The sequence below is a fragment of the Neomonachus schauinslandi genome, chromosome 7 (genome assembly GCF_002201575.2).
Source record: "Neomonachus schauinslandi chromosome 7, ASM220157v2, whole genome shotgun sequence".
Taxonomy (NCBI): Eukaryota; Metazoa; Chordata; class Mammalia; order Carnivora; family Phocidae; genus Neomonachus; species Neomonachus schauinslandi.
The window spans coordinates 139,136,793-139,208,487 of NC_058409.1; the positions used below are offsets into that span (position 1 = coordinate 139,136,793).

The window sequence follows — 71,695 nt, forward strand, 5'->3', positions numbered from 1 at the left end:
CAAATCAAATCAGCGTGCCTTCTGACTGGCGTGACACGGGACGCAGCTCCCCAGGACACTGGTTATGAAAATCCAGTTGTCATGGGGCGCCTGGGTGGCTCAGTCGGTTGGGCATCAGCCTTCGGCTCAGGTCATGATCCCAGGGTCCTGGGCTCTCTGCTCGGTGGGGAGCCTGCTTCTTCTCCTCTGCTGCTCCCCCTGCTTGTGCTCTCTCATTCTCTCTGTCAGGTAAATAGATAAAATCTTAAAAAAAAAAAAAAGAAAAGAAAATCAAGTTGTCAGCCACCTTCTGAAAGCTGCCCTCCCTCCAAATCAGGAATTCTCAAATCCCTGTCATAGGCACACATGGACTTGATCTGTGAAGACAGATACAGGGGTCCTTTTTATGCTAAAATGTTTTTCTGACAAAGAAAAAAGATTACAGGGGCACCCGGGTGGCTCAGTCGGTTAAGCGGCTGCCTTCGGCTCAGGTCATGATCTCAGAGTCCTGGGATCGAGCCCCACGTCGGGCTCCCTGCTCAGTGGAGAGCCTGCTTCTCCCTCTCCCTCTGCCTGCCTCTCTGCCTACTTGTGTGCTCTCTCTCTCTGTCAAATAAATAAATAAAATCTTTAAAAAAAAAAAAAAAGAAAAAGAAAAAAGATTACATGTGCTTTGTGGGAAACGGGAAAATACAAAGAGGAAAATAAAATCAATCCTAATCTTACCGCCTCCAGATGACTCCAAGGTTAACATTTTATTGTGGTCGCAGGAAAGCTTTGATGATAATGATAGCTAAGACTGATTGATCACATGGACTGCGCCGGTGGCTGATAGGGCCCTGAATGCACAGGGCAGGCTCCTCAGTGCGGGGCCACGGGCGTTCTGGTGGTCTGGTCGTGTGCACTGAGGGAAGGGAGCTGACACCAGAACGTAAATCAACATACTCACCAAGCACGTGATCCAGAGCCAAGCTCATAAGCACCTCTTTGTACACGGTGTTGTTGCAGGTTAACCACTAGCTTACCCAGTGGACACTTAAACCCAATTAAAAGGATATTGACCTTGTCTTTCTAAGTAAAATCTCCAAATAAAAATGATGCCCGGGCCTGACCATGTTAACTAAAAACAGTTGTGTGTATCCCTTTTTCTAACTGCAGGGGATCAGAATCTCTGACTTGCTACTCATCCTGGGTCTTTGGGGTAATGAAGACAGCTTTGTGAGTTCCTCAAAAGCATGGTCAACAGCTTCTGGAGATGAAGTCAAACCCAGAGCTCTTGGCCATGTTTCTTTGTGGAATGGGCTCCTCTCAGGACGTGCGGGCTTGGCTGTCCCACAGCAGCTGGGTTTATATGTTCTCTGCATTCAGACGCTGACAGAAACAACTGGCTTTTTCAAATCCCATTCCCAAGTCCTCGTCCCGGGACAGGGCAGGGACTGACTCTGTGGGAGAGGAAGCAAGGCTTGGGGAGGACGCTCCTTCTGTGGTTCTAGTCACATTGACTCAGACAGTAGCATCTTAGACCCAGGGGGTTTGTTTCTGTAAGGCTTAGGGCTTCCTTTCTCCCCTGTGCATGCTATAATCCCAATTGAGCATTCTAATATACGACAGAACTTTGTCATAGCTTAGATCATTGTTATACAGATTTGGAAACGAAAAGTTAAATACTGCCCCCGACACAGAACAACTGTGTACCGACAGGTGAAGCCGGCTTAACAGATTGCCCCTCAGGACGATGCCTCTCAGGAACAACACCATCATTACAAGCCATGAGATGATCTATACCAACTGGGTTGCATCTATACCAACTGGGAACGTCCTGTCCTGATTGTGAATAAAAGGGCTGTGGCCCAGGGGTGGTTAGTTTTCTAAAGAGGCTAACGCAATGAATGGAAAGGAAAAGCCAGTGATCATGAAGGTAGAAGGTTTGTCTGGAGAGGTCCATGCTCTACTAGAGATGAATGTATCTCGAAACACAGAGAAGTATTTCCAAGTTCAAAATAGAAATGTCAGAGTCAGTGGCCTGGTCCTCAGAAAAAGAATCACAGTCTGTCAAATAAAAGAGGAATGGGTCATGGATCTTCTTTTTCAGTAACCTTTTAGTATTATTTTAGGTTTACAGAAGCTTTGAGGAGGTAGCTCAAAGAGCTACCTCTCACTCCATCTTGCTCTACGAGGGCCCTTTTGACGCACCTGAGGAGCCAACCCCACCATTAATTAAACTCCAGAGTTCATTCCGATTTCACCAGCTTTTTCCTTGTGTCCGTCTTGTGTTCTATGGTCCGGTCTGCGTGACCACATTCCAGTGAGCCTTCTTGTCCCTTAGCCTCCTCTGGTCTGTGAGAGCTTCTCAAACTCGGTTTTTGTGGGCTTGATAGTTTTGAGGAATACTCATTAGGTATTGTGTAGAGTGGCCTTCAGTTTGGGTGTGTCAGGTTTTTCTCTGTTAGACCGGGCTTATGGATCTGGGGGGAGGAAGCCGACCCAGGTGAAGTGCTGTTCTCCCATCTTACCAAGAATACATGCAATCAACATGACTTAATCACTGTTGACCTTGACCTTGATCGCCTGGCCCAGACTGTGTTCGCCACCTCCCTGCTGGAAGGTACTCTCTCTAGGAGGCAGTCGCTGTGGTCAGCCCACACTTCAGGAGGGGGGGGGTATGCTCCACCTCCCTGAGGCCTCATCCAAATACATAAATTATTCGGCATTCTATGTGGGAGATTTGTCCCTATTCAAATCGGTATGGACTCGTGGGTAGTTATTGTACACTGGGGGTCATAATTCAATACTATATTATTTTGGTGCTCAAATCGTTCCAGCTTTGGCCATCGGGAGCTCTTTCTGCTGAGTTCCTGTGTCCTTTGACACATTACTCCAGGCTGATCATCTCATATATTTCCTGACCTGGTCTTCAAATAAGCCACTTCTCTAAGAAGCCCCGGCTCCTTTTATTGGAGAATAAATAGAAGAACCCAGATCTGGGCACTGAGTGGGTTATTCTATTTTACTGGCTGCTTCCTAATCAGATAATATTGACAGCAAGCTCTGCAGGGGCAAAAAAAAAAAAAAAAGCCAACCCCGCACCTGCTCCAAGGAGAACAAATCCTGTTCATTGTCAGTAGTTTATTAGGTTTGTGTTCTGGTTTGGAAAATTCAATGTCATTAGGCTCTGCAAATATTTGAGGAACACGGCATGTCATGGTCAACTGGGAGGGCTTGTTCCGAGGGAAGCCTCCTCCGGGCAACTCATTAGAATGACACTTTTCCTGAAATGTTCTTTGTTAGGTTTACTTCTGAAGCTTCTTGTTTTCTGAAACAGGCTGGTCAGATGTGATCTGGTTATTATTCTTAGGGGAAGTTGACCTGCACATAAGTATTGATTGCAGCTTTTAACCAACACCACACCTACTTCTAAGTTGCACGTTTTTCTCTCTGGGCAGTGCAGGAAATAGTCACTTTCTTAGGAGCTTGCTGGAAGGCAGCGGGCGTTTTCATCCTGGAAGCATGGCAAAGGGGCCATATTTAGAAATTTGGGGGGAGAAAAGAAAGGAAGCATCGAGGTAGGCCATGTTCCTTCTCTTGGAACAGTTACCTGGGATTGCTGAAGCCCCAGGCCAGACTGACGGCTTTCAGCTACCTTGTTCTAGAAGACCCAGTGTAGGCTCTCGGTGTGTGTGACTGAAAACTCTGAAGAGGCACCTCGGTGGCATGTGGCCTTGATAGGGACCTTTAAGGTATGCTTAGCACAGATAGAGACCAGATGGGTCCAAGTCAAATACTGTGGAATTTTGGAAATGGAATATCAAGCCACTCTCCTGGAGGATCTGTTAGAGACCCACCAAACCTCAGCGTTTGGTTTGCAAGGGACCAGAATGGTGGCCACCCGTCCAGGTTGAGATTCGTGTAAACGTCCCGTGTGACGTGGGCAGCTCGTTGTTGCTGTGCCCTCGGATTGCACTCCCTCCTTCAAAGGTTTACTCATAATTTTGTCCAAGGCAGTAAAAAGTTTCCAGATGAACATTGTCCATGTGGAGAAGCAAGAGGGAGGGATTATCTGGCTTGCCGACAGATGCTTTCTTGTTCCATCCTCTCTGACGTGTGGTTACACCCTCCTTTTTCCTTGGTTTGTTGAAACTTAGAGGCTACTTTATGGTGATTTACAAAACACAGAGAGATTGCAACGTGCAGCATTATCTCACATTCAGATCATCGCTGGTTGTAATAGAAATACAGCATACCAGTGATTCTCCTGGAAGCCTACGTTTTTAGGAGAATATGCCCTAGGTATCGCCCTGCAGCCGGGAAAACTTAGAATAGCTTACCCTCCACATCTCCTTAGGCACAAAGCCAGTCCAGACTTGGGGTGATGCTCACTTATCTTAATCTTTACAGCTTTACTGCAGTGGAAAATATTTGGAAGGAGAGATGATCCATCTCTTCATCAGGGAAATGGATTGTGTCCCAGTCCCATGCTCAGTGTCATTTTGAAGTTTTAATTGCATGAAATTGCCTCCCTCCCCCACCCCACCGCCTCCCCCGAGCTGTAGGCGTGAACCTCACCCTTTCAGGCTGACAGCTTTGCAGTGGAAAAAGATGACAAGGCCACTTGTCCAGGCCACTAGGTAATAAAGTCGCTGAGCTCTGGGTTGCTAGATCTAAAGAAGTACTTTTCCCTTCATGTCAAAAATTGGGTGTGAGTACTGGCATTAGGCAGGAGGGTTAAATGATTGTACATCTGCCACTTTTGAAATGCAATGGAATATTCTTTCCAGATGCTGAAGAATGCATGATAGAATAAAAGCTCCATTACATTTATAATAGATCTTCCAATTAGCACAACATAGTTAATGGGACCAGCCTAATTCCATGAAACTTAATTTACCCAAAGCCTAAAGGATCATGTATTCTGAAATTTCAGCATTCTGTTTTTACATGATTGTGATTCATTTTAGAATGTATTCACTTTCATTTTAAAGAAGAATCACTTGCACCTGAAGCAAGAAAATATTTGGTGGAATTGGCAGGTGTTTAGCATTCTCTTCCAAAGTTGTATTATTACATGTTTTCATTCAGGGTTTGTTAATCAATTATACACACACAGAGGTTAAAAAGTCCGTTCCCTAAGGATTGTTACCAACAGCCCTTCCCCCGGCCTGCGCACTCCCCACTTTTTGTACTCCCAGACACCCCTCCAGCTCCGCAGCTCTTTCAATGGATTCCGACTGTGGCAAACTCTTGACAGCTAGCTCTGATTCCCTTCTTTTCTTGAAAAAATTGTAGTTTTTCCTGGACCATCATCATTGTCCTATTCATAATTTTTCTCAGCTTTCTATTTGCCACTAGTTTATTCCCCCATGTTCCCTTCATTGCATGCACCCCACATATGAGGTCTATTCCAACCAGCTCCAGTGCAAATCTGCTGACCTGTGGGCCTGTTCTCGGCCCTTCTGGGATCTTCCCTGACCCCATCCCAGGGATTCCCCAGGCCTTTTTCTTGAGATCAGTCCTGTAATTTTTCTTCATCCATGACTCCTCCCTTGCTCTGGCAGAGGATACCCCCAGTGGCTTCTTGAGAAAGTGTTGTGTAGGAAGGAAATTCTTTGAGGCCTTGAACATCTGAAGGTGTCTTTCTTCCAGCACACTTGATTGACAATTTGGTTCTGAGTTCTAAGATAGAAACCATTTTCCCTCCTCACTTACGGCCCGTGTCTTCTGACTCTCGGTGTGAGCTTTCTAGCTATCCACTGCTGGCAGCTCCTAGAATCTTGTCTCTGCCTCCAGCATTGTGTGTGCTGTGCTTGGCGGGTCTTCCTTCATCCACAGTGCTGTGTCCACCTGATGGACCCCACGATGGTCTTAGAAGTCGTATCTTTCAGCTCTCAGATTTTTACTGTTCTCTCTTTCTGGAACTCGTATTACTTGAATTTGTGCCTCCTAGATTGGTCCTTTATTTATATTTTTTTAACCCATTCTCCTGTACTTCCCATGTCTTTGTCCTGCTCCGTCTTTGTTATAGATTTCCTCAACTTTATCTTACTGTCGTTTTGTGAATTTCTTATTTCTGACTTAATCTTTTTAATTTTTGGAAGTACCTTTCTTGTTCTTTAACCACCTTTTTGAAATAACATTTCCATTTGGGCCTTGTTTCATAGATGCAGGATCTTCTATCACTCTGAGAATATCAGTGGGGAAAGTTTCCTCTCTCTCTCGCTCCCTGTGTGTGCGCACGCCCAAACACACACACACACACACACACACACCTGTCCATCTCTCTGTCTCTCTGCTTTGTCTCTGTTTCCTCCAATTTTTTTTCCCTCTGTCTGAGCCTCTTCAACTTAGAGGCCTTCCTCAAAGTCTGGTGATCCCTGCTTGTCTCCTCACCGTGGGGGGGGCATCAGAAGCCGACTGGCAGCCCTGCCTTGTGGGGGCGGCCGATGCTCTGTGTGGGACTCATGGTGGCCAGTCAGGCACGGGAGGGGGTTCTGTCTCACCGGGAGCCTCCAGCCTCCAGAACCCTGGGTCTCCTCCCCCCAAAGGATGCAGCTGGTTTCCTGTGTTCCGGGAGCTGAACAGAGGAAGAAGACAGGAGCTTCGACGTCTTCCTTCCCTTAACCCCCCGAATTCCGGGCAGCAACTGTCCTCCACTGCAGAGATGGAATTCCAGGGTCCTGCCAAGGTCAGGGGCCACAGTCACCAGCTGTGCAGGGGCAACTGGACAAGCTGCTTACTAACTAGACTTTCCACCGGCCTCCTGTTGGCCCTGCCCTCACTTCCAGAAGGCCTGTTGCCACATTTCCTGATGGGGTGAGGGGGGAAGGGCTGGAAGCAGCTCGCTCCCCACCCCCACCCCGTCAGTTTAAAATTCTATTTTGGCGGGGGTGTCTGTTAAATCCTTGTACTCCTTGCCCACCTGCTCTCCAAAAGTGCACATTCCGTGGCTGTTGTCTCTTATTCTCTTAACAAGACCTTGAAAAGCTCCCGAACCCATCATGAATTTAAGTCTCACTGTTTCCTTTCTCGTTAGGTGCGCTGATTCAGTGTGGCTCTGCGCGTGCAGATGTAGTCCAGGTGCTTTCGGGTCACTTCTCACTCTTGGGGGAAAGCTGTAAAAATCCCATGACTGAGCACGTTCACCCTGACCTCACTGAGCTGCTTAGCAACCTAGTTACGCCTTCCATGAGAGCAACTGGTCTCCCTCAGTAGCCCCGCTGCGGGGGTCCCTCTGGGGGTCCCTCTGGGGCACCTGTGCCAAATGGGCGGGGCCTGTGTCCAAAGGTGAGAACAAGGCAGGACGGCAGCAGTTTGAGGACTGATGCACCAGCCCCCGATCGGGCAGGTTCGCCCTCCTTCCTAGCTCCGCGGGGTCACGAAACACCTGCCTTGATGTCGTTTCACTCATGTACGCTCCTGCTAACGACCTTGCTGACTGTCCCTTCTGCCCCCAGCTCTGTTTCGTGATGTTCTGGACGCCCAACGTTTCCGAGAAAATTCTGATAGACATCATTGGAGTGGACTTCGCCTTTGCAGAACTCTGCGTTGTTCCCCTGCGCATCTTCTCCTTCTTCCCGGTTCCAGGTAAAGACAGACGGAGAATGAAAGGAAAATTCCTGTCTACCCTCATGCCTGATGCGGTCTTCTTTCTTTGGAAATGTTTGCGATGATGTCCCAAACAGGAACAGTAAAATGTCACAGTGGATTGGAAAGGTGCCAACACATTACCTAGTGGGTTGCAAGTTCAAGAAACAAATCGGACAGCCATAATTTCTTTCTTCAAGGACAGAGGTCGCAGACACAGTAAAAAGAAAGCACACCCAAAGGGACAGCGTGAGGAGTTTTGGGGGGGCCCTGGAACTGTCCCGTGCCCTGGTCGTGGTGATGGCTACACAGATCTGTGCGTGTGTTAAAATTCTTAGAACTATATCCTCCGAAGTCAGTTTTATAATACGTTATTTAAAAAGTAACATAAGCAAAAAGGCAGATAGACTGCTAAAACCTGCAGATGGACAAAGACAGAAAAATACTGCTGGAGTTAAGAATCTGGGGGCAGAGCTGAGGCCAGACGGCGTATGGCCAGAGAGAAAAATATCCATAGCCAAAAATAAGCCAGGCTGAAAATTCCCAAACCAATACCGTAGGAGGAGGTTTACTATAAGGGAGTGAGGCGGTTCTTTATTAAATGAGAAGAGCAGGCCGCAGAATGGCTGATTAGCATGCTACTTTTCTGTAACAGGTGTATCACACATGCTTGTTCATCTGTGTGTCAAGTTCATGGTGAGTGCTTGGGTGTCCACTCACTGTTCCTGGAAGTAACTCACCAAACTGGCACCAGCCGTTGCCTCTGGAACAGGACCAGGGCTTGGGGGAGTCAGTTGCCCCTTTTCAGTTCCATACCAAGCACATGCCATTACTTATTCAAAAACGTATTGCCGAGGGGCGCCTGGCTGGCTCAGACGGAAGAGCTTGCCACTCTCGATCTCAGGGTTGTGAGTTCGAGTCCCACGTTAGGTATAGAGATGACTTAAAAATAAAATCCTAAGAAGAAAATTAATGCCCAAATAAGCCACTAAAGCATTCAGCTGAGAAGGCAGAATGGACAAAGCCACGGTTGAGAAACGGGCCGCGGAGCTGGAGGAGGCCAGGGCAGGTGGGGCCATCCGGGCACCGGATCGTAGGCCACCCCCTGCTCTTGGACGCCGAGCATTTCTGGAGGCCGGGCCTCTCGGGTGTCACCTTCCCGGCTGTGGAAGAAGTGGAGGAGTGGAAGATCGCGGCCATGGGGTGGTGTCTGGTCTTTCTCAAGGGGACACTGGGGGAGCCACGCTGTGGAAGGTGACCCCACCTAGAGCAAGGCTGCCCCCTGCTGGAGACTAAGGACCGGCCGCTCCTTCCCCAGATTCAACTGGCGGAGGAGCTGTGGGTCCCAGACAAATCCTGCTGGGACTGGACTGGTTTTTAATCTCTCGACTCACTTCTGTGCCGGTCACACTAAGGCTTCGGGCCAGCCGTCAGGCCCCATCTGTCTTTGCAACCTGCAGGGTTCCACCGGCCTTCCAGTGGGCACCCCTACCCTCTGCCTCAGCCAAACCCAAGGGTGTGTGTGTGCTTCATAATACAAGGCCTCCACCCTGGGCAGGCAGGGCCTCCCATGAGACGAAGAAGACAGGAGCGTCTTCCTCCCAATGTGCCCTGGACATGAGTTTTTACCCCAGGAGTCTGCCTGGCGCTGCCCACCCTGGGAGGACTAGGCCATAGCTTCCAACAGCCCCTTGCAGTTGCAGATCAAATGTAAACATCCAGGCACTTCCTCCTGACCGGGGTGTCCGCGGCCCCCCACGCAGTCCGCGCCTAGAGCCCTCGTTTGTGCCCAGGCCGGGCGCCCTGCCCTGCCCCGCGCTGCACCAGGGTGGATGCGGAGCCAGCCCCGGAATGCACTGCGAGGTCCTTGGGAATAGTGACCGACCGAGACGAGGGGGGCTGTTAGGGAAGGAGAGGAGGGTGCCAGCAGTCCGGGATGGCTGGGAAGGAACGAGGGAAGCCCCATCCTTCCCTCTCCCCGCTCTGGTCTCCACGATCCTCCCCCCGCCCTCCCCCACCCAGGAAGACGGGCCTTCTGGTCCGGCTTCCCTCCTCTTGCACAAACTGGATCGCTGGCAAGGTGTGGCTTTTCTGTGTCCTCTCTTCTAGAGAGCAGAGATCAGAGCTTGAGGCCGGGCTGGCGGGCAGGGGGGCGGTGGGCAGGCCAGGCCAGCCGAAGACAGACGGCAGTCACAGCGGGGAAAGGCAGCTGCCTGCAGCCCTCTGTCTGGGCGCTAAGGGCTGCAGTGAGGAGGCAGCCTGGGTAGGGACGGGGCTATGGCAGGCCCAGAAGCAGGCTCAGGAGCCCCGGCAGGAAGATGTGGCGGCCAGCCCGGGGCTGCAGCAGCAAGGCCTGGGTCCTCACCCAGCCACCCCACGACCTCGGGTGTGCTGGCAAGGCATGGGGCAGAGGCTGAGGACTGGGAGAAGCAGGGTGTCACTGACCAGTCCTTTGCTGTCCCCTCAGTCACTGTGAGGGCCCATCTCACCGGGTGGCTGATGACGCTGAAGAAGACCTTTGTCCTGGCCCCCAGCTCCGTGCTGCGGATCATCGTCCTAATCACCAGCCTCGTGGTCCTGCCCTACCTGGGGTATGCTGTCAGGGGGCGGGGAGGGGAGGGCTTGGGGGCTGTGGGTCCTTCTGCCACTTAAGAACATCTGCATGTTCATGTGGCATCCCCAAGCATATCTAGGATTAGAAATGCAGAGTGATACCTTCTTTCTCTGTCCAGGCAGTAGGTGGAAGGCGGCTCAGCAACATTCTAGAAGAGTACTTTTGGGGTCAGGCCCATACACACTATTCACTGAGCACCTGCTACGGGCAGCAGGCTCGGGAAGGGGGAAAGCACAGGGAGGAAGGGCGTCGTGACCCCCACCCTCAGAGCTCCCATCTCTGTACAGAGACGAGCGCAGGAAGGGCTGTGGGCTTACGAGTGAGGGGGCCGTGGCCCACGGCCCCGCCAGCAGCGTGGAGCCAAGATCTGGAAGGGGAGTGGGGGACAGCTCACCTCGGAGCTCCAGGTCCCCTCCCCACACAGGGGGGCCGCGTATCAGGTGCAGCCCTTCCAGCAGAGCTCGGGGTGTGGGGGGCAATTGGTTCCTCTCTTGTCTGCACCTTTCCTGGGTTGGGTTTCCACTCTACCTGTGCCTCACGGCTTTAACAGACAAATGGCCTTTGTGTTCTCATCCCAGGGTACACGGAGCCACCCTGGGCGTGGGCTCCCTCCTGGCGGGGTTTGTGGGAGAGTCCACCATGGTCGCCATAGCCGCGTGCTACGTCTATCGGAAACAGGTGAGCCTGGCTGCAGACCCATGCACCTGCCCGGGCTGTGAAGCCTCCCCAGGTGCAGGGATCCTGAGCAGCTCCCTGCGGACCCACAGCGAGAGGTGGCCGGGGTGGTGGCACCTCCCGTTCATGCTCCACCTCAGCTGGATCCACACTGCTCACCAGAACTCTGGGGCCCCTCCTGCGTGTGAGTGACCCTCGTGGCCAGAGTTGCTCAGTCCTAGGTCAGGTTCGCTAACAAGGGGACACCTTAGTATGTTGTTTTGTAAGTTACTCCTTATACCCATTATGTGGATTATTCCTGACACCCGCCTTGTCTCAAAGGGCAGCCAAATTGCTCAGGAGAGACGACTGAAAGGATACAATGCTGCATCCGAGTGTTGCCTTGGGAGAATACAAATTGTAGAAACTAAATAATGCTTTGACTATGCAAGAAAATGCTGAAACCGATCCGTCCTTTAAGTCGTTATAAAGTCAGACTTTATCGCTGAGGAAGGACCAGTCTAAAAAATGTCGGGTGATTAGGATGCCCTCTCCCCACTCTGCCTCTGCAAAGCCCTTCCCCTCTTCAACCTCAGATCCCATGCCCCTCCAGGAAGTCTTCTCAACTGCCCACCGTGCGCGCGCGCGCACACACACACACACACACTGTGTACTCACCGTTAGGACATAATTCATTTATCCTGCAGGGTTACCTAATTGTTTGGGGGTATAGTCCTAAGATTATGACTACTTAGGGAGCAGGAGGGACAGGATTAGCCAGGGAGTGGAGGCGGGTAGAGAAGGGAAGCGGCCCAAGGATGGATCGCCGGGGCTCCCCAGTGTGATTCCCCAGCCACGGCAGCTGGGTGGCGAGGGCTGAAATTGGCAGAGGCTTGAGCCCAACCAAGGTCAGGGTTTTACCTACAAATGAGATTAAAGAAAAGAGGGGCAGGGCACAGAAGCGATGATAACTATTGAGCATTTCATTTAAGCTGATGCGCAGGGAGAGGAGGCAAGAAGGCCCATGGGTTGTGGGGGCAGGGGCCTGGAAGGAGAGGCAGACCGAGGCGGGAGGTGGAGGACCGTGTCCTTGAAGCTGGCCTGTCAGTGGTGCCAAGGGTGTTGGTAATGACAGGGTCTCCAGTGAGCCGAGAATGGCGGGGCTGGGGGGCAGCACTGGAGAAGCTGACCCCCAAGGAGAAGAGGTCAGGGCCCGGAGAGGCATTTACCGCAAGGTGGCCAACAAGGCAGTGCGGTCGCCGGAAATCGGGACAGGCGACCAGCAGGGTGGGAGAGAGACACAGACCTGGGGTGGCCTGGAGGGGAGAACAGTCTGCATGTGGCGGGGCAGGGGGCCCCAGGGCAGGGGGACGGGGCAGCCAGGATCCCCCAAAGCGCCTAGCACAGTGCCGGCCCCCCGAGTAAGTAACCGGACTGACAGGAATATACTGAGCCCAGATGCAGCCGCGGGGAGGTCACCCGAACCAGAAGCGGGACCCGGGTCTGCAGCGAGGGGCCCCCTGAGACCCTGGCGGCCTCTCCCTGCTTGTGGCTCTGCGGTGACGCGTCCCCGTCACAGCCCCACACTCATGAGTCTTTTTGGGTCTAGAAAAAGAAGATGGAGACCGAGACGGCGGCCGAGGGGGAGGACTCGGCCATGACCGACATTCCGCCGGCGGAGGAGGGGACAGACGTGGTGGAAATGCGAGAGGAGAATGACTAAGGCGCCGGACGTGGGGACAGCAGGGCGGCCAGGTGGCAGCGCAGCGACATCTCCTCTCCCTCGTGCTTTCTTTCTTCTGCTCTGGGGTTTGGGTTTGGGTTTGGGTTTGGGTCACGGAAGAGGCCTTGCTAGAGGTTTCGTGTAGACTCTGCGGCATACTGGGTATGCTCCCTCGGCTGTGGGGACCCGAACAGTGGTCCCTGCCATCGCTTTGGACACACAAACAGAACAATGAGTTCACGCCCCCACTTCCCCCGAAATCCCAAAGACGCAGCTGCCTCTAGAACAGCCCGTCCCCTCCTCCTCCTCCCCCCTCGGACAATCTCCACTCAGAACCAAAGGACTGCGGCTGGGCCATCAGCGCCCTCGGCCGCCCCCGCCCAGCAGGCCCGACTGGACCCTGTCCCTCCGCATCGCTCTTCCGAATCCACAAGTTACAGCTGGGCTCTCTGTGGCTGGCTTCCCAGGAACACGGCTGTGCAGAGAGAGACGCAGCCCCGGGGGCCTTCCACCCTGCACAGCCTGCGGCCGCCAACGCCCAGCCACCCCCCCTCCCCCGCCGTGCAGAGCGTCCGCGACAGATGGCAGCCTGGCCTGGCCGCTCACACTGACCAGTGCCTTTGTGAACGCGCTGCACGGCCGGGCGGACGGATGGACGCGCGGGCCTGACCTCCCGGGGGAAGGTTCGAGACGCCGGGGGAGTGGCGGACTGAACGATAGCATTTCACCTGCATTTTCCTAGGTTTGAGCGAGCTCCCACTTTTCAGGCCCCGCCGTGTACATACATGAGCTAAGTTTTTTAAGTTGTCACAAAAGCGCATCTCCAAACGTCAGCATCCTCAGGCATGACTTCCCCGAAGGCTTGTTTGTCACTCACCGTTCCTGAAGATGGCGCTAGAGCAAGCGAAACGGAGTTTTCTCTTAGTTTTTTTAAAGTGAAAGGAAGCTTTAAGTCATAATCTAGCATTCTAATGCCAGGTTGCTGTATCGTAACTTTTGAAGTAGATTCGTTACCTGGTTCCGCTACTCTTACTCATAACCATGCGGGGCAGGTAATTCACACCACGAGAAAGCAAGACATTTTCTAAGCGATAGCAAAGTCACTATGTGATATCCCTGAAATGACACATTTGAAATCCATTTAGTGCAGTATATTTTTCTAAGTTTTGGAAAGCGGGTTTTTTCTTTAAAAAAATTATGGACACAGTTCACTAAATTCTTGATTTAGTCAAAATTCCTAGACGGAAAGAACCTAAACACAAAAATATTTTAAAGATATAAATATATACTGTATATGTTATGTAATTTATTTTAGGCTATAATACATTTCCTATTTTCGCATTTTCAATAAAATGTCTCTAATACAATACGGTGATTACTCCTGTGCTCTACAGACCTGCAGTTCAAACGTATTGTATCGATGAACATTGTATCTTATTTACAGCAGTTCTACAGAGTCTGTCATTTGTATATAAATGTAAGGATCAATAAATGAGGAAAGAACTATTTTTCATTATGGGTAACGGGGGTATAAATGGGGTCAGCTAGCATGGACAACAGTGAGAATGGAAATACACACTGGAAGGGGCGAAAAAGGCAAGCCTTTTGTGTTTATTATTTTCAGTGCTGTGTAATCATATTGTTCCTCGTTAAAAAAAAAAAAAGAATGTAAGGGCATAAAGTCAGCCACGAACATCACAGGGCTGCATTCATATTTCTGGACATCAAGTGACCTTGGGTGTGTCCACCGTGGGGACAAATTTTCATGGGCTTCCTCTGAGAGACTTTTCCTCCATATAGATGAGTGCTAGAAATTAAGATGCGTAGCTCTCGGGTGGTTTCAGGGGCAGATCTGAGAAGATGGGGAAAAAAAAAAAAACGTCTAATTGTATCAGCTTTTTAAAAGTACATGACTAGAAAATTAAACAGCAGTATTTTTTAATGTGTGACTATCTCATGCTTGTGCGGCTGGAACTTAAAGATCAAATTGAAAAAGCCACCTCTTCCGAAGTCGGGGAAAGATCAGCTAGAGACCCTTCATTACACAACTAGAATGTGTCATTAGAACCTCAGAGACACCGTCGATGATGAACATCACAGGCCATAAATATGTGGCGCCCGTCTCAGAGAACACGGGAAGACCACGATGACAGAGGCTGTGCAGGACGTGTCCAAAACCTTCTGCCTCGAAGCGCGCCGTACCTCACACGGTTCCTTCACGTGGGCGGCTTAACTTCATTCATGGCCTACCACACACACCTCAGCTTCTAGAGCAAGACCTGGTATTGGCAGCCTTAGACAGGAAAGGAACACTGCTCCTTCCCACTTTTCAGAGTAAGGAGGGCCGCCACGCCTTTGAGTTTGCCGACCAAAAAAAAAAAAAGATTTCCCCAACACAGGTTTCTTTTTTATTGCCAGTCGCTCAGCTGACAGATATAATGAGAAGGGCGTGGTACCTGGGAGAGTCACATGTCAAGGACCATGAAAAGACCAGGCATGACCTTCTCCATGTTGGGTGATACATGTAGACAAATATAATCTATAACGACAGGGGCATAAAGCCGTTTTAAAATGCTGAGAAGTGAGTTGGGGAAGCTCAAAGCAGTCTTTCTGCACTGACGGTAATCCCAGGTCAGAGGCCTCTTCGCTTTTTTGAGGGTCCTATGCCAGGTCCTTCTAAAACATAAAGGTGTCGTGTGCTCTGTTCCACTCAGAGCTTGGTGGCACAGAGCATCGGATGCCCAAGAAGTGAGCGGAAAGAACCAGGCGAGGCTTGCTCCAGGAAAGTCATGATAGGGCTGGACCTGTCGGCCATGAGGCTCAGGGGCATGTTGAGAGGTTTGCACGGTGGCCAGAACCCCTCACTTGATTGGGATTCTTCCATCTGGGCACGGGAGTGGAAGCCAGGCATGGTCCCTTGCTGCCTGTGTTGGGTCTGTCTTCTTCCAAAGGTCTTGTTCTGTGTCTATTTCATGGGTCAGCCTGAGCAGGTGGCTTGGCTTTGAAATGTCCATGGATGGTTGATACCTTCAGAAAGAATAGCTTTTAGTGTTGTTTAGGATATATCGGGTGGGCCCAAGGAAAGCTTTGGTATGGTATCAAATGCACTTTTTCATTCTTTGAGTCCTACCAATAAATAACTTTGGGAGGTGCAGAGGGCAGGGGACCACGAGGAGGGAGGCCCAGGGAGGGGCTCCACCATAGCCCAGCTCCATCAGACTGAAAGTTCTCCAAACCCCAGGGCACGTCCCAGCCAGGGTCCAGCTCAGTGGTCCTCACAGGAAGCCTTTTCTGGATCTCTCTCAGGGTTGAGATAGTCATTATATTTCCCAAGTATGACAAAAGCTCTTCAGTGATAGTTTAGAGTAAGAAGTGAAAAAAACTCAACAGCTCCCTACCCTAATTGTTCCCCATTTGGGGTCTTATGGGAAGGAAGGGGGGGAGGAAGAGAGTAATTTTTTTTTTTTGTACTCTTAGTTTCTAGAAACAAAATAATTTAAAGACTCAGTAGTTCTCTGACCAGAGGGTTTTTCCTTAATTCAGACTAAAGTGGGAGAGCCCAAGAGGCTGTGTTGCAAGAAAAAAAGTATTTATAATCTTATAATTCAATGACATGACCTTGAGAAATATGTTCTTGTATTTAAAAATCTTTCTACTTCCCTGAATCTCTAGGCAGACCAGTGCCCAGGACAGCATGCACTGTTGTGTTCCAACCAGTCCTGGCTTCTGGCCTCTTCTTTTTCAGGTGAGCTGACCCCTAAACATAGGATGAAGTTTTCAAAGTGAGGCACAGCCCAGTAAAAGGGGCCTTCTGTGTTATAAGTCCCGCCCCTTTTTGTCACTGGGCGGGGCTTCAGAAGACGGCCCTTTGTAGCATTGAGACCTCTGTGGTCCACATGCAGCCAATTCCGTGAAACCCATGGCTCCGTGCCCCCTGTCTTCCATAGACAGCCACCCTCCCCCAGCTCTTTCATAAAAAGCATGTGAACCATAGAAAAGCATGTTTTTGAGCAACCTGTTTGGTAAACATTGGAGAGGCTCCTCCCTGTGGTTATTTTGAGTCTATTTCTGTCGTTTGAAGCAGCAAAACATCACATGATTCATCAGCTGATCTAACCACACATAAAACAGGATGTAGAAGAAATCTGAAGACAAATGTACCAAAAGGCCCTGTTGCCTGCCCTTTTAAAGGCTAAATGTCTAAAATTAACTGCGCTAATGTTTAAAGTGAGAGAAATTTTATTATGTAATCAAAATAACCCAAACCCCACTCACAGGTCAGAAAAGGGGGCTGTGTGTGTGTGTGTGTGTGTGTGTGTAGCTTATTATCTGATCTCAAAAGGGAAGAACAGTGGACAGATGTTCTGAGCTGACTTTCTTCCCAAGAGGGGACTTTGGAACGATCAGCAGCCTCTGCTAAGCAGAGCACCCAAGGTGGGCCTCCTCAGTCATCACATTGTTTTTTAAATCATTCTTTGCCAAGTCCAGGTGATTCCAAAAGATTTCTTTCCCTCTGCTTCATGTACAATGAGCCAGGGTACCTAAAAGTCTGCGTCAGATCATGCCAGAGACTTGTATAGATGGCAGTCTGCCACTTGCAGACGGGGCAGGTTTTTACACGACACCTCTTCCTAAGGTTATGAAACTTAAGTGCACTTCGCTAACAAGACTTACCACAGTCCGTGCGTGTACACAGAAACGCACAAGAGCTAGGAACCCTTTCTGTGTCCACAAGTAGAAGTGGTCTCCTTAGGTTGAAGAGAGCTGGAGACAGACCAGCCTGTCTGGCTTCGTGGAAATTCAGCGGCATATGGAGATTGGTTGGCCCCGGAAGATTTAGGGGCAGACATTCTCCAGCTATGCACCGGGGACAAGAAATGGTTGCCTTTGGTGTTGGGAAACATCATGGCCAGGTGGACTCTGGTTCCCTGAAGTGTGGGGCCGTGAACACGGGGGACCCACAATTTGGATGAACCAGCTATCAAGGTGAAGTTCAGACCAGCTTGGTGGAACAAAGGGGGTATAAGGTATCCATCAGCACCAGTCCCCCAGCACCTGCAGCGGGGACCAGTCTCCACAAAGCAGGCAAGTTCCCCCGCGGTGCCGCATCCACGAGGCTCATGGAGGCAAATACACAGCTCCTTGGAACCAAGCTATAGTTGGTTTGCTTGGTGATGGATTGAGAGGACAAATATCTAAAGCTGGGATGACCAAGGAGCTGGTCCTAGCACTTCAGAAATCTTGACAGAGCCACCCAAGAGATTCTGTGCGACATGGACAAGCCTGTGCTCAGTCATTTAAGGAGAGCTCAAATGGCTGTGGGTCTACAGCCGTGACCTTCAGATCTCCCACTCATTTCTCGCCACACACTGTCACCTGCACCGTGAGAAGCTCAGGCCATTACTGCTAAGGCTCCTTCCGGGGCCAACATTCTGTGTACCATCTAGGATTTAGAACACGCTACAGGATCCTGCGGTGGAAAGATAAAATTACCTCGTTCTTCATCTCAGATCTGAATGTTAGCAGTGTTCCAGAATGTTTTTTTTAGCAAAATGAAGTCTACTGGGACTTCACCCTACACGTGCCAATGATGTCCATTGACCAGCTCTTCAGTTTCACATCAAAACTGTGGGTTTCGTGGAAGCCAGTCACGTTAAAACATTTGTGCAGCCTTTGATGAGAATTGACTGCAGAGGTCAATATAAAATACATACAGCACTTCAACAAGTGCTGCGTATGTATTTAATAGATGTAACTTTTGGCATTGTTAAGAGCATTTCTATGTGCTTTCCTTTATTGGCTTCTTGGGGAGGTGGAGTTCACACTCATGTATTCTCAAACAGTTTTCACACTCTAATTTTACTTTAAGTAAAGCTTAAAGTTGGCATACGATTGAGATTGCTCTTAGTTTCTTGATTTTCTAAACTCTAACCGTCAGTCTGTTTATACATCCCAAATTACACGGTTTCCTAATTCTAACTACATTTCCCTTTTCTGTCAAACATACAGGAGGCATTAAAATTTTGCCTTTGCCTTAGTAGCTAAAACCTCTAACCACTGGCTTATTTCTCTAAACTCCCTTGTTTGAATATGACCTATTGCTTCAAACTGTATTCTATATGAAAATGAATTTTTACTTCCCATCATTACAGTAATATTGAAAGTACTTCTCCGAGCCTCAGCTTCTCCCCCCAGCTTCTTGAATGGTGATACCCAAATTACACGGGCGTCAGGAAAGTAAGAAGGCCAGAACCCGAAACCCCCTCCTGCCCACATCTAAGAGATTCTTGTTCTGATCAATCGCTGTGTGAAAAGCATTACTCTTCTTTAAAGTGTAATGTCTTAACCTCAAAGAGTGATGGCTCTCATTCTTTGAACCTCCCATGAGAGATTACAGAAAGGGTTTTATTACACACCTGTAGTTAATAGGGTTGGAAGAATCCCGCTGCCCTGCCTGAAACTGCATCTCCTTTATTACATGTCTTCGGGTTAAAATCCCCGATGTCATGCCTCGACCACGCTTCCCTGTTACCGCCTCTAACACTGCCATGCTTTCTGGCCAACCATGGCACGTGCGCTATGGCCTGTCTTCTTGCCCGGCTCGAATGTCAGTGCATGGTGCTATGCTGGCCCAAGCATCCTCCATCTTCCCCATGCAGAGCAGCACTACGAGACGCAAATCTGCACCCCTCCCATGCTTTCTCCTGACATCCCAGATGAGTCACATTACCATCCACCCAGAAACCTACTCCATGACACTCCTATCCCATGCCAACAGGGTCCCACTAAGCCCTAGTAGTTCCTCCCTCCTGTCACTCTCTCCTTTGTGTCCCTCCTCTGCATCTTCTTTAGTCCCGCTGGCTTAGCTCAGGTGCTCCTGGTTCCCTAGGGCCAAATGGGATGGGAGGCTTCTCCAAGCTTATCTGTCCCCCGGACTATGATGTAAATGACACCTCCTAGAGTTTTTGCAGTGCACAACCTGCACGACCATTCCCAACAGCCTGCCCACCTTTCCTCACCTTCACTCTATGTCACACATTGCAGAGAACTTTTAGTGTTCATACTTGTCTTCATTTATGATGGCTGAGAGCTTTTAATCCAGAGGCTGTTCAGATAAACCATGAGATGGTTCATGGTTTTCAAACACCTGCCTCTAATCTCTTTGCCTATCTGTAAATTATCCCGAACCACCCACACCCACATGTTATACAATGGTAGCAATATTCCAAAAGGTTTACCCTTGTGATGGGTACTTTGAATATATTCATAGGTATGATCTACTAGGCTTTTGGGTTAATATCATGGAGAAAACTATGCCCTCTTCCAAACTATCCCTTTCAACTCTTTAAGGCTCCACTTGAGTGGGGGGAAGGCTGGCTTTGCTTGTTTCTTTAATTCGCTCCATGAGCTCCAGGCTTCTTATCTGGACCACACAAGCCAATAAATAGCGTGCTAACTTCACAGCTCAATACCTGGGTCTTTGCACAAAAAGAAAAGGAAAAAACAAAACACAGGAGCTGTGAATCCTCCGTCTACCTCGGCTGCTGACTAGCTTTGAGTCAGACAAGTTACTGGATGCCTGTGGGTCGGCCTTCTCTGCTCCAGAATGAGCTCTTGTCCGGTTCTGAGCTAACATGGCCGCAGGATTTGCAGGGCCCGACAGCAGGCGGTGCGGGCAGATGGAGGGGCGTGTGTGCTGGGCCCCCAAGCGGCGTGCGACTGGCGCTGTGAAGGCAGCTGCAGCCAGCCCGTCGCCCCCGGCCCCCGGACACGTGCTCGCAGGTTCGTGCAGCAGACACCCAGGCATGGTTTCTCCCCGCGCCAGGCAAGGCCACGTCCCACCTCAGCCGCTCTGCCTTTGCCCCAGATGCTGCCCTGCTCGGCAATCAGCTTTCCTCCCCCCACAGCTGTGGTGGTCAGAGCCGCTAGGAAAGAATGCAAAGGGCCCCCACGCCCCAGGCCTGCTGCCTCCTAAGTTGGGAATTTAGTTCTGCGTGCTCCCGGGTGACCTAATCTGGGCCTGTCTCTAGTTCCAAATACGCACTGGTGAACCCCAGGGCAGTTTTTCCAGCCCGGACATGTTCCTGCATTTCAGACCAGTCAGCTGCCAACCTGAGGGGTCCCAGAGGGGCCTAGGCCCTTACACGCCTCCCTGCACACTTTCTCACCACCTTGTCCCTGCTTCCTCCGGACTTCCATCTAGATGAGTCACATTATCACCCACCCAGAGGCCTCCCCCATGCCCCACCCCTCCCTCAATCAAGTCACGAACCCTGGCAGTTCGCTCTCCTGGTAGCTCTCACTTCTGTCCCTCCTCAGCATCCTTAGTCCCTCTGGCTTAGCTCAGGTGCTCCTGGTCGCCCAGGGCAGGACGCTACAGGAGCCTTCAGGCTCATGTGTCCCCCTGGGCTGTGAAGTGAATGACACCTCCTGGAGTTTTGCAGTACACAACCTGCCCAACCACTCCTAGCAGGCTGGCCACCTCCCCCCAACTACCTCCTTGCTTTTCCAAGCTGGCCCTTCCTCTCACTCTAGGCATTGGGTTGCCACAAGGAGGACCTCACACTTACCTGGGTGGGCACTAGGCTGAGCTTGGGCTACATGTCATAAACAGGCCCCAACCAGAAAGGTGGATGCTAACACCCAAGGAGAGGCAGCATCACAAGATGGGGACTCCTGCAGGAGCCCAGCATCCTGCTCCAGGTGTTTTCATGCCTGGCCCATTCCAAAACCTGTTCCCTCTCTCATCCTCACCCGCCATGAGGGCATAAAAGAACAAAGAGCAGATACTCAAAAAGATAATTTGTAGAGATGGTTTCTTTGCAGAGTTATACTGAGCCCTTCTCCTGCTCAGGGATGTGTGCACATGTGTGAGTTGGGGAGGGCAGGGGTCTCTTGACTCCTTAAGCATAGTGATAGGGCTCTTCAGGAAACACTGCGAGCTTGAAATGGGCCCCTAGTAGTGGGGACCCAGTGTCCTGGGGTCTGACTCCCCTGTCAAATCTGCCAGAAGAGAGAGCCAAGGGAGAGGGGGCATTGGGCTGGCCGGCAAGTGCCAAGGTTGGCAAGGCAGAAGTTGCAAAGTCTTCCCCATGAGCCAGACGTGAGCTACACTGATAACAAGCTGACCTGGGGTCGTCTTGAGGGGGTGACCAGGGCTTAGAAGAAGGAAGCTGGAGGTATCACTGGATCCCGAGGAGCTGCAAAGGAGGAGCTGTGGGTAGGAGAGAGGATTAGCCACATCAAGGGAAGTGCTCATGCAAGGCTGAGCTGCAGGCTGGAGGAGGGGCAGAGGGGTCTCCAGTGACCCCTGCAAGTACCCCACACCACAAGAGAACAAGAACGACGCCCTGGCCAGGCCCAGCAGCGAGGCCAGTTTCGGACAGCGACCATCAAGAGTAAGATCTTTGCTCCCCCTGCCCTCCTGCTCCAACTCTGCAGGGCCAGTTGGGGTGATCAAGGACTACTCATAGCTTTGACTCTTAGACGAGATGGGGTATCCCAACTTCTGAACAGGAATCACATTTGGCAACGTAAAATGCCTAAGTTTTTTAAGATTTATTTTAGAGAAAGAGAGAGAGCACAAGAGTGAGCTGGAGTGGGGGGGAGGGGCGCAGAGGGAGAGGGAGAGAGAATCTTAAGCAGACTCTGCACTGAGCACAGAGCCCGACACGGGGCTCGATCTCAGGACCCTGAGATCACGACCTGAGCCAAAATCAAGAGTCAGATGCTTAACCGACTGTGATTGTGCCACCGAGGCCCTCCTGTAAGCTTTATTATCCGAAGGTGCTCAGGAGAGTCATGGATGCCCAGCGTTGAGTTTTCATCCAGGGGTGGGGGAAGTTCCCCTACTGATTACCGCTTGAACACTGGAAGACAAAACTGCTTTGTGCTTCTGTCCTTGGAGTCCTGCCATTCAGCTCACCTGTTACAGATGGACGTGAGCCGTGTGAAGGTTGGGGATAGGTGGAGAAGGTCTCGGAAGGACAGGGAGGGGAAGACTCGGCCAGCTCATCCTTGCATCTGTTGTTTGGAACTGGGCAGGCACTCTTTGGAGAAAAAGGAGGCATTCCCAACTTCCTCCCTGGGATGTGCTCCCCCCAGGACACCTGCGCAGCACTTCATGAGGGGGTCTCAGCTCCAACACCACTTCGTGCTGATGAAGGTCCGTGAACTAAGACTACCTAAGCCAGCTGTCAACTGCAATCAAAAGAGCTCAACACGGATGTGCGATCACCCATCAGCCTTCCCTTCTCGATGCTTCCTACCCTAAATCTCGGTGAAATACTGAAACAAGAACCAAAGGTACCCTCACAGATGACAGTCTAGATAGAAAGTACGGCAGATGGGCAAAGGATGTGAGCTTCCAGAAAATGACCCATGAATGGCTTCTACAAACCAAAGCAGGTTCAACCTCACTCAGTACAGGAACGCAAACTGGATGTCCAACTACCAACTCAGCAAAGATCAAAAACTACGATAGAGCTCAGCACTGGCAGGGGCCTAAGGAAAGTGGCCCCTAGTCCCCAGTGGAAATGTCCATCAAAGGCACCTCTTCAGGCCACACTTTGGCAAGATGTTTCAAGCCCATCCTCAACCAGGGAGGTTAACGTCATGGGTGAGCATGAACAGGCAAAGCAGGAAAGAAATCCAGATGACCGATAAGTATCTAGGGAAAATGTCCACCATTACCAGAATCAAAAGCCAATTAAAACTAGATGTCTCTCTTTCCACTTTTTTTTCCTTGCTGAATCGTCAAAGTTAAAAATGAAATCACACCTAGTACAGTATCACTCGGGGATCAAGGAAGCAGGCCCTCCAGTACCTCCCCATGAGCCCGAAAATGCTTGCAAGGGTAGACTGGAAATAGGTTTCAAGAGCTTTACACATGTTGAGTCTAGAAACGCCTAAAAAGATTCATGAATGAGAATGCTTATTATAGCACTACTTATGAAAACTGGAACTATTCAGGGGTGCTGACTGTATGCTTTTAAGGTATTTTTAAACCATGTTCCTCATGACCTGGCACAATTACGATGTGATCGTCAGGTACGGAAACCAACAATTACCGAGGTGCTGGCCTTTTAGCCTCAGCGCTCTCCCCGAGATTTTCAAAGAGTGCCACCTCCCCGGTGAACAGCACAGCATGTCACAGCCTGACCGCATTTCATCTGCCCTAAACTACGCTCTAGTTCTTGACCTGGGGAGATGGCACCAGGAAGTATGTGGAAGGCACCGTCCTAAGCTACAATACTCTACATTGTAACAGTGCGTGTAAAGTACCATCACCACGGTCACCAAACTTCTCACCCACCCAGAACGTCCCAGGCCCCACGGGCCTCTCCTGGGCAAACGCCCGGCAAGGCTGGGCCAGGACTGTGGCTGCGGCCGGGCCCTGCAGGCCCCCCACGGATCTTCCTCGGAGGCTCTTGTCAGTGCGTGCTCGCTCCACCGCTACCACGGGCGAGAGGACTGGCTGGTACTGAATCCAGACCCACGTCCAGAACGAGGCACCTCATTATTTTGCAGCACTTCCTTATGGGTTTGACACCGTAAAGTCCCAGGCATCACAGGCCTGGCGGGGGGGGGGGGGGGGGCGCCTAGAAAGTTACAGTATCAGACCCGAATTGCCCAAAGTCCTCAAAGGCAACACAGCAACACAGCCAAGCTTCTGATCTTTTATTTTCTCCATTTATTTTTGGTGATTTATGTGTACAATCCTCAGTGGCCAAGTTTGCTAAAGGGGATCAACAGTGAAGCCCTGAGTCGGCTCAGCCTCCACCAATGAAGACCTGAGTCAACAAGTCACAGGGGGAACCCCCCACCCCCAAGCCAGGCACCCCACCACAGCCGCAGGTGGGAAGCACAGCCCCACACGAGCTGAGCCTCAGGAGCACGTTTCTCAGAGAACAGGTTTTTGACAAATGCTGACATTTTACAGTGTAAACAGAGGAGACTTTGCTAAGCAGGCCCAGATGAGTAGGGCCAGGCTCACCCGTTGAGCTCCCGGCCATGCGCCGCGCACAACCCAGCCCCCGGGGAAGGAAGATTTACCCTCTCCAAACTCACAATACAAAAAGTCAGAAGCTGCTAAAATGCAGGTAACAATACCAAAACATTCTCAGAAGAACAACGGAAATGAGGGAGCTCATTAAATACATTCGTTTTGGCTTTGTGCCCACATGGAAACACTCAGAAGTGATGGACAGTCCCCCGGACTGCGGGAGCTCCTGTAAAGGGTACCAGATGTTAGCACCTTTTATGGGCATACAGATCAAGGCATTTCTTATTATAGAAAAGCTCTTAAATCTAAGTACAAAAAAAATGATTTTGAAGTTCACAATTAAGCTCAACCACCCCTGGTTACTAGAAGAATGACCGCCAAGACCAAAGATATTTCGAGCCCCATATCTTTTCCTTCCTTGTATTAACCATGTTCTGACGATTTCATTCCTGACCCAGACTTACACCCAAGAAATCAATGTGACTGAAACAAAACTCCAGCCGGGGTTCTCCTCCATGAATAGCCCTGGCTAGTCCTGCGCATTCAAAATATTTAAATACACAGGTGGCCATAGGCCTGGGAACAGAGGCATTATGTGATAAAATGGTTTGCTGATATGGTACTTCAATGCAAGGAACACATCTATAGTTCCGGACTGAACTAACCCATTCCACCATTCCTAGTAACTATTTCAATTTACCATGGAAACAAGACAAGTGGGACAACCGCCCTCAGGCCCTCCGCAGTGCTGCTGGGCCCGCGGGGACCCGGGTGCGGACCCACCGATAGGGACCTGCCCCTCCCGGGCAGGGCCACGGCCACCTTACCCTTACTGCTCCCACCCCCCCCCCACCGCGGCCACAGACAGCCGGACCAGCTTAGTTTTGGGCTTTTCCAGGCCTCACGTTATTAACTGAATGGCAAAGGCCTTAATCGTCAGCTGCCTTTGTCTTTTCTCTGCACAACTCAGCACTGGCTCCCTGGTCTCTCTACCTCCCCAGAAGAGATCACCAGGGTTTTCCAGAAGAGTTACGCACTAAACATTGTACTTCTGTGAAACAGGGAACGTCATACATTTTAGGAAAGTGATCTGCAGAATCCATACACAGAAGTCCTTCTACTCATTTAGATTTTCATCCACGTGTAACACAAGCCAGGAGGTCTGTCGGCCATTTGTTTTTTCTTGTTTTATTCTGAAGTAGGCTTAACACCCAGCACAGAGCCAAACGTGGGCAACGACCTGAGCCAAGATCAAGAGTCAGGCGTTTAACCAACTGAGCCACCCAGGCGACCCTGTTGTTTTAAGTGACACTTTTACTCTAAAATCAGTTCCTTCTTCAATTCACTTCCTACAGTTCCTTGGGCCACTTTTATAAGCTACTTGACACTGTGCCCTGCCTTTTGCTGAATGGTATGGGGATTCTATGCCTTTCACACACTTTTCAGATGCACCTCACTCACACCGAGGACCTCCTTTTCATTGTTTTAAGTAGTCACGGGCTTTTTTAAAAAAGTTATTTATTTCTATGGAGCCCTACAAACAGGATTCCCTGGAGGTGTAGACTTCTGAAAATACTTCTGGGCTTTCAAGGGGGAGTACCTACAAAGTACTGCTTAATAAAGAGAGAAAATGAAACAACCAAACATTATTTTAACATCAGAAAGAGGAGACAGCCAGGAAAGTCTATTGGAGTCTGACAGATCTGCAGCAATATCAAGAGGGCCAAGCAGTAAAGGCAAGAGAGAGAGCACATAACAGCTGTTCTCCAGGAGACCTTCGGGAAGCGGCCCACGGACACAGAGGTGAGACGGCACCTTAGTGGGAGGGGCGGCAGGACAGGAGGGAAGACACAGCCTTTTAAAAAAAAAAAAAAGCACATAAAAACCCACAAAAGATGTTTCTTCTGACAGAGGTGTTAAGACTCACGTGGCCTGAGATTTTTACCTGCTAAGCCCTACAACTGGAAGGAACCGAATAATGAAAGGATCCCAAGGCAATGCCTGACAACTTGCATCAGACCTTAGGTCGCTCAGTAGCAAACATCAAGTACCAGTGTCAATGGCTCCACAAGGAAAGCACGTCAGTCCCGTCCGGTGCATCTAAAACATGCTCCGATATGCTGTATTCTAAGGAAGATTCAGATCAAACCCCACCTAGGTCGGGAGCACAAGTGCAAACCCACACCTTGGCCTCTCGTCCTCCCCCGTGGTCATGGCCGTTCCACCTGCAGGAAGGAGTGAAACCAGTGCGTGCTGTGTGTGCAGGAGGAGCTAAGCAGGTGAGGGGAGGAGCCAGAAGAGGTCCTGAAGAAGCAATGTTAATTCCAGGGAACTTGCTAGAGGGACCGTCTTCCAGGTTTCAGTGAGCCTTAAATAAGTTCAAAGGTGTAAGTCATGCCTGCTTAAGATGAGGATCATCTTTCTGCCAAGACCATAGGGTCCAAATCTCTGAACTCCTGCAATAAGCTCAGGGAATGAAAGTAAGCCCAGTGTAGTTACCGGTGCTTTCTCTTTTCCTAGAACACTCTATCATTTTAGAGACCCCTCTAAGTAGATTATCCTGCATCCATTTTGGTCTCAATGCAATTTCTATCCCCTGCTGCTGCCACCTGACCAGCCCATGACCAGGAATGATTCATGGAATTAAGATTCTGGGCAACTGAAGTTGCATGTTACAATGAAGAAGCGGTATTTTTTAAAGTCGGCCAATCATTTAGTGATCCCACTAAGCCTGCACGACAGGCCGAGAGCAGAGTCCATAAGGCCTTGGGTCAGAAAGCCACCTGAACGCATGCTTTCAAACTTGCATCACTGTGGTGGTGAAGACCACAGTTTCCACACGCTCTAACAATACCACACACAGGAACAAGAAAAAAGTATGCACGTAAACAATTAAGTTGCCCAAAAGTTCAGTTCAAGTTCACTAAGATTAGAACATTTTCAAAATGTAAAGATGGTCATGAGTATTATTAAGTTGAATAGTAGGTATGGACCAACAGTCAGACTCAGTGAACCCCCCGGAGGACAGAGACCCCCACTGCCTTGTGCCGAAACATTTTAAGTGTGCTCTAAAAAATGTTCCAGAATGAACAGTAAGCATTTCCTACTGTACAATTACAAATCCTAAAATGAAACATCAAAGCCAATAAGAAGTCATTATTATTACTTTAATTTGGCTTCTAGGTACCCCCTTATTCGAGGCACCATTACATTTCACAGTGAAAACCACAAAGCCTCTCCAACGCATTCACGCACATTTGGAGCAGAACCCGATTCAAACACTCTAAAGAATAAAGGCCTCCCAAACTGTGGTATTACTGATGAGGTAATGGGAAAATACTAATGTAACAGTCTGCGTAGTTTTGTTTGTCCTCTGAGTTTTCTTAGAAGAATTTTAAGTATAAAGCAAAACTTACATTTTCAAAAAAGGTTTGCCACTCCCCAAAAACATGTCATAGCTTATTAACTATATTAAATTGAATCAAATAAAGACTTTATTATAAAATAAAGCTTGGTACCTCAGGGTGATACTACCTTCATGGGCTGAGCCCATGCAGGTGCTGCTGATCCAGCCCTGGAGTGATGTGTCTGGTCCCTGGGGGAAAACAGACACAGCCCATGCCCCTTGTGGAGGATTCTGGCCCTAACTGCGTTCAACCAGGCCTCTGGGCAGCACTCACTCACTGCCAGGAACACTCCCTCCTCCCTCAGGCTTCCCAAACCAAATCACAGGCCAATGCAGCTTGGCCCCACTTCCGTACTTGGTTTTAGTACTTGCTTCTGCTTCATCTTACTCATGAAAAATCTTAAGACACTTTGCTATGACTCATCCCCTGGCAGGAACATGAATTTGGCAGTGGAAGCACCCTCAAAAACAGCCTATGGAAAGGGCACAGGCAGACCTAGGTCCAGCCCCCCTCCCCCGCCCCCCCTCGCCGAACTCAGATGAGAGTGCCTGAAGTCATCGGGCCCTGGCTTCCTCCTCTAAAAGAGCAGGGGGATCTCGGCGCTGTTCTGACTATAAAATGGCACATCTACGAAACGGAGAATCAAGAGCCCGACGCCAGAGCTCAACTACCAGCAGTGCTCACCCCGTGACAGCACAGCACCTGCATGAGGCACCCGACCAGGTGTGGCCGTGACCTCAGGCACCTGTCACATTCTGAGTCAGGAGTTCCAGGTGCCCTCACGTCCCTCTGGTGGCTCCTTCTCCAGCCTTTAAGTAACTCCTTTTTGGACCCAGTTTTTAATCTTCTATGAGACAATCTGCTTAGAATAGCTTTAATTAATATGTAAATCCAAACCAACGCTCAACAAGACTATCAGAGGACGTTAGGACTGTGTCCGTAACAGACTCCCGCCCAGAGGAAGGGCACCGCAGAGACCCATCACCGCCAAAACAGAGACTTACTATCTTAGGAAAAATGGAGAGCCAGTTTACAATTAAAGAGTTTGATTCTGAGACATAAAGAATACATTCCTCTCCAAAATGAGTCTCGTCTGATACAAAAGACCTGCGTTATGGAGAAGATGTAGTTTGTACCTTCCAAAAGAAGTGCTCTGAAGGCCCCCCCTGAAATATATTGCATCAAAGATGAGGGAAAACACTTGGTTAATTCTTATCAGAAGCTGTCTTCAGAACAGCCCAGTCCAGCTTGGCTCACGGGGCCCAAGAGTTCCCACAGGTCCCTCTGAGAGACCTGGAGACCCAAGGCCCGAGCCAAGGGGCTGCTGCCTGTGGCCCTCAGCCATGTGGCCAGGCTGTCCCGGCGTGTCCCTCACAGACTCGTCTCCTCGCACACTCTGACAGGGACGTTGTAGTGCCGGTCATCTTCGGCGATCAGCGTCACCACCGGCCAGTCCAGGGGCGGATCAGTGGGGTAGACCGTGATGAACTCTTCAGTGCTGTACTTGGAAAGCCGGTACACCTGAATGGTATGGCGCACAGCGTAAGCAAGAAGGAACATTTCAACCTGGGAAAGAGAGCAAAGAGGTGAGCGGAGGGAAGCCACCCTACCAGACGCAGCTCACCACCACCTGCTCCACGCCCAGAGTCCCGGGCACCGCGCAGCCCGGCCTCACCACAACCTTCCCTCCTCCGCGTAGGCCCGGCCCCCAGCCTTCCCTACACGACTGTCACAAATAAGCAGATCATCGAAAGTGGGCTACATATCTGGGAAGAGACTTGTATCCAGAATATATAAAGAACTTTTATAACTCAACAATTTAAAAAAATGACCCGTTTAAAAATTGGGCAAAGGATCTGAATAGAACAGACATTAATCCAAAGGGGATATGCAAATGGGCAATGAGCACATGAGAAGTCATCAGAGCAACGCACACCAAAACCACAATGAGATTCCCCCTCACACCCACAAGAACAGTTCGAATCAGATGATAATGAGGCATGACTACTTAACATGTACCAAGTTTTCTTTTGGGGTGATGAAAATGTTTTGGAACTTGATAAATGTACTAAGAACCACTGAGTCATATACTTTAAAATAGTTAATTTTATGTTACATAAACTTCAATTAAAGAAAAAAAGAAGTCTATCCCAGGTATCTACCCAAAGAAATGAAAATATGTGTCCTCACAAAAAGCCTGTACATAAATGTTCAGAACAGGATTATTCATAATAGCTAAAAGGCAGAAAGACCCCAAACGGCCATCAGCTGACGGATGAATGCGGTCTGTCCATACGCTGGAATATCGTTTGTGACGTGTGCTGCAATATGGATGAGTCTTGAGAACCTGATGTTGAGTGAAAGAAGTGAGTCACAAACGACCACATATTGTACAATTCCACTGCTACAAAATGTCCAGAACAGGCAAATCTACAGAAAGTAGACTGGTGGCTGCCTAGGGCCAGGGGAGGGAGAATTAGTACCAACTGGCCTAGGGTTTCTTTTAGGGGTGATAAAAGAGTCTAAAATTAGACTACAGTGACGGGTGCCCAACTCTGTAAACACACTAAAAACCACTGAGTTGCACACTTCAAAAGGATAAACTTTACGGTATGTAAATTATATCTCAATATAGCTGTTATGTTTTAAAAATGGGACTCGCCATTACAGTAGATTTCACGAGGACTCCACAAGAACTAACTTCGGTCTAACATGCAGACTAACTAACTAACACTGCCCCAGGCTCTGTACTGAAGGGACGTGCTGTGGTTCAGGAGACAGGAGGAGCCTACACTCTGAGTGCAGATACTTGTTTGAAGCAGTCCTCTTCAATCCGCCCTGACCTGGCAGTGACCATCAGCCTTTGTCCTTTGCTACACACCACAAAGGTTGCACTTTGGATGGGTAGCCTTAAATGCTACTTAGTAGCCGGCTAGTCCACTAACAAAGACTTAAGCTTTTTAAGATAACACAGTGAGCACCCACCAAAGATAGATAGTGCAGGGTGTGGTGAGTCACGGGACAGCACTGCACTGGGTCTCTGCGCAGAACTCCAAACTTAGCATATGTGTAAAAGATCCGGGAGCAGGCTGGTCTCTACTGGCTCAAGGTGACTCCCATTCTATTTTTAAAGGACACTATCGAATATGGCTACAGCTGCCAAGATTAAATAACAAGACCCTCTGCTTCATTTATTTGTAGCCTGCCAGGCGCAAGGGTACCAATCCCATCCAGCATCCTGCAGAAGCAAGCCCAGGCTGAAATAAACGTGGTGGTTACGAAACAGGCTCACGATTCTCTTGCCCTCCCCACCTGAAAAGGTGGATGGAACCTAAAGCTCTCCCCTGGAGTGTGGGATGGATTCAGTGACTTGTTTTTAATAAACAGACTATGGTGTAAACAAGAGTGTGTAACTTCCAAGATGAGATCATAAACACACTGTGGCTTCTTCCTTGCTCTCTTCTTGGATCACTTCACTGTCAGGGAGAAGCCAGCCATTGTGTCCCAAGGACACTCAAGCACTGCTATGGAAGGGCCCGTGTGTCAAGAAACTAAACCCTCCTCCAAACTACGCATGAGGCCTCTGCCAACAGCCAGGTGTTGCACCATGTTAGAAGTGGATCCTCCAGCCCAGTCGAGCCCTCAGATGACTGCAGCCCTGAACAACACAGGACTGCACCCTCCTGAGATCCCCCAAGCCAAAACCACACAACTAAGGTGCTCCAGAATTCCTGACCTACAAAAGCTGTGAAATCGTGTTTAATGATTAAAGCTGCTATTTTGGACTAATACACATCCAAAGGCACAACTTACCTGTTCAAGGCCACCGGTGTGTCCCACCTGGTTTAGATGGTTCCTTAGCAGCTGTCCAGGATCATTTGATGTGTCCCGAGCAAACAGAAGCACAGAGAAAAATGGAACTTCCTTTCCCTTCTCTTTATCATCATATAGTTCAATGGCTCTGTTTAGCATTAGAAATTTTACAGCTTCATAGAGGCTATATTCCTCTTCCTCATTTGTGAACAGTTCATCACAAGCTATCTGCCTTGCTTCGGCAGTTCTTAGTTCCGCCAAGCCTGCCCACTATAACAAGAAAGTTATGTAACAATTAAATGTTTGTTCTAAAAACCCCTGGTATACTTCCATACTAGGAGCACAAAATTATTTTCAAAAGTAGGCGACCATGGGTCATGTACCAACGCTCACAACATTCAAGTTTCTAGCTCAAACAATGGTACTCTTCAGACCACACAAATTCCTTATTCAGCCTTTCCCCCATTAATTTGAAACAAAAGTACAATGCACTAAGGAGAAGCACTGATGCTATGGAATAGAACTTTCAACTCCCCTAACTTCCTAGACAATGAAATTGGACCAATCAGAAATACTTACGGAGGAGCTAATAAGGTGCGTGTGTGAGGGCTGTGTGTGAAGCTGTGAGGGGTAACTAAAATTATACCTGCCTTCAAGGGGCTTACGGGAGCACTTACCACCCAGAAACACCAAGCCAACCTGCAAAAATTAAGATGGGCAAGGAAGACTGTGAGGTCTCTTGAATGTTAGCTTACTAAACTCATCCCTCTAACTTCCTAAAAATATACATGGAGTTTCAAATGAATACATCCACTAAGGAAATTTTTACTGACTCCTGCTTAAGAATAAAGCAGAGTACTTAAGGAATACGGCAAACATAGGCAAACGTTTTAAGTGAACGAGAAAACTCTATAAATATATGTGCTTTTAAGTTAAAGTGAATGAGGACAAGAGATACCAACATGAACTAGTCCTTATGAATAACCAGTAACTATTGTTCCTCTCAAAAAAGCCATTAAAATTCTAAATTCAATAGTAAATTTTAATGGTAATGACTGTACCACAGGATTCTCTTCAGTATGTGGTTGAAAGCTGGAGCGTCTCCTATTTGCCAGAAGTAGACCCAGCTGGCAGTCAAGAGCATGGCTCTAGAGTCAGAGTCAGGATGGAATGAAGGCCTTGCTACCAAGCAGTTGGTGGCTTTTGCTGGGCACTAACCAATCTGGGCCTTAATGCCCTCATCTTTAAAATGGGGATAACAACAGCAACAACATCTTGGTAGTTATGAGAATTAAATAACACATGAAACATTTAGTGCACAGCCTGGCACATAGGAAGGACTAGTAATGCTGGCTTAGATTATTAATGAATAATTTTAATGTTATTGTAAATTGGAAACACTTAAAACATTCCCCAAAATGAGGATCTATTTACAGCATACAAACCTAATACAGCAAAAATTACACTTTCACAAGACCTTAAAACGGATGAAAAAGAAATTGTCACCAGTGGCTGAACTGAAGAGCCTTCCTGTTTACCCACACAGCCAGAGCCCTGCTCTCAGTCCTCACCTAACCTAGACCCTGGGGTCCCCAGCCCCTGCAAACTCCATGCTCCACTCCAAGAGGCAAAGAGAACAGAATCCCTATTTCCTTCTCCTGTCACAATTTTTTAATCGCTAGACTTTCCATGAAACACTTATGTTTATAAATAAAAAACTAGGTTCCAGGAGGTCAAGGCCCTCAGTTCATTCACTAAACAATATATTTACCAAATGCCTATGTGTCAGGCTTGGTGCTCGACACTGGGTGAAAGGAATGAGCAGGACAGACTCTCATGGAGCTGAAAGTCTAACCGTGTGGCAGACCATACTGGAGGAAACAGATCAACACGTTGGGTAAGTGCTAAAGGACTCTTGAAAGCTGTCTGACGCCTCCTTACCAGCCCCCCAATCCCCATCTACAAAGCCTGGAGTAATCAGCAGGCTCTCAACTCAGGGTTCCTGGTGTGGAGAGCTTCCAAGCCAAGCAACCTAGAGGTCCAGGTGGGCCAGTGTACAAGCAGGACCTCCAAAACCCATGGAATACTCCAGAAAGGGAGTATTTTAATAACTAAATCACTGGGAATCACCTGACCAAGTTCACCCTATAATTCTGTTTCAGAGAAACCCTCAGGAAAGTTTTCAAAAGACAAGTTACTGGGGTGCCTGAGTGGTGCAGTCAGTTAAGCATCTGACTCTTGGTTTCAGCTCTGAACGTGATCTCAGTGTCGTGAGATCGAGCCCCACCCGACTCAGACTCTATGCTCAGTGCAAGAGTCTGCTTGAGATTCTCTCTCCCTCTCCCTCTGCCCCTCCCACTCGTGCTCTCTAAAATAAATAAATCTTTAAAGAAAAGTGAAGACAAGTTACTGAATCTAAATAAATAAGCCTTTAGAAAAAATAAAGACAAGTTTCTAACAATCATTCAGAAATGAAAACCAGTCTAATAAAAAGGGACAGAATCTTAAAACATGAACATAACTGGAAAGAATTTAATAAATATGAATTCACATCATTGATAATACTCTAAGAAACAGAGACTAAATACAGACTATCCCTGATACTTGTCAGTATGTCTTATAACAAAGACCACACTTAAGATTTCCTTTTAAGAAAGTTAAACATTTCACTAAACACGATAAATGGTGTCGATATTTCTCGATTTTACCAAAAACTTCACAGGAAGAGTTTATGTTCCTTCAAATTATGTTGTCTAAATACCAGCCATGGGCATTTGGCAATCCACTACGTGAGGACTAAGAAGTGGTCTGCTGGGGAGATCAGGAGTGAGAGTTTTGCACTTATCAGAGCAAAAAAAAACTACAGATTCCAAACCTTCTTCCTTAGCAACGTGAGGGACTCCTTAATTTTATCAACCAGGTCCTCGCTCTTCCCCTCAAATTTCAGTCCAAGTTTCCACTGCTTTATCCAGTTGTATTTGCTTATGAGTTTCTCCGGTAACTGGATTATCAAGAAACAGAGAGATAAAGAGGTGTTAACATTCCAAGAAATCCATCACAGGATCCTGTAGAAACCACAAAGCCTACAAAACCTACCTTTGTTTCCAGAATTAATTCCCCCGCACATTTGTCTGCTGGAAGGAAATGGTGGTTCTGACTTAGATAACAAAGACAGGATTGACCTTGCTCAGCTCCGACCACAGCCAGAACATTCCACAGCACTTTGTGAGGGGACATTAAGGCAGTGTCCCCACCGTGTCTTAACAAACCCACCCAGGTCGCTAGTGGGATCATGGACAGCCTCCCTGCCACTCCCTAAAGCCCAGCTTAGGAAGGTGCTTCGGGCAGGCGAGATGGTCCTGAATAAAGTAAAAACCTGACTCCTTCCTGATTAGAAAAAGAAAGCCTAACTTCCGATATCACCACATATCCTCAAAAGCTTTAACAGTCACAAAAACAATGTGTATCTAGCTTAACTGCCTCATCAATACAGTGAGATAAAAACAGAGTGGAGAAGCCACGGGGATTAATAGCTGCATGGGCAACTCATTAAAGTGACAGCTGAGCTACTCCTTTGCCTGGTTCCTTTTTTTTTTTTTTTTTTCCTGGAGCGTGTTTTATTTTGTTTCCCCTAATCATCCACAGAATCTGGAGTCTGCAAGGCAAGCTGGGACACAACGTGACTGATGACAGCATGGGAACTCCGACACTCCCCACGTCCCGGGTGTGTCAGGAGAAAATTCATCATGAGGCCGGGCACAGGCGTGTCCCTTCACTGCTGTAACACCCAGAAAGGAAAAGAAAGTTCACCAAGTCAAACCATCATTAGAGAAGAATTCGTTCCTACGGCATCCTACGAGGGACGTGAGCTTATCTAACAGTCAAAAATACAGTTTTAAATGAAGCCACGTGTGTTCAGTTCCCCAAGAGTCTAAGGCTCTAAACACCCTTTCTTTGTACAAAGAGTGATTCTAGCTCTACCTTCTCAATCTACAGCCATCATGGGAAACAAAGGTGGTTCCGTTTCAGCAAAACACAACTGCCATGCAGGTATGTAAATCCCTCTTCAGGTAAAGCTACCACAGTGACGGTGATTTACGATCACTCACTAAGTCAGGGAGGGGCTGCATCCTCCCCATCTTATTACCACCACCCCAGCTCCGTACCCACACCACCCAGCATTTCGCCCAGCATTTCAGCAACATGTGGGTGGTTCTGCTGCAAACCTTCAATTCAGGTTCTCGAGGTTAATCACCAGAACCTAAAATGCCCCCAAGTGGCAATAAGCTGAAATCACAGTTGGGCACAAGACATGCACGGAGCGGGAAATATGGAACGTAAGCTGGGAAATGGGGTAGGGAGAAGCCTGGAAGACCATCGAAGCCTCACGGGACATTGTGCACATACCCCGGCAGCAGTCACAAACACAACTGAATCACTTGGAAGACCCCAAAGTTCTAACTACATACAGGGAAACCCTGAAATAAAAGTCCGTCTCCTCATTCCTTCCACGCACCGGGCAAAGTGTTGCTAGCGTAATGACCTAGCTCAGGGTTGTAGGCTTCTGGGAGATGTGGAAATCCTGGAGAAAGTCTGAAAAATGAGGTGTGAGAAAGAAACAATGAGGAAAGAATAATGCATTTGGAATGATTCATTCAGAAGAAAAAAGAAGACCTAACTTTAAATGCTTTCCAGAGTCACAGTGCATAGAACACACATAAATAACCACTCTTTTCTATGACACACAAAGAGACTGGACTTTTGTCAGAGTAAGAGAGATTTAAGCAAGTAAGATTTAAACAAGAAACCATGGGGTGCCTGGGTGACTCAGTCATTAAGCGTCTGCCTTCGGCTCAGGTCATGATCCCGGGGCCCTGGGATCGAGCCCCACATCTGGCTCCCTGCTCCACGGGAAGCCTGCTTGTCCCTCTCCCACTCCCCCTGCTTATGTTCCCTCTCTCGCTGGGTCTCTCTGTGTCAAATAAATAAATAAAATCTTTTAAAAAAAACAAACAAACAAGAAACCATGAATGAAAATATTTCAAAATAAGGTAGGTAATTAGCTTAGATGGAATTTCACTTGTGCCTCTACTATAAAACTTGTTTTCTCCAGCAAGTTGTCTACAATTCTTGACATCGTCACCATGATTAAAAGGCTTGTGGGGTAACAAAGATGTGTCCCCAAAAATAACTCATAAAAAAAGAGCTTTGGTAAACACTGTCACAGGTACCTCCTGTTCAGAGACATTCTAAAACTTAGTAAACTTGGAAACCAAAGGATCCCTGCCCTGAAGGACACTGCCTCTCAGGGACCAAGGTGCTGCCCCCAAGTTTAAGAACAGTCAGACCAAGCCAACTCCAATGCTGGGGGTCAGGGTCAGATGATCAACTGCAGTCAAATGTGGAGAGTGGGATCTGGACACAGGGAACCCAAGCAGGGCAGGACGAGATGGGCAGCGAGGGCAAAGCTCAACCTCCCAGGCTGAGAACGAAGCCAGGCCAGAAGAAACGAGCGTGGGCAGAAAAAGGGTCTCTTGCACTAAGCTCAGATTAAGGGGAGGGTCTCTCAGTCTAGCTCTCCTCTTTCCTTTTAATGTTCTGAAACCAATGACGTTCTGGGAGAGAGAGAGAGAAGATGGCAAAATGCCACAGAGAACATATTTCAATCTGCAAACAGAAGCAGATCAGTCAGCTGCAGGGTGCCTGTCATTGGTGACAAAACAGGGCTTCTCTGGGCTTGCCCGAATTCTCGATGAGGTCAAGAGATGCTCAGCAGTGCCCGGCCTGCAGGCCACTGGCCAAGTCTGGTTCTGAATCCACAGACTCACCACAAACTTAGGTGTCCCAGGGGGCCTCTCTGCCCCCCCCCCCCCCCCCCCCACCCCCCACCCCCCGCCAAAAGCGGAAGCGCAGGTTAACATAGAGCCAGTGCCGTTCAGGAGGCCCTAATAGTGCAAAACTAGATGCCCTTCAGCCTGCCTACTGAGAGCTGCTTTTCTGTGTCCCCAGAAGTGGTGAGTGCTCCCACACTTCTAAAAGCCCCATGGACACACAATAACCACAGGTGCTTGTGCCCCGAACCAACCAGGACAGAGGACTGTCACTGAACACGGGGTGGTGGTCAGAAGAGGCCCTGAGCATTTCCGAAAGATCAAGGATCAGGGTAAATGGAGACAGACCCACCGTCACTGGCTCTGCTCCAAGTGTTTACAATGGCAAGCCCATGCCACCTTTAACACAAAAGATGTAGACCCAGCTCTAAGGGCACGCAGGGTGTTGCTGAATCTGACAGGACACGTGTTATTCTGACGTATGAGGAAGATGAGTAAGAAATGACTTTCATCCCCCAATTCCTGTAAGACTGTCTCGTTCAGCAGCAATAACGTACCCCTGGATTTGCTTGTCGTAAGTGAGTATGCTACTAAGTAAGTATTTTATAGTAAAGAGGCTCCTTACTGCAATCGCACAGAGTCCTGGAGCTGCACAGACCCCGCTCCCGCGGCAAGGCGGTCCAGGCACCCCAGCAGCACGGGGCGTACGCTGGCCTCCGCGCACCACCCACCCCTCCACCCGCACGCCTGCTGCTGCCCGCCCCGCTCTGCCGCCCCGCGCTCACTCAGGGAGGCCCCCATCACAGCGGGCTTTCTGAGGGAAGGCCGGCGGAAGGGCCCAAAGGAGAACAAGGGTGCAACGGCCTCCAGGCCTGTGCCCTTTGAGGCCGTATGATCCCTCGTGTACCTCATCTCTGGCTTATCTGGCAACCAACCTTCTCTAAAAGTCGTCTTAATTCCAGGCAAACACCCCAGCTCCTTCAACAGTTCCTGAGCAAGACGAATCATCTCAGTCACACTCCCCTCTGTACTGAGGATACAGGCACAAACCCTCAAGATGGGATCCAACCAGCCCAGCTCAAGATGGGACGGTCACTGCCTGTGGTTCAGAAGTGTTCAAGACAAGGCTTCTCACTGCCGGCCGCACATCATGTGGCTCTGACTGAGCATGCAATCGATGCACCCTGATGACCTCTGTAAGCCGCCGATCGATGCATCCTGATGACCTTTGTAAGCTGCCAATCAATGCATCCTGATGACCTTTGTAAGCTGCCGTTAAGGCAGATCTCCCGCAGCCAGCACTCTTGGGTTTTGTTAGTGTTTGTGTTTTTTGTGGTTTTTTTTTTTTTTTTAAGCACAGGGCTGCCAATTTTCTTCCAATTAATGTCTTATCATCAGTTCTGCCCATTCCCGCCCACCAGACTCTGAGATATTCTATCATCCAACCTATCACGTGACTTCATCTGATGTAGGTCATACACACAAGTCACACTGACACGACATTCTAGGGGGTCACTACCACACTGCAGATTTAAAACAAAGAAGGCCAGGCATGGGACACATCCCCTGAGCCTCATCTCCCAGGAAGCCTCCCCAGGGGCACACGGGCCGTCTACTACACCAGTCCTCTTAACACCACGCAGAAGGTGCTCATGTCTTGAACTGGAGCTAAAACCACAGAACGTGCATTCTAAAACCCCAACAGGTTCTCAGATGGGACAACGGACAGCCCACTTACTACAGACACCAACACTGAAGTCGAACTGCTCCTAAGTGCTTTTTACAGACTACAAACACCAGCTCTCTAATTCAGCGGAAGTGTTCAAATACATTTTACCACGTTTCTCTTCTGGGAAAAACAGCCATTATCCTTGGTCGCTTTACTATGCAAAATCATCCCCGCCACACAAACTAGAATGAGGCCACATGCCGGCGTCGCACGGCAGACAGCCCCGGCACCCGGCACGGGCTGGAAAGGGAGCGCTTTCTCACAGAAACGGTCGGAAACGTGGCGGACTCAAACCTGCGGCAGCAGCGTACCAGCGTGAGCTCCGGGTCCTGCAGCCAGGAGGGCGGCGCCGCCGGCTGGCTCATCGCCTGGAACAGCGTGGCCCTCAGTGCGCAGTAATTGTCTCCGCGGACGCGCCTGATGGAGGTGAACTTCTGAGACACCTCCTCGTAGCCCTGGGTAAAAGCATCCAAGAGTTCAAAATGGTCATTACTGACTTGAGACCGTAGGGTAAGTTTTACTCCTGTGGGAAAAAAACGTGCCCCTGATCCCCGGAAGAATGAACACCAGGCTGGCTGAGTCCCTCACACAAGCTACTCTAAGTCCTTCTCTGACTAGTCAAAAGAAATTACCAAATGTTTATACTGTACAAAACAACAGCATATGTAACCGATACAACACACAGGAACACATAAATGATATACACCAAATATTATGAAAACACTAGCCACTCCCGAGGTTAGGAGTTAGATGTCCCTTTCTAAACAGCTGTTGTAACACTCACTTACTGATAACCAACATCCTGAGGGGTTTAATCTGTGTGGAAAGTGACCCTAACTCTAACAAAGAGATAGGAAAGAACAGAGAGAAGTACTAAGTTTATACCTCTGAATTTTAAAAAATTAAAAAAAAAAAATCCCAAGTTCCCATGATGTATTAAAAACAGTCTACATGCTAGGAGATGTCTGGATCATTCTATCAGACTCTTTACAAAGTGGATTTAAGTGTCATTCGGTCTGGAAGTGAAACGAGGAAATGAAAATATTCAGTGACATACGTGTTGTCACTCAAAAACAGCCACCAGTGGGCACCTGGGTGGCTCAGTTGGTTAAGCAACTAACTGCCTTCGGCTCAGGTCATGATCCCAGGGTCCTGGGATCGAGTCCCACATCGGGCTCCCGGCTCAGCGGGGAGCCTGCTTCTCGCTCTGACCCTCTCGTCTCTCATGCTGTTTCTCTCTCGCTCGCTCTCCAATAAATAAATAAATAAAATCTTAAAAAAAAAAAAAAAAGCCACCAGAAAATGGTCCACAGGCACCAGGACAACCTGATTTCTCCAGCGGGATGAGGCTCGAGCATCAGGATCAACTTCGCTGCCTCCTGCACTTCACTAGCCTCATCCTGCGGGCCCTTCTGCTCATCTTGCTCATCCGTGGCAGTCACTTGAAACTCTGCTTCCTACCCTGCCCTCACACAAAGGAAGGAGCACTGCCCTTGTCGTGGGGTGGGCGCCATGCAGACTCTGACTAAGCACTGCACCCTTGTTATTAGTTTTCAAGGTTCAAGTCATAGCATGATGTTCTCAGTGGGCGTTGAGTCGCGTTTTCATTCAGCGCTCCAATCGCTGCAACATACTAAGGGCCCATCAAGCACCTTTGCCCTTTGGCAGACTCCTGTTACCCTGGGAATATTCTCAATGGCTGACCCAACTGTAACCGCATCTTTCCAAATGCATAAGTTACTCATACTATTTCAGAGGTGAATCAAACTTCTAAAATTAAATTTGAGTTTATACACACTTACTCCCAAAAGAATATCCAAAACAAAAATAAACTGTAAAATAAATAAGGACAAAAAAAGAACTGAGATCCGAACTGTTACCGGGCCCCTGAGATGTTCTAATTACTGCCACGGGTCCCAAAGTGACACTGGTCTAACTGATGTGCCTTTGATTATTTGGTCACTGAAAGAGTCTGAGTACATGGTCAAATCTTTCCCTCAAACTAAAATCACAAAGAAAGGGTTTTAGCATGAGTTCCAAAATATGGAATATCTGGATAACTTCAGAGATACTTTCGAGTTATGGACCCTGTGGTGCCAACTGTTAGATCCTTTAAAAGAGTCGGAGGGTCATAAAGTAAAACTGCAAGTCAGGGAAAGCATTTCTGGGAAAGATGAGAAAACATATGTTAGGTATCCAGCCTCCTGGTTATCCAGTTTGATACAGGGGTCAAGTTTGGAAAACCTGTAAAGTGGGCAAAATATACACATTCAGCAGATGGCCTCACAAATCTAAACGTTCATAGTCGCAGGCACTTCATGACTGAGCTCTCTACCAAGTGCCTGAGACACAACTACAGCTCAGACTGGCAGGGAACAAGGCTCACAATGGCTCTCAGAGCTTTAAGTAGCAGCTACATTCTGAAGAAGGTCAGCCCATTTCAGGGCATGTGAAAGAGGCACAATGTTTTTTATAAAAACGAGCTCTGAGGAAAAGAACAGATACATACAAATATTAAAAAATTTTAAATCCTAAACAATACAGATCTAAACAACAAAACAGATATTCCTATCAAATATGACAGGTCAGTATCTCTAATATAAAAGAAGTACGTTCAAATCCATAATATAAATAATCCCAAGAGAAAAATGAGCAAAGAATAAACCCAGAGGTTATAAGAGGTGGTGGAAGTTTTAGGTCGAAACTGCCATTTTTGTAGCTCAGAAATGGTCAAAGAGCAGCAATTGCACATCGTTCAACCCACTAAGGAATGCTGGATTCAGGGTACATCGAGGGGAGAACCAACAGGGGGCTGTGCTTGACCGGTGTGCAGTGAAACTGGGCCCGACTACGCCTGAGAGTGGCCCCAGTCACAGGAGGACCACGTCACAGGAATCCCCAATGTCCCACAGCCTTGGACACTCCCTAAGGGTCGTCAATGTACATGACAGGACCAGGAGGATCAGCTCCAGGGACACCTTAAACGAAGGGATTAGTTTCAGATCCCTCTGCACATGGAGTGCGGGAGAGCCCAGGCCCCTCGGACAGGAGGGCAGGAGACCAGAGCCAGGTAGGGACAGCAGTTGGGATGGCATCTGCTGGTCCCGTCCCTAAAGCTTTTACCACACAAGGCCAGAAGGACATTCCCAAATGACCCCAAGAGGACAACCAATGACTGGCCCAACTCTGAACAGCACAGCGTTGTTTAGATGTGTTTTCCAAAGAAACAAAGTTGCTGAACAACTAAAGCTGGCCCTATATTAATACTGTGACTCGAAACAAGTCCCTTACCTTTGGAGTCTGTTTCCTCATCTCTAGAATTAGAATACCAATGTTTACATGATCTAAAGTAACTACGTCTAAAAATATAAAAGGACATACTACGTAACTACTGATGACAGACTATTTCAAAGACGTGCAACTTCGCGTATCTAGGCATCATACCTTTTTCATACATGTGGCTTTTTGTGTATTTCCCCTCCATTCTTTTTTGCAGTAGTCCATGATGTCCATCTCAGGAGCTACACTCAGTCTGGCTTCTGCTGAAGAATCAGAAAGGGCGGTGGGTGGGTAATGGAACAAAGCATAATCAAAATAACAGTACTGCTTTACTCAGGTTACGTTTTCTCTAACTTCGTTCCAAAAAGATCCAGGATCCCGCCACTACCTATCCCCACCCCCTCACTCCTAGATAACCCGGAGGTCTTCCAATGGGTCTCCAGTGTCACCATACCTTCTTCTCCACATGAAAGCCAGAGTAATGCCTTTAAAACTTCAGTCAGACAATTGCCATCATTCCTGGGTTCTGAGAGCTCCAGAGCCTCCCACTGGAGTGGCATCGATGTCCCCACTTCCTACAACAGTCCCCTGTCCTGCGCCCCCCCCCCCATGCCTCTCTGGCCTCGGCTTCCACACCTCCCCACACTGACTCCATCAGCCCGACCAGCAGCCAGCCTCCCCTGGACCTCTCCCACACACTGTGGGGCTCCGGCACTCCCTACAGGTCTCTGCTCAAATGTCACCCATAATGTCACACATACATACCTTCACTCTACTCCCCTTACACGGTTTTGTTTTTCTTCTGGGCACTGATCAACACCTGACATATTTCTTTTTCTGCATTTCTCCCTAAACCCCCACTCACACCCACACCCACGGACACAGTAATGCATGAGTTCCCTTGAGGGCAAGGGCTTATTTTGTGTCTCAGCTGTGTCCTTAGCACTTGGAATTTCACGGACACAAGAAGAATATTATTCTAATCAAACTAATCGTGCAGTAGCCTGAACTATGAAAAAATACATCTAATGATTTTTAAGTAGTTTTTATATCCACTATATAAAGAGATAACACCTACTATAACAAAAAATATATTTGTCTTTATTTATTTATACTCTGCCCTCATCCCAAAAGGCTATAAGGTATTGATAATAAGCCAGAAACTAATGCAGCTCTCAATGTTAGCTGAGCTACAGACCTCACTTAACTCTTGTAAGACATTTAAAATACAACTTGCAATCAGACAAATTATATAATTAAAAAATGGGCTTTATATTTTCCTTGTTTAACACGTAAGGTTTGGGGGTTGATTTTGTGGTATACACGTACACACGCACATGGGTATGTGTGTTTTAGGAAGAAAGTGAAGTAATGCTCAGGCATATCTTGACTTCCTTTTAAAATTATTGAAGAAGTAAATGTTAGCAAACAAATTAAGATATAAACACAGAAGTACCTTATAACGTATTTACTCCTGAGGAAAGATGTAAATTAAAAACACACTCAGCTCGATTCAACACATATTTACTGAACGTCTACTATGTGCCAGGCACGGAGCTAGAAACTGGGGTTACCAAGGCAGTGAAGACCCAGATTCTGTCCTGAACGGATTTAAGGACTACTGAAGAAGGGGCGCCTGGGTGGCTCAGTCGTTAAGCGTCTGCCTTCGGCTCAGGTCATGGTCCCAGGGTCCTGGGATCGAGCCCCGCATCGGGCTCCCTGCTCTGCCAGAAGCCTGCTTCTCCCTCTCCCCCTGCTTGTGTTCCCTCTCTCGCTGTCTCTCTCTCTCTCTCTCTGTCAAAATAAATAAATAAAATCTTAAAAAAAGAATAAAGACTACTGAAGAAGAAAAGACTACGGGCATTGACAAGCCAGAGTGTGACAGATGCAGGGATGAGTAAGGAGCACAAAGTCCTTCTTGCGGGTTACAGATAATTCTGTGGCATAAGTTAGGACTGGCTTACAAGTGAAACACACCCTGGAAGCATAATATCCAGAGACCACAAATACCAATGCTGCCCAGCCAATCCTAAATACAGACCCATCAGTGTTTAAATTCAAGAAACTTGGGAGTGCCTACTCAGTGGAAGGAAGAGTTCCTTGTATCTGTCTTCTCACTCACCTCCCCACAAAGTACAAGTACAAGGAACGGCAAACATCCAGAAGTGAGGACATTGATTAGGCCATGTTTTCCCACCAGGCAGCCCTCTGAACAGAGAGCACATTTCCAGCTCAAGAAGGACCTCATGAGAACAAAGTGCAGCCTTCCTGCTCTCCTGGCCTGCAGCCCTCATTCCTGCCCACACCAAGGTAAGCCCTGGCCTGTGGGCAAGGCGGGCAGGTCCACCGCCTCAGAACTGAGAGGAGGAGGCAGGGGACCTCACCGGGTCAGGAGGCCAAGTCACAAGCCATAAGCCTGTGCTGAATGAGAGGCCTGCGGGGGGGCAGCAAGGATGGGGAAACGGAGTACCCACACAGCTGCCAGCACCAAACTGATACTCGGGAGTCCCGTCCTGCTGCTGTTCTTTGGGAGGAGGGCTCCAACAGCCCCTGCAAGCCCTCCTTTAGGAGAGAAGTGGAGGCACAGGACAGGCAGTCCCTGACCTCAAGCAGCTTCGAGTTTAAGACAGTTTGTTTAAATGCAAACTACACAGACTGTTACTGTTTCCAAGAAAGAACATTACTAATGTCAAAAACAAAAACAAAAACAAACCAAAACAAACCCAAAGGAGAAGCTGAAAACCAGAGGGGTAATCAGGAGCTCAAATAACCAAGAGGTCTGGTCCTTAACCACCATATGGCGACAAAGACAAGGATTCAGAACCTGGAAAGATGGGAACTTAATACTGAACTTCAGAAAGCTGGGCCTCTGGGTCAGAGGGTGGGCTGGGGAGGAGAAGAATCGCACTTTTTCTGTAATGGGCCAGAGAGTAAATAACATATGCTCTGAGGGCCATAAGGTTTCCGTCACAACTAGTCAACTTTACCATGTGTGAAAGCCACCACAGACAACAGGTAAATAAGAAGTTCCAATAAAACTTTATTTATAAAACCAGGCAGCATATCAAATTTGGCCAGGAAGCCATAGTTTCGCTGACCCTGGAACCCCTTTGTTAGCGAGGAGTGTTTTTTTTACTAACAGAGAGCATAAGAAAACTTTCTGCCTTGGCCTGGGCTCTGGCTTGGGAAAGAGGAAGTCTCCCTGAGAATTCATAACCACAGGCTGGCTCTCATACAGGGACAGGACGGGAATTCAGACTAGCCACAAGACCCTGGAAACTCAAATTTAGAAATTAACATAATGTGGCCCAGAGTAGGTGACACGGTGGGTGCCTGGCAAGAATAAGGCTGAACTCTCTCCCACTCAAGCCAGACTACACAAGCCCTACACAGATACGCAAAAGCTGAGCTTACAATTCAAACTTTGAAGAAACAAGAAATAAGCAAAAACAGCAACGGGCATAATTAGACCTGCCAAGATTTTCAGAGAATGAAATTATGAGACCCAGAAGAGTATGTTTTAAATACTTAAAGAAATAAAAGGCGTAAGAAACATGAGCAAAAGGCAATAAACTATCAAAAAGAGACCAGGCAAATCTGGGAGAAAACAGCATTTCTCTTTATTTTTTTTTTTAAGATTTTATTTTTAAGTAATCTCTACACCCAATGTGGGGCTTGAACTTACAACCCCGAGATCAAGAGTCACAGGCTCCACTGACTGGGCCAGCCACGCGGCCCCAGAACTTTTCCAAAAAAGAAAATAGACCTGAAGAAACTGTCCAGAATGGAACAGAGGCTACAAGATAAAAATATCTATGAAAGGGCATGTCATGAAGAGACTCAGATGACTGAAGGAGGTGAGCAAACATCTACTTAGAGTTCTGGAAGGAGTAAGTAGAGAGAATAAGAAAAGAAGATAATGGCTGAGAATTCTCCCAAACTAATGAAAACTAGGCATCGAGGGATTCAAAAAGAAGACCTCAAGCAGTAGGTTTTTAAAAGTCCACACTTAAGGGCGCCTGGGTGGCTCAGTTGGTTAAGCGACTGCCTTCGGCTCAGGTCATGATCCCGGAGTCCCGGGATCGAGTCCGGCATCGGGCTCCCTGCTCAGCAGGGGGTCTGCTTCTCCCTCTGACCCTCTTCCCTCTCGTGCTGTCTCTCATTCTCTCTCAAATAAATAAATAAAATCTTTAAAAAAAAAAAAAAAAAGTCCACACTTAACAGACAGCAGAAAGTAACTGCAGAACACTGAAGACAAAGAGAAGACAAAAACACCTAACACATTATCTACCAAGGATTAGTCTGACTGCAGTACTGTCAACTACCCATCTTCAATAAGATTAAACTATTCACCTGGAGTTCTTAAAAAAGAAAGATAAGACTAAATTTGCAAGCAAACAGAGCTTCCCACGGACAGACCCTTACAGAGGCACTTCCAAAGGATCTTATTTCAGGAAGGGCAAGAACCCAGAAGGACTAAGATGCAACCTCAGACGAAAGCCGGAAATGACACAGCTCCCTCAGAAGCTAAAACACCTGCGGAGGGAGGGCTTCCCCGGCGGACAGGGAGAACCACAGCAGGGCACCTGCAGAGTGACAGAGAAAGCAAGAGTCCCTGCAAAGGCAGCGGGGACACACAACGACGGAGGTAGCACTTTCTCCTCAGGACTACGACTAACGAGGACTCCGGCCCGAAGTGAACGGTGTGCAACGGCGGCAGCAGAAACCGAGCATCCTCTGCAGTTCGTGGAGGACCGGGACAGGTGGCCCCGGGAACTCGCCTGACGGGACAACTACAGAGAAGCTGGTCTGCTGTGGCTACCACAGTAAAGAGTTCCGCCAATTCTTGTGAGGATGACTCAAGAAAGACCTGAAAATGATCAAAAACCCCACTTTGCACCATTTGTTCCTAACTACACACACGACAGTATTTTTGTTCACCATAAACCAAACACAAGCTAGTGCTCAGAACTAACCAGCAGCAGGTCATGAGAGAGAATGCCACTTGCAAGTCACTTATGGTGTATCCCCCAAGTGCAGCATCCCCTCAGCTCCAGCCCGAGCTAGCCGGGGAAGTGGGGGGTTCTTCTCCACAGACAGCCCAGTCGGGCCTGCCCGCGGCGCAGGCGGCCAGGGGTCCTGCCTCCCCCTAGCAGCAACGGGCCCCTGGGTACAGGGGTCTGAGGGGTGGGGGCAAAAGAGCAGGCCTGACTGAGCAGAAACATGGACAAAAGGTCATGACACGATGACGGAATTCGTGATCCCATGATCATTTTTTCTTACAAGTCAATCAAATTCACATGGCCATGTGCGTGCAAAGACACAGGGAGCCAAGCTTCCCAAGAAGTCCTTCCGTTTGAAGTGAAAAGTGCGTTTCAACTCCAACACTCCCTCTAAGAATACGAAGGAAATCACGGACTGAGAGAGGGTGGTGTCAAGAGAGTGAACAAATCCTCACATGTGCAAAAATGATGTGAATGTAAAGAACACAGGGAGAATATTTGCATTACGATTTTAAAACCTCAGGAAACAGTATTCCCCAAACATACGTCAGCAAAATGAATAATTAGATGCAGCTAAGACCATATGCATAAGAATGTTTCCTAGGAAGCACATCTCAGCATTTTATGAAAATGGATATATCGACTTACTGCATTTTCTACTGTAAGTAGTAAGAACTCTATGAATAAAACAATTCCAAACATACCTGATAACCCTCTTTCATGTGTAAGTAATTCTTTCTCCTTTTCTATTTCATCCGCGTCACGATACATGTCCTCCTCACTGAAATCACACCAAATCAGACATTTCAAAAATTTGTTGCACTGACATTTTCCCTATTACAATATGCACTTGCTTAAAAAATTTATCAGACACTAAATGTTTAACTTTTTTCATATTACATTGATGATGATCTGATATAAATATGGATCTTAAATCTCGGATGCTCATGCTTCTATCATTCCACTTCAGAGCTTCTTAATTTAAATCAGACACTTTAACATCACTCCACTGGCTACATGGCTCTGAGGCCTCTTTAACCGGAACATCTATTAATGTGGGCTCAACCACGTTGGTAAGCATCTTAGCATGTGTCTTATCAACGACGCCCTGTCACGATCCTATCAAGTTCCAAGAATGGAGACAGTACTAATAAAAGTATTTACACAGGAATGAAGGCCAAGTGCTTTATTATGTCACAAGCCAATTTTACAATCACCGCTTTAAAAACAAGGATAGGAGAACATCAATTATTGTAAGTCCCCAAAGCTCAAAACCCTCCCAAGGCTCCTCCTGCTCCCTGAACCCCCACTCTGAAGCAGCCAGCCACATTCTGTTGAGCACATCCCTCTCGTCCCACATACTTGAAGTGCTGCCACTCTGACTGACTTTGTTCTTAAGTCTCTAGTCTCATTTAGTGAGTGAACAAGAACCTGCTACGTACCAGAAAGGAAAAAAAGCCCACTGGGTGCTAGACAAGGACTATCGCCTTTACCCCTCAAGATAAGCCACAACCTGACAATGAGGAGAAACAGAAATACCAACCCTATCTTTACTAAAACCACAAGACATGTGAAAGCCCAAACAGTCCAAAAGGGGACAAAGAAACAGTAAATGACCAAGGACAACAGAGCCTCCATGCCAGCGAAGGAACATCTGCTGGATGGTAAGACGGTAAACCTGAAAAAAACCCCAGAGGGGCTCGGGGACTGGCAGAGCCAAGGACTTCTCAGGGTACAGGAGACCCCCAGAGCTGGAAGCGAGGCAACTGGCCGACGTACACATAAAGTGTAACCAGACCCCCAACTCCCTATGCTTCCTCCCCATGACAGCACAGCCCAATCTCCACACAAGACAGAGGCTCCAGGCGCAAGGAAACACAGGAAGGAGTTAATAAGGTCAGTAACAAATAAGGAATTAAGCGAATGACCTGAAATACTCCCATCCCCAATTCCCCCGACACCCCAGCTCCTGGTACACGGCCCAGCGTAGCAGGGGGAAAGAGGAAGGAAGAGGTGAGCAGATGAAGAAGGGATACTGAGAGAAGCAGACTGAAGTGGGAAATCTAACATACCCACCTTCCCCCACCTCACTGAAACCCTTTAATTCCCAAATAAGCAGGGAAGTCTCTTATGTGGTGGACCCAACCCACCACACTAGCCTGTATTCCGTGATTCCCCTACACACACCCCCGCTTCAGTCCAAACACTTGACCAACACTTAGCCTCTGCTTTTACACTGGTGACTGGCTCAGTCCATTCCCTCTGCTGGAACGGCTCACTGCCTAAGACATCAGGACACACACGGTATGGGTGACCCGGCTATAGAATGCCATGGCCAGAGCAGAGACCCAGAAGTTACAAGGTCAGGTTTTAACCACTCCGCCCTCCAGCCCTCATTAGCCCTGCGTGTGTGACCATGGAACTGAAGTAACCATACCTCTCCGTGCCTAAATTCAACCACTTAAATGTAAGCACTGTAAAAAGGACAGTGAGAGAACTCACCCCAAAAGACTGTTGTGAAAATGGACACATGTAAAATATCAGCTCTCCAAAAAGTTTGCTATTCTCATTCTCGTACTACACCACTAGCGCACAGTACTAACAAACAATTCATTCCTTACTCCTCTTTTTCCTCTCTAAATAAAGGTAATGATGTGTGTCTGTGCCTATTTTTTAAAATACCGTAGGGCTGAGGGAACCTCTTAGGAAAAGGTACTTTCCATGTTCCCTGACCCCCATGAGATTCCAAGTAAAAAGTATGGTGTCACCCAGGAAGCCCATGGCCAGAGGTAAAAGCAAACCGAAACCAGATTCACAGGGACTATACAACAAATGCCTAAAATCAAAAGTGACTATATGTGTTAGTTCTTCTTTTAATAATTTCATTTTATCTTTTGGCCTCCTTCCCAGCTTTATCAAATAGGAGAGAAACTCTGAGCCTACAAAACAAGCACTGAAGTGAACTACTTTCTTGACATCATCAGAAGCATGTCTTCAGGCAAGCCACTTCCCTAATCTGGGCCATAGTTTTTCTCATCTTCAAAGTGAGAAAAGAGGACAAGATCTGTACAATCTGAACGGTTCCTCTTCCAGGTCTTAAGTTCTACCAGACTACGAATCTACGTGTTGTTAAAAACTGTACTTCAAGCGAATTCTGTGGCTCTGCTACAGGCATATTTGCCTCCCCCTTTGTCCTTTTCCTTTTAATCTGCAAAATACCCCAAATGCAATCGCAACACCAGTGCCCAGAGGAAGTTCTCCAAACAAGCATCTCTTGGTACAGCCACACATAAAAATTCCCACAAAGGCCAGGAGGAATGGAACGAAAAGAAATCAACGTGAGAACTAAATGTGAAGGGAAGACAGAGTAGAAAGGAAGATTATTGGAAATAAAAAAGCACTGATTCAAGACATACAAAAGCAGCAAAGCAGAAATGGGTAAATGGGAGGTCAGCATGCATTCAAATTACTTTAACCACAACCAGATTTCATTCAGATCCTGTGCACAAATGTTTGCTAACTTGCCTGGCCACCAAGGACAAGTATCCAAGGACATTTGCTAACTTTACTAGGCCACTAAGGAAACTGTAATATCGCCTTTAAAGGCCACCTTAAAAATGATACTAAAGCTCTAATTCCTTGGAGAGAGAATAAATTTTAAGTTCAAGCAATACATTCAATTACTATGGTCAGGAAAGAAGATACTTAACAGCCAAAATGAAACAGTCATCCAACATAAGGACAACCAACCAGAGAGAGAGAGAGGGAGAGAGATTTGTGAGAACAAGAAAAATAAAAATTTTATTTAAGAAAATAGTTCACTCAATAATCTTTTGCTTTGGGCGCCTGGGTGGCTCAGTTGGTTAAGCGACTGCCTTCAGCTCAGGTCATGATCCTGGAGTCCCGGGATCGAGTCCCGCATCGGGCTCCCTGCTCAGCGGGGAGTCTGCTTCTCCCTCTGACCCTCCCCCCTCTCGTGCTCTCTCTCTCTCTCTAATAAATAAATAAAATTTAAAAAAAAAAATAATAATAATCTTTTGCTTTAACCTTTTTAAGTATCAGAATATTAAGGCTGAAAATGACAAAATATTTATATATTACACATTTATTTATATTTTATATTTATATATTATTTGTTTGTTGTCTATTTATTATAGCTAAACTAGAGGTTTGAATTTTTGTTATGAGAAGGGAAGACAGTGAAAAGAAAAAGGATATTGCATTGTAAGATAAAATCATCAATGATGACCAGTTTCAGAAATTTAGTAACCTTTTTGTTTGTATGTCAAGTTGGGGTGGGGATGGAGAGTGCTTACCATTTGGCACTAAAGAGGCCACTGAAACCCAAAGACTCAAATGATCACTACGGCGAAAGGTTTCCTTCTAGAAAACATACAGATAGCTAGAAAAGTAAGACAAAGTCCTAAAAGTGACTTGATTTCTTGGGGACAATGGCATGTGAGTCATGCTCAATTACACAACTGAGTTAAATTTTAAAACCAAAATCCTAATAAGTTCTACTTAGAAAATTCTTAGTTTAGCACGCTGTTATTTTAAAGTGTGCATTTTCAAGGTCTGGTTTTCTCTTAAGCTAGAGATGAAATATTTTATTCTTAATATAAAGGCAATAAACATGATTGAATGAATGACATGATTCTGCAGACCAAATTATAACCTCTCTTGCTCTGTTCAAAGACCTGTATAACAATAAATGTTTCAAAATTTAATTAAAAAATGCTTACTACAGAGACAAAATTATACCGTTGCCAAGAACAAAAGCTATCAACTAGAAACACAGAGCTCAGTGAAGCAAGACATTTCTGTAGAGCCAATTTTTCAATTTCTGATACATGTAATATGAAAAAAGTCAATTCTAACATATATGCAAAACTAACAAGACAGCATTGTAATCATTCACCGTTATGAACATTTGCATTAAGTCCCCCCTAATTGTCTAAAAAAGCTAACTATGGCTTTGTTCAGCTTTCTGAACTTGAACACTGTAGTTCATGCTTAACTTGGCCTACCCTAGAAGACCCACGGCCCAGGCAGTGTTGGTAAGACAGTGTCAACCACTGTGACGCCAATGTACCTTCCCACAAAGGCACAGGAAAAGCAAAGACCACTCAACCCAGCCTTTCTCCACCACTTAGCGGTTGTAGAGATGGGTGAACAACACATCAAATGCAGGAAAGTACCGGCACCCAAGCCAAAATTCCATCTCCCTTCTGCAAGTGGACTTTCCATGACTGGCTCATGCTACTCCACGTGACTTCCAGAGGTAGCTGGGGACAACCCAGACATCCTCAACAATGAGGTCTGAAACAGTCTTTACTTCTAGGTGGGAGAAGGGGCAGGAGGGAGTGGCTGGTACCCCATCAAACATATCCCACGGGAGCTAAGGAGTGAGGCGAGTGGGAAAACACTTTCGCACAACAGCACATTAGCAACACCCAAGAACAATGGTTTAGAAACTCGTTGCTCACAGCCCTTTTGAAAATCCATAGCTTTCGTCAGAACCTCAGGCCAGAAAAACAAATACACATAAAATTTCACCTTCAATTTCAGAGGGGTTCACGGACATTTGCTCCCCACCACACACAGTCAGCATATGGACCCTAGATTCAAACCATGTCCCCCCATCAGGCAGGCAAAGACCGGCCTTGAAGTAGTCTTGCTTCTCAATTCCCTAAGCATGTCTAGCCTGGCCACCGACCATGTCTCAGGACCATCTTGGTCCTCAAGGATGGTAGCTTCCTTAGCTAAAGGCAAGAAGTGGACACAGTCTCAGTTTCAAATGCAGGGGCGGGGTGAGCAGGGGATAGAGCACAGCAGATGTGCTCACAGAAACAGTAAGGAAGCTCCAAGAAAAGTCAACCAAATCTGGTGTGACCTAAGACTTCTCCAAATCAGACCGTAAGTCATCTTGTGAGCCATCCTTAGGGCTTGTCCAGGGGATGCCAGCCAACGGCAGCTCTCAAATGAGCTAGAGGAGGGAAGGGGAGAGGTCATCATAAATCATGTTCCTCTGCCTGATTCTGCTGAGAAAGCCAGAAAAAGATGGAGGCAGGTTCCCACCAAGGCATCAGAGAACTTGGCCCTGAAACCTACTCCCTGTCTCCCTGGTCAAGAAGCACCTCTGGAATCTGCAACTCAGTTTCCTATGTGTAAATGACAAACCAAAGCTGTTTTTTTTTCTTAGATTCCTTTCAGACTGTCTGTAAATCTACTGACAGCGGTAAGAAGGGGTGTGCCTCAAAACCTTTTCATCAGGAAAGAGTGCTCCTTCCCACCATGGGCCTATTTCCCCAGGTTCTGACTCTGGAAACCACATCCAGCAGAAAAACTTGCCAAATAACTATGCATACTTTTAGGAACATGGTTCTGGCTTCAAAGTTTCTGCATCTCAAAGGGGCATGAGAATGCTCCACTCAAGGCTAAGGTGCAGCTTCTGAGGGGGAGGGTCTCTAACCGGGGAGTCACAGCTCTGACCACCAGGGCAAGAGGAAGTCAGCAGCAGTTAGAAACCAGCAGGAACTGTGGAGGGGCAGAAGCAGAAGACCACCCCCCCACCCCACCCCCTCACTCCCACCACTGCCCACCCTACTTTACCCTCTGCAGAGTCTGAGGTCGTTCTCTAACCCAGAGAGCAAACCTGCAGCCAGAGACTACATCAGCTCACACATGGGCCTGCACAGTGGTTTCAGTTAAAAAATAAAATGCTACTTTTTAAAAATCAGGATATTTCATTAAAAATTCAGGATATTTGGACTCTTTATATACAGAAAATCCAGCAGGCAGAGGGTAGAACCTAGTGGACTCTGACTCCAACAGTGATGGACACAGCTCTCCAGAAACCCATGGTCCACACCTGGTCAGCTGCACTCACTTAGGTTACCTGCATAGGCAGGAGTTTGAGACTGCCTACTCCAAATCCTTCCCAGTAGCCATTAACACATTAAGTGTGGATAATACCATCCCAGAGGACTTAGATGCTCAATAAACGAGAATGTCAACGCCCATGGTAAAGAACCATCCACATCAACGTTGTAATACACTAGTTGCATAGCAGGCCTGCCAAGGACCCCTCTTCAGAAAACGCCAACAACAACAACAAAATCACATTTGAACACACCTTACAATTCAACTTGCCAGCCAATTAAGCTATCTGTCAAAATGGTTGAGTGCTTTCATCAATTTTGGAATTCAAAAGCATTTATATGTGCCTAGAACCTGAAACCGTAGAAAAAGTTTCAGCTTTCAAGTCTATATTCTGCTTCCATCTCACTCCCAGGCCCTTGCTAAAACTATAAACGCCTGCCTTTATGCTGCCTTCTTTACAATTCACTAAATAACTGATCTAACCAGCGCTGCCTTTCGTATTTAAAAATAAAGGGGGAGGGGACAGCTAGTTAAGCCGTTAATGGGCAAAAGAGAATTGGGTCAGACTCCGTCCAAAGTCTGTTCAACAGGTGGGGCGCTCATCAAGCGGCGACTTGCCTTCCAAGAACAAACTTGTCGCGTGGTTCAGTTTTCCTTTGGCTGTGATAGAAGCAACCTTACTTCCTTCCCCAACCATGTCGGAGGAAAGATTCACTGGGAGTTAGTTATAACAGTACGCTTTTCCGGTTTGTTTCCCAAGTTCCTGGAGCTTTGTTTTAACTTTAGAGCTATTCAGATTTAAAACCAGGGGGCACTGGGTGACCAGAATTGTGAGACCCCGGGCCCTGAGGAAAAATATTTGTACGGACACTGGATACGAGTGTCTTCGAATTCCTCTCCGTCGCCGACGACCTTACCCAGAACCGAGGATGCGAAGGACTCTCCGCCGGTTACTCCCCAGCCCAGCCCACCCCACCCCACCCCACCCCACGCCCACCCTTCCCGAGGGGAACAAGCCCGGCACCCCCGCCCGTCCCCGCTGCGCCCCGCGACTCACTGCTCGGCTGGGCACCGCACCGCGATCCGCGGCTGCCCGCCGGCCGCCGCCTTCCCGCCCTCCGGCGCCGCGGCTCTCGCGGGGCCCGGGGACGCGGCCCCCGCCTCCCGCGCCGGCTTCTCAGCACGGCTCGCGCCCGGCCACGCTCCGGGCTGGGGCATGGTGCCCCGACTCATGGGGCCGCCGGCGGCGGCGGCGACACACCGGTTCGGCCGCCTCCGAGCGATCCAGGGCCCCTCCCGTCGGGGCGCCCGGCCGTGGCCGCCGCCGCTCTACAGCTCGCCGGCTTCCGAGGCTGCGCGGGACGCTTCCGCACGCGTCACCGCCGCCCGCCCCGCGGCCTCTGACCCGCGATGAGGGGGCGTGGCCCGCTAGGACGGGGTGGGCGGGGAGCCCTTGGACGCGGCGCCTGCGCAAGCTGCTGCGCCGGCTGAGCCGTGGGCGATTAGGACCGCCTGCAGGGCGCGGACACTGCGCATGCTTCACACAGCTGGTCCTCCCTGGGGTTCCCAGCGCGTCTGGCTTTCCCTGGATGTTGCGGCCCGCCCGGGACGGGAGAGGAAGGGAAAACACTGGACGAGCGGAGGAACGCATCCTCGGTGAGGAGGAGGAAGGCCAGCCCAGGGTGTGAAGAGTGCCAACGCTTTTGAGCACCTTGCAGTGTCAGTCTGGGCTTCAGAGCCGGGCGGGGTTTCGTCAACCATAAAACGAAGGATGTGGGCAGACTGAGTGATGTGCGGCTTGCCTGGCCTTCCCCGAGTGACAGCTCCGTCACGACCCGCCCCCGAGCCCGGAGAGCTTTGGTCTTGGGTGTGGGGTCAGCTTGTCGCTCCAGGACTGGGATTTAGGTCCCTCCCCACTGTGAGGGCGGAAGGGTGAACTGGTCTACTGTGCAGTTGAGCAAGCTCAGCACAAACAGTGTGGGCTGTATTCTTTAAAGTGAAATTTGATGTAAGGGGAAAAGGAGCAAAGGGAAAAATGTTAAGAAACCTCAAAGATCAGGAGAGAGCGAAATGTTTCATCTCTGGAGAGAGAATAGAGGAGAAGCCTCTAAAGATGAGGGGCAGTCAGGGGTGCAAGGGGTATTACCAAAGCAGAGTGCAGGACCACGGTATGGAGGAAGGGAACCCATGGGCAGTTCAGAAACCTGCAAGTATTAGGGGACAAGACAGGTAGGTAGCAGGAGATTTTACCGAAAGATGAAACTGGAAGAAGGATGCTGCAGACCAGATGGAGAAAAGCTTCCTTAGGCTAGGGAGGGAGCTTGTGCTTGATCCTCACTAAAAGTTGGAAGGTGGCGACTATTTTAAAAGATCACTTTGTTAGAGAAAAGATTGGGAAAGGGCAAGACTGGGAGTCCAGTTTGGGGAGACTAGATAGTAGTGGGCATCAAAGGGAGAAACTGGATGGAAAGAATATTTCTTCCTCCAAGAATACTGGAGGAAAGTGGTCAAAAGGCACAAACTTCCAGTTATAAGATAAATAAGTACTAGGGATGTAATGTACAACGTGATGACTATGTCTAACGCTGCTGTATGATACATAGGAAAGCTGTTAAGAGTAGAGCCTAGGAATTCTAATAACAAGATTTTTTTTCTTGTATCTATATGAGATGATGGTTACTAATAAACCAATTACGGTAATCATATCACAATATATGTAAATCAAACCATCATGCTATACACCTTAAATTCATAACAGTGATGTGTATCCGTTATTTCTCAAAAAAAAACCTGGAAAAATGGGGGTAAAATGTTTGTATTTTGAAGCAAAGAACTATAGGGTGGGTTTTTTCCTTTAATTTTGAAAAATAAATACACATGCTAAAAATACTCAGAGCATGCAAAAGAATATAGGAGTTATATTTCCAATGGCTATTAAGGATGTGGGATTATAGTGAGGTGAATAATGTCTCCCAAAATTCATGTCCATTTGGAATCTCAGTGTGACCTATTGGGAAATAGGGTCTTCGTAGATGAGGTTAAGATGAGGTCATAATGGGTGTCCTTATAAGAGGAGAGGATGCAGAAATATATAGTCACAGGAAATAAGGACATATGAAGATGGAGGCAGAGATAGGAGTGTTGTAACAATACGCAGAGAAATGCTGTGGGCCACTAGTAGCTAGGAAAAGGCAAGGAAAGATGATCCCAAAGAGCCTTCAGAAGAAGCGTGGCCCTGCTGATAACTTGATTTCAGGCAGCTATCCTCCAGAACTGTAAGAGAATAAATTTCTGTTTTTTTAATCCCTCAGTTTGTGGTACTTTGCTGTAGCAGCCCTAGGAAACTAACAGATCAAGATGAAGACTTACAAAATTCTATCAGGCTGAATTTACTGATAAGGGCCCACCAAGCAGATATTCTAGATACAACATGTTATCTCCAAGGGTTAGAAAAAGCTTAACAGTTTGTTTGAATGGTTGCTGAGTATGTCTTTTTCTTTTTTTTTTTTTTAAGATTTTATTTATTTATTTGAGAGAGAGAGAATGAGAGACAGAGAGCATGAGAGGGAAGAGGGCAGAGGGAGAAGCAGACCCCCTGCTGAGCAGGGAGCCTGATGCGGGACTCGATCCTGGGACTCCAGGATCATGACCTGAGCCGAAGGCAGTCGCTTAACCAACTGAGCCACCCAGGCACCCGAGTATGTCTTTTTCTATTATGCATGTAAATCTGGGAAAACAATCATCAGATGTGTTTAGGGACCCACTAGGCCCACTATGAGAAGGACCTAAGCAAAACCCTATTGATCAGTTGACTTCCATCCTCCCCAAAGTACCTACACTAAATGAAGTGCCAGAACTGCCTAGGATATTATTGAGGAAGGTATCCAAAGGCTTAGGGGCAAGGGGTTTGACATGTTAGTGTGGATTTATCATGTAAGACCTGTTCACCCACCGCAGGAGGGTCCAAAGGACATTACCCTTCATGACTGTGAGAAGTAAATCTATGAGCGAAGTCCCAGCATCTTTGAAGAGACATGCAATTGCTTTTCTCTGTATTCAGATAAATCTTGGAAACCACCACCATCAAACTGGGATTCCTAAATGTAGTGGGGATAATGGGATCCTAGGATGGCAGGGACCAAGAGGTGGCACTTAATTGTCAAAAACTGGATGGGGGTCGTTACTGTAATGGACAGCTGAACTGAAGCAGTAATCAGAATTGTCTGACTTTCAGAGACCTATGACATTGGCAGTTGATCATAGTGTCCCTAGGGAAAAAAAGAAATGGACAATCTCCTAAATTCATACTTGGTATTAGCAGAAGAGTTCTAGGTCTAGCAAACAGAAGTCCTAACTTGCACCACCAGAACAGAGCATCACAGCCCCTCTATCATTTTCCATACTTGAGCCAGTTTATACACTCAGAACTCTTTGAATGAAGGAGAGGCCAAGTCCTCTTGGCAAGTACCTTGCTCCATTGCTAAAAATGTATATTAGTAATTTGTTCCCAGTCTTCCTCAAAGGGCCATCTACCAGGGTGATTGCCCACTGGGGGGAAGGAAATAATCAGACTTTGGGAGATTAGTAGACAATGGCTCTAACTTGACACTGATTCGTGGAAACGCACAACATCATTGTGTCTACCAACCAGAGTAGGGGCTTGTGGAGGTCAAGTGATTAAAGGAGTTCTAGCTCAGGTTCATCTCACATTAGGCCCGGTGGGTCTCTGAACACATCCTGTGGTTACTTCCCCAGTTCTAGAATGTGTAATTAAAATAGACATGCTCAGTAACTATTAGAATCCCCACGTTGATCCCTGAGCTGTAGAATGATGGTTGTTATGGTAGAAAAGGCCAAATGGAAGCCACTAGAACGGTTTCTGCCTGTAAAAATGTAAACCAAAGGCAATACCACATTCTTGGAGGGGTTGCAAAGATTAGCACTACCATCAAGGACTTGAAGGTTGGAGAGGTTGTGATGGCAACTTCATCCCTTTCAACTTGCCTATTTGGCGTGTGCAGAAGACAGATAGATCTTGGAGAATGACAGTAGATTTTCATAAACTGAATTATGTGGTGGTTCTAGTTACACTGCTATTCCAAATGTGGTTTCATTGCTTGGGCAAATCAACACATTTCCTAATACTTGGTATGTAGCTATTGATCTGGCAAATGCTTTTTCCCTCTATACCTGTTGAAAAAGTCTACCAGAAGGAATTAACTTTCAACTGACAAGGCCAGTGATTCACCTTCACTGTCCCACCACAGGATATATCAACTCTTCAGCCCTGTGTCATGATTTAATCCTCAAAGACTTCCTTTCCCTTCCACAGAAAATCACACTAGTCCATTATATTGAAGATGATATGTTGATTGGCCTTGGTAGGCAGGAAGTAGCAATTACTGTACACATATTGGTAAGATATTTGCACATCGGAGGATGGAAAATAAATCCTCCAAAATTCAAGGGCCTTCCTGAAATTACTAGGGGTCCGGTGGTATGGGGTATATCAAGATATCACTTCTAAGGTGAAGGAGAAGTTGTTACTAAAGGAAGTAACTACTAAAGGAAGAGGCACAACACCTAATAAGAAAAGAGAAGTCTCTGCCACAGGTCCAGGCAATTGTGCAAGTTGCTCTGCCATTTGGGTCATAGGATCCAGTAGATCCAATAGAGCTTGAAGTGGCAGTGGCAGATAGAACTGCTATTTAGAGTCTTTGGCAAGCATTTATAAGTGAATCACAAGGCAAATCTTAGGATTTGGGACTAAAGCCCTGCTATCCTCTGTGGAAAGGACTCTCCTTTTGAGAAACAGCTTTCGGCCTGCTACTGGACTTACTAGAGATGAATACTTCTCCATGAGTCACAAGTTACCATGTGACCTGAGCTCATCAATATATCATGTCAATGGATTGTAACCTTGATAGATGTGATCTGATGAAAATGGCTCTGCACTTCTCTGATCTTCCAAAAACCTGTAACCCCAATCCAATCATGAGAAAAACACTGGACAAGTTACAATTTCCATTAGAGGGGCATCCTACAAAATACTTGACTAGTATTGTTCAAAACTGTCAAGGTCATCAAAAACAAGAAGAGGGATGCCTGGGTGGCTCAGTTGGTTAAGTGTCTGCCTTCGGCTCAGGTCATGATCCCAGGATCCTGGGATGGAGTCCCGCATCAGCTCCTTGCTTAGTAGAGAGCCTGCTTCTTCCTCTCCCTGCTGCTCCCCTTGCTGTGCTGTGTTTCTCTCTCTCTGACAAATGAGTAAAAGCTTTAAAAAAAAAAAAAAAGGAAGAAGAAGAAGAAGAGTCTGAGATACTATCACAGTCAAGAGAAGCCTAAGGAGATGGACTGACAACTAAATGTAATGTGGTGTCCTGGATGGGATCCCGGAACAAAAGAAAAAAACAAAACAAACCTTCCTTAAGAGAAGTCAAGTAAACTATCACCTTGGTTAATAATAATGTATTGGGGCACCTGGGTGGCTCAGTCAGTTAAGCGTCCAACTCTTGGTTTCTGCTCAGGTCATGATTGAGCCCCAGCTCAGGCTCCACACTCAGCACAGAGTCTGCTTGAGATTCTTTCTCTCCCTCTCCCTCTCCCCCTTATCCCTCTTGTGCTCCCTCTCTCTCTCTCTCTCCCTCAAATAAATAAGCTATTCTTTAAAAAAAATAATGTATCAATGTTGGTTCTTAACTGTAATAAATGTACCATACTAATGTAAGATGTTATCAGCAGGGGAAATTGGGTGCAGAGTATATAGAAACCCTGTACTATCGTTTCCATTCTTCTGTAGATATAAACTATTCCAAAAAATAAAGTCTATTATATAGAAAAAATCAAATCACCACATCACAAACTGTTAAACCAAGACTTTCCAAAATAATGAAGAATATCTAGTCACATTGTTCCTATTTTGCACTTTGATAGAAAATTTTTAATGTCAATGTTTCATCTTTAACCTTTTTAAACTTCCTATTGTGTATATGTTTTATAGTGTACACAATAAACACAGAGGTACACATACATTTTTTAATATATGCACATTGGAGATGTAAATTTTTACTGACATTACATAATATATACAATACACAATAATTATAAATTATTAACAAGTGTGTTAAACTAAATAATTCAAAAATTAGAGTTTCTTAGAGGAAATAGAAGTAAACCTATGAACTGTGATATAATTACAACTAGCCTATTCTTACGTCAAGATGAATAAATTACAACAAAAATCTATAAGCCTATGTAAAAGCCTATATAGTGACATCACCAGAACAATCCCAATTAGTTTCCGGCTTCCCCTTTGGTTCATTCCTAATTTGATAACTAAAAGTTATATGATGACATTATAATTTGTAAGTCCTTCGACTTGGTAACTTACATTTTGAATCACCTTGGATTGATGTAACTACCTTTTCATTGCCTTGCCTAAAACAGTTAATTCATGAAAGTCTCCAAGTTCCTTTTCTTGGAAAACGCCAGCCCTTATTTGTAATAACTTCACGAGGAACGGGGCCAAAGCATTTAGAGTGTTTTTTTTGTTTTGTTTTGTTTTAAAGATTTTATTTATTTGCGAGAGAGAGAATGAGAGACAGAGAGCATGAGAGGGGGGAGGGTCAGAGGGAGAAGCAGACTCCCCGCCGAGCAGGGAGCCCGATGTGGGACTCGATCCCGGGACTCCAGGATCATGACCTGAGCCGAAGGCAGTCGCTTAACCAACTGAGCTACCCAGGCGCCCCAAGAGTGTTTGTTTCTTAGTTTGATTAATTCTCTGTAAGGAACTTAGTACAGGTTGGATGCATATCCCCCCATTCAGTAGCACAAACACATTTTACAACAAAGTCAAAACACCTCCCATTTTTGCTCTATGGAATTTCCCAATGTCACAACAATAAAAAAATAGATTTCAAGTATAATTGTACAACAATTTCAAAAGTATTAACAGGAAAGGTACTTTTTAGTTTATTCTTGTTTCATAAGTTATATACCTCTCAAGCTTGAAAGGAAGTATTGTTAGTTTCACTTAGAAATTAACTGTTCTAGGAATAGCCAACTTTTATTTGAAAGACTTTTTTCCAGCATACCCCTTGATTGTGAAATGTTCATTGTTTTAAACAGGATTGAGGTGTGTGTGTTGGGGGGTGAGGTGCCTACCGTGTCTTGGCAATTCTGAAACTCGAAGAAGTAACTTTAGAAAAAAAATAGGGGAAATAGTTCATTAGAAAAAATATCTTGCATATGCAAACAATGAATCATGGAACACTACATCAAAAACTAATGATGTAATGTATGGTGACTAACATAACATAATAAAATAAAATTTAAAAAAAGAAAAAATAGCTTGCAGCAGTATTAATTTACCTGGAAAGCCCCAAAACTGTCCCCAAGAGTTTTTCTTGGGAGAAGTGTGGGTCATAGTGAAATTTATTTTATCATGAAAATAAAACTTACATAAGGAGATGACAGACAGAATGATGTTACACAAAGACTTGGGATTCTGGAAAATGTTAAACTAGTCATTGGCCTCCAGCTAAATAGAATTTCATCCTAAAGAAATCATCCAGGCGGGCGCCTGGGTGACTCAGTTGGTTAAGCAACTGCCTTCGGCTCAGGTCATGATCCTGGAGTCCCGGGATTGAGTCCCACATCGGGCTCCCTGCTCGGCGAGGAGCCTGCTTCTGCCTCTGACCCTCCCCCCTCTCATGAACTCTCTCACATTCTCGCTCTCTCAAATAAATAAATAAAATCTTTAAAAAAAAAAAGAAAGAAATCATCCAGGCAGATGATAATCTTATTTAGAGAGTTTCTGAAATGGAATTCCATACTCTTACATACCTTAATATCTGCTATGGACTGAAATGTATCCCCCATAAATTCATATGTTGAAGCCCTAACCCCCAAAGTAACTATATTTGGTGTTCCAAACTAAACGTTTGTGCTCCGTCCCCCTCCCCCATTCACATGTTGAAACCCTACTTCACGATAGGATGGTATTAGGAGGCAGGCCCTTGGGAGGTAATTAAGATGAATTAAATGGGGTCAGGAAGCTGGAGCCCTCCTGAATGAGATTAGTGCCTTTCTAAGAGTCATGAGAAAGTTTGCTTCCCCTTTCTGCTCTCTGCCAGGTGAGGATACAAGGAAAAGTCAGCAGTATGCAAATGAGAAGACAGCTCTCCCCAGAACCTGACCATACTGGCACCCTGATCCTCGACCTGCAGCCGCCAGAACTGTGAGATATAATTTCTGCTGTTTAAGCTGCCCAATCCGTGGGACTTTCTCCTGGTAGCCTACGCAGCCTAAGCCTTAGCCTTAAGCAGACTAGACAGTATCGCAAACTACTTCCTTACACTTGCCTTTCAGGATAAGCATATGGGTTCCTTTGGAAAGGAAGCCCATCCTTCATACTGCACACTGGCACTTTAAAAAAGCCAAAGGGGCAAACTGTAGAGGTTTCCCAAGAAAATTAAGGCAAGGAAGAGATTCTTTTTTTTTTTTTTAAAGATTTTATTTATTTATTCATGAGAAACAGAGAGAGAGAGAGGCAGAGGGAGAAGCAGGCTCCCAAGGAGCAGGGAGCCCGATGCAGGACTCGATCCCAGGACCCTGAGATCATGACCTGAGCCGAAGGCAGACGCTTAACTATCTGAGCCACCCAGGCGCCCCAGCAAGGAAGAGATTCTTTGTCACTTCTGTGCCATAACGTAGGATAGCTTCCCCTCCTCGAGTCGTCTGATGTTAGGTTGATGATTCACATATAACCCCATCTTATCTCCATCACATTAAGAGAGGAAAACATTACCCTACATTACCCAAAACTCTCTACTTGTGATAAGATAGCTTGTCAACCTTACCCTCAAAACCATACCAGCATATTGCTGACAAAGTAGCAAGGGCTTTCTGGATCTCCTGGCTAATATTTTGTCTCGTGAATTTTTCTTTCCACTTGGTCCAGCATTTTAGAAGGATGGTTGACTAGGCCTTCTTCAGAAGATATGAATGTATAATTTCATTATCATTGCATCATGCCCCAAAACTTTGGCAGCTAGAATCTACCTTAAAATAGTGGTCTTCACACTGAGGTACCTCTATTTCCTGGGGTACACCAGGGCCCCTTCGTACAGTTATACTGCAAAAGTCCGAAGGCAAAAATACCTTTCAAAGCTATCTGAGGGCACAGAGAGGCTTGTTCTCCTTTCCAGCCACTTCTTCCTATTCAGCATATTCTTACTTTACAAAAACAGAAGACCTCTCTTATCCCATCCCAAATCTTACTACAGTGTGTGCCTCAAGGGCTGGGCTATCCAGTGTCGTAGCCACTAGTCCCATGTGGGTATTCAGTACCTGAAATGTAGCTGGTCAGCATCAAGGTTTGCTGTCTGTATCAAATACTATAGGATTTTAAGGACTTACGACCAAAAAACAAGAAGAATGTAAAATATCTCATTTTCAATTTTTTATATCACTGTTGAAATGATAGTATTTTGGAAATACACTTGACCCTTGAACAACGCAGAGGTTAGAGGCACCAACCCCCCCCTGCCATGCCATCAAAAATCCAAGTATACCTTTTGATTCCCTAAAAACTTAACTACTAATAACATACTATTGACCGGAAGCCTCAGTGATAACATAAATAATCAATTAACACATATTTTGTATGTTTTGTGCATTGTATTCTATATTCTTATAATAAAGTAAGCCAGAGAAAAGAAAATACTGAGAAAATCATAAGGAAGAGAAAATACATTCACAGTACTGTACTATATTGATCGAAAAAATGCCGCATTTAAGTGTAACCATGCAGTTCAAACCCATGTTATTCAAGGGCCAAATGAATTGCATTATATACATTATTAATTTCACCTGTTTCTTTTTAATTTTTTAATATGTTACTAGGAAATTTTAGATTACATATGAAGCTCACATTATGTTTCTAATGGATGGTGCTATTCTAGAGCATCAGAACAAAGGTACAATTTAAATAATGCTTCTGGACAAGCCTCCCATAGAAGGCACCAAAAACTTGCACTCAGGCTTGGTGTCTTTCCTTTTCTTCTCCAAAGAGTGGGTATTTTGGTATTTCACTGGCCATATGTTAATTCAGAGTGTAGAGTGGGGTTATTAGGGTGATGATAACTTTGCTCAAAGAAAGCATTGCTCCTAAGGGAGAGTCTCGAGAGAGCAAAGCAGAAAGTATGAGTAAGAAATGTTGGCAGCATCTTATATCACCCAGGTGACAAACTCATGGCAAGGACGCTGTCTTAGAATGAATGTTTATAAGTGAGTTGGTGCTTCCTAGAAACCAGAAAGGGATGGGCTTTCATGACTGGATAATGAATCCTTCTCTAATCTAGGTGGTTTCTAGTGGTTTGTTTTGAACAGATTTGAAGAAGAACCTAAAGCTGTTAGCTGATGGTTTAAAATACTTAATGAGGGGCACCTGGCTGGCTGGTCAGTAAAGCATGTGACTCTTGATCTCTGGGTTGTGAGGTCGAGCCCCATGTTTGGTATGGAAACTACTTAAAAAATTCTTTGGGGTATCTGGGTGGCTCAGTCAGTTAAGCATCTACCTTAGGCTCAGGTCATGATCCTGGGATTGAGCACAGCATCGGGCTCCCTGCTCAGCGGGAAGTCTGCTTCTCCTCTGCCCAACCCCCCCCCCCCCACACACACACGCTCATGCTCTCTCTCTATCTCAATAAATAAAATCTTTAAAAAAATAAAATAAAATCTTTAAAAATAAATAAAATATTCCACGTTCATGGGTTGGAAGAACAAATATTGTTAAAATGTCTATGCTATCCAGAGAAATCTACACATTCAAAGCAATCCCTATCAAAATACCATCAACTTTTTTCACAGAGCTGGAACACATAATCCTAAAATTTGTATGGAACCAGAAAAGACCCTGAATAGCCAAAGGAATGTTGGAAAAGAAAACCAAAGCTGGTGGCATCACAATTCTGGACTTTAAGCTCTATTACAAAGCTGTAATCATCAAGACAGTCTGCTACTGGCACAAAAACAGACACATAGATCAATGGAACAGAATAGAGAACCCAGAAATGGACCCTCAACTCTCTAGTCAACTAATCTTCAACAAAGCAGGAAAGAATATCCAATGGAAAAAAGACAGTCTCTTCAACAAATGGTGTTGGGAAAACTGGACAGCCATATGCAGAAGAATGAAACTGGACCATTTTCTTACACCATACACGAAAATAAACTCAAAATGGATGGAAGACCTAAGTGGGAGAAAGGAATCCATCAAAATCCTAGAGGAGAACACTGGCAGCAACCTCTTCGAGTTTGGCCGCAGCAACTTCTTGCTAGACACGTCTCCAAAGGCAAGGGAAACAAAAGCAAAAATGAACTATTGGGTCCTCATCAAGATAAAAAGCTTTTGCACAGCAAAGGTAAGAGTCAACAAAACCAAAAGACAACCTACTGAATGGGAGAAGATATTTGCAAATGTCTTATCAGATAAAGGGCTGGCATCCAACATCTATAAAGAACTACCTCTTTCTAACAATAAATAACATTCACCAATAGAGTTTGAAAGGGATAGATCAATAAAATTTGACTAAGTATGTGTAATAATTATCAAACTTTAGAACATATTTTAATCAAATTTTTACTATTAATAATTGTAAGTATAGATACAACTTTCAAATAATTTTAAATAATAAAAGGCTTTCAAACATAAAAATATGCTGCATTAAATAAAGTTCTGGGAAAGGAAAATGGAGTGGAAATGGGTTTCCAGTGGGAAAAAGGAATGATGTAAAATCAGTCTTTTTTTTATGGATGATAGTGAATTTCTAATAAATGTATTATTTAGATTCCATTGGAAACTTAAGTCATGTGATGATTCTATTTTAAAACATCAGTAATCATTTATAATACAGTGAAAATCATGTCCTTTAAAACTAAATTTCTAATGGAAAATTTTAGATGTCAACTTTCAAATGTGGAAATGGTTTCAGTTTTTCAAAACTCTTTTACAGGAGTAGGTGGACAAAAAATATTCATATGACTGCCTTAGATGGCAGCTAGTCAAAACTCCTTCATTTAATGAATGCAGCAGCTGAGCACCAGAAGTTCTGCTCTTGAACCAGAATCCAAGGCCACCTTCATAGTTTTGTTGTTGTTGTTGTTGTTGTTTGTTTGTTTTCAGATTTTATTTATTTATGGACTCAGGGTCTTGGGATCGAGTCCCACATCGGGCTCCCTGCTCAGCTGGAAGCCTGCTTCTCCCTCTCCCACTCCCCCTGTGTTCCCTCTCTCACTGTCTCTCTGTCAAATAAATAAAAAAATCTTAAAAAAAAAAAGGATTTTATTTATTTATTTGAGAGAGAGAGGGAGTGAGAGAGAGAGAGAGAGAACACAAGATGGGGGAGGGTCAGAGGGAGAAGCAGACTCCCCGCTAAGCGGGGAGCCCAATGCAGGACTCGATCCAGGGAGTCCGGGATCATGACCTGAGCCAAAGGCAGTCGCTTAACCAACTGAGCCACCCAGGCGCCCCCCAAGACCACCTTCAGTCACTGGCTCCGTCTCCCACTCAGAGAAAGCCCACAGGGTTCTGTGAGAAAGTCACATTTCTTGGTGATGAGGGGCCTCTAAGCAAGAGATCCTCTCTATGAAACGTATTTGTCTCAGAAACGTATCCGTGGTCGCCTGTCAATGAGACTCCCACCCGTTGTCAGGATTTGCTCTAAAGCAATCATTTAGGAGTATGAGTAGTCCTACATCTATCACCAGAACTTGGATTATGTTTTATGTAACTACTGATCTCCCTAACCAAGCTGGAAGCACCTCGAGGGAAGTAGATTCAATTGTCTTAGTTAGCTTGGGCTGGGCGGCCATAAAAACACCTGGGGGGTGCAGTTGGTTGAACTGTGCTGGGCATGGAGCCTGCTTAAGATTCTCTCTCACCCTCGGCCCCTCTGCCTGCCTCACGTACTCACGCTCTCTCTTTCTCTCTAAAACAAAACAAAACAAAACAAAACAAAACAAAACAAAACAAAAAACACAACCATAGACTGAAAAGGCTTAAACAACAGAAATTTATTTTCTCTCAGTCTAGAAGCTAAAAGTCTCAGATCAGAGCGCCAGCCTGGTTAAGTGCTGGGGAGAGCTCTCTTCTGGGCCTGTAGATAACTGCTTCCTCTTTGGGGGTGCTCATGGGGCCTGGGTGATGGGGCTGGAAGGTGGTTTGCTCTGGTGTCTCTCCCTCTTCTTATAAGGACACTAAGTGTATTGGATCAGGGCCCTAGTCTTACAACCTCATTTATAATCTTAATTACTTTCATAAAAGCCCTCTCTCCAAATACAGTTACATTATAGGGGTTAGGGCTTTAACATATGAATTTTAGTTGGACACAAGCATTCAGTTCATAATGCTCATAAATCTTTACATGCCTTATTCCTAACCCAGTGGATGGTACCAGTGATCACTAACAAATTTTTGTTGAATGAATTTAGTATTAATTCCTTATATCAATATCATAGTAGCAATGTACATAGCAAAGAGAAAACTAGCTATAGGACCTTGAGCAAGTCATTTACCTCACTGAGCCTCAGTTTCGTTAGATATAAAATCTAGATAGTCATTCTTATAGGTCTCTTATAGGATTAGAAGGGAGGCATGTGGAGGGCCTAGAATAGTGCTGGTGAAATAACAGCTCTATCTAATACTTTTGCTTGGCACTTTACAGTTTGCGAAGCACCTTTGCATACACCATTCCCCCAAGTCAAGACCTGACTGTCTCAGACACCTCTGGCACCAAGCCTAGTGATCTTTTCACTACACCAGGTGATCCAAGACCTTGTGAAAAGTGTTAATTTACAATAACCTTGGACCTCACAAGGTCATAATTTCTGTTCTGTGGAATGAAGTAGTTCACTGAACTGGTCTAGTCCTCAGGGTAATCAAGAATCCAGGTTAAGAAATCTATCTGGTAGGGAGAAAGAAATATTAGGTGTTTTAACAGCTATTTTCTTGCAAAATTAATCCGTTACTTGCAGTTTCCTAAATAAATTATTTTTCAGAATATTTGTAGCCTCGGGGCATCTGGCTAGTTCAGTCAGTAGAGCATGATGTGACTTCTGATCTCAGGGTAGTGAGTTCAAGCCCCACATAGGGTGTAGGACTACTTAAAAATACGTATGTATTTATAGCCAAAGCTTTGTGGGTAAGTCCATTCATGGACACTAGGTGGCACTATAAGAACCTCTCCTGGACCAGTTCCTGCCCACCCAATAGCTGGCCACCACCATTCATTTACAGCCTGAACACTTGTAGCAAAGAGTTGGGTGAAGAAAACATAGAGAGATGTTCTTCCTTTTCTAGGTAGAGTCTATACGTTTTCTTTCTAAGGGGTTGAACTCCTACTGTAAGTAGTACGTAGAGAAACCAGGTTCTCGCGGAAAACTACACCTAGCTTGGATCAAGTCAGGACACAATCTGAGTCCCAGTGCTGACACTTAACGGCTGGTTTTCCGGGAGAAGGTCTGTTTCCTGCCCTGTGTGCCTCCCACAGGATTCCTAGGAGGACTGCAGGAAGTCATGTATGAGAATTGCCAAGTGCTACAATTAAAAACCAAGGTTCTTTCCGGGGAGGCTCCTGCCTTGCATCAGCTCTGGGTCTCTGCTCCCCTGCAGATTCTTTATCAACTCCAAGATCACTCTCAAACATTTATAAAGGACTTTGACACCAGATATCGTCATTTCAACATTCCTCAAACGACTGAAACTCACAGCTCAGAGTGGCCTCCCCACCAACGGTGTTTAACTTCTCTTTAGCTAGCTTGTCCAATGGCTACACCCTAGACCTTGTCATCATCTGGAAGTAAACCCCCTTAAACTTGTCGACCTCACATTCCCCTCTCAGAAGTCACCTCTCCTTACCCCCGCCCCCTCACTCATCAATCTCAGTGGGACCTCCAGCTCCTTCATTCCTCCTTCTCTCCCTGTTTATCAGTTCCCCTTCTCTACCCACAGAGCCCCTTTCTTTTCTTGCCTCTGTGTTACAGTGAGCAGCTACTCACTCATCAACTCCTACAACCAGCCCCCCCCCACTCCCCACCCCTCCAGTGCCACCATCCCTGAGGCCCCCCACCTGGACCAGCGTGGCCCTTCCAGGCAATGCAGAGCACCTAGGGGGGAGAGCACGAAGAACTGAATTACTACTGATGAAGAGCTGTGTAATCCTGAGCACATTATTAATCCCTCTGAGCACCAGACTTGGGTATATTAAAGGGATGAGAACATTTATTCATAGATTTAAGAGAGGTAACAGGTGAAACAAGATTTTTTTTTTGAAATATATTTTCATGCTTTTATCTTTAGCATCTTTTACATCTGTGATCTTTCCCTGTATCCAGAGGTACCTACCCAGAGGGCACATGGATGAACGGGTGGGCCTGGTGGCAGGGTGTGTTTACTTCTAAAATAGGTAATTGAGGGGCACTTCAGTGGCTCAGTCAGTGAAGCATCTGCCTTCAGCTCGGGTCATGATCCCAGGGTCCTGGGATTGAGCCCCATGTCAGGCTCCCTACTCAGCGGGGAGTCTGCTTCTCCCTCTCCCTCTGCCCCTCCCCGTGCCCCCACTTGTGCTCTCTATCTCTCTCTCAAATAAATAAATAAGATCTTTTTGAAAGTTAAAAAATAAAATAGACAATTGAGATGCAAACCTGAAGGCCCAAGGAAAGTAGGACTTGGAGATTATGCCAAAATATAGCTTGAGAAGACAATAGGAAAGAGCCGGGTGTACCTGCCCCATATTCACCCACCATCCATGAGGAAGAGCCTGAGCAGGGCAAGCCCTCAGAGGAAATGGGTGAGGACAGGAGAGAAGCTGGGTTTGTTGCTTTTCAAGAGCCCAACACTCACCCAAGCAGAAAACCGCAAAAGCTAGGTGGAGCTGGGGACCTGGAAGGGAAATCCATAGCGTATATTAAGCCCTTTAGTCCTCAACTCAGCTCCACAAAACCATTATTACCCACATGGAAACACCACCACGAGACTATTATTGGCCCCATTTCACAGAACAGGAAAGTAAGTGACAGAGTCAGGATTCTAACCTAGGTCAGCTAACCTCAAAGGCCATACCCTCAACCATCCTACTACACAGCCTTTCAATAAACATCAGTTCCCTACACTCACCCAACCCCTAGTCTGTTAAATGT

General features: G+C 46.8%; 2 protein-coding genes across 4 annotated transcripts in view; one reads left to right on the top strand and one right to left on the bottom strand.

The window, feature by feature from the left end:
* The window catches only part of ANKH (ANKH inorganic pyrophosphate transport regulator), a 131,093-nt gene extending 116,478 nt beyond the window's left edge, over positions 1–14,615 (top strand). For both annotated transcript variants that reach the window (XM_021702520.2, XM_021702521.2), the window contains exons 9-12: positions 7,428–7,557; positions 10,025–10,148; positions 10,750–10,849; positions 12,435–14,615. In XM_021702520.2, the coding sequence (XP_021558195.1) occupies positions 7,428–7,557; positions 10,025–10,148; positions 10,750–10,849; positions 12,435–12,548 (468 nt within the window). In that variant the 3' untranslated portion in view covers positions 12,549–14,615. The remainder of the gene's footprint in view (positions 1–7,427; positions 7,558–10,024; positions 10,149–10,749; positions 10,850–12,434) is intronic.
* A 9,610-nt stretch (positions 14,616–24,225) lies between these two features.
* Positions 24,226–55,833, bottom strand: OTULIN (OTU deubiquitinase with linear linkage specificity). Of its 2 annotated transcripts, none has more exons than XM_021702511.2 (7): positions 55,554–55,833; positions 48,319–48,395; positions 42,777–42,871; positions 39,644–39,787; positions 34,648–34,773; positions 31,773–32,042; positions 24,226–29,525 (listed from the first exon to the last, which is right to left on the bottom strand). In XM_021702511.2, exons 1-7 carry the CDS (start codon positions 55,727–55,729, stop codon positions 29,331–29,333), a joined length of 1,083 nt encoding a protein of 360 aa, XP_021558186.1. In that variant the 5' UTR covers positions 55,730–55,833; the 3' UTR covers positions 24,226–29,330. The 2 variants fall into 2 exon arrangements, with proteins under 2 accessions (XP_021558186.1, XP_021558185.1); XM_021702510.2 differs by having other exon boundaries at positions 42,777–42,874.
* Between the last annotated feature and the right edge of the window lie 15,862 nt (positions 55,834–71,695).

Bases quoted from the DNA above. Each gene is read 5' to 3' on its own strand.
- OTULIN (XM_021702510.2), bottom strand. From the start codon at position 55,729: ATGAGTCGGGGCACCATGCCCCAGCCCGGAGCGTGGCCGGGCGCGAGC. The intron at 34,774-39,643 runs GTACGCTGCTGC...TTGATAATCCAG, and splicing joins AGGACCCGGAGCTCACGCTG to TTACCGGAGAAACTCATAAG. The intron at 32,043-34,647 runs GTTTGGAATCTG...TTCTTGTTATAG, and splicing joins TCACGTTGCTAAGGAAGAAG to TGGGCAGGCTTGGCGGAACT.